The following is a 72,089-nucleotide window of genomic DNA, read 5'->3' as shown; positions in this document are numbered from 1 at the left end:
GTCTTGTTTTTGCTGACTGTATAGAGCTTCTCCATCTTTGGATGCAAAGAATAGAATCAATGATTTCAGTGTTGACCATCTGATGATGTCCATGTGTAGAGTCTTCTTTTGTGTTGTTGGAAGAGGGTGTTTGCTATGACCAGTGTGTTCTCTTGGCAGAACTCTTACTAGCCTTTGCCCTGCTCCATTCTGTATTCCAAGGCCAAATTTGCCTGTTACTCCAGGTGTTTCTTGACTTCCTACTTTTGCATTCCAGTCCCCTATACTGAAAAGGATATCTTTTTTGGGTGTTAATTCTGGAAGATCTTGTAGGTCTTCATAGAACCATTCAGCTTCAGCTTCTTCAGCATTATTAGTCACGGCATAGAATTGGATTACCACAATATTTAATGGTTTGCCTTGGAAATGAACAAGAGATCATTCTGTTGTTTTTGATACTCCATTCAAGTACTGCATTTTGGACTCTTTTGTTGACTATGATGGCTACTCCATTTCTTTTAAGGGATTCTTACTCACTTCTTTAATAAATAACTATTTTTAGTCTGCTCTTTGAAACTCAAAGAAGGCCTAGGAGACTAAAGTCTTTTTCAACAAATAAGAAACAGGGGATAGGAAGGGCTTTTATACCTAAGAGAGCCCGCAGGGTCCTGCTTGATTTCAGTCCCTCCTTTTCTCTGATACTCCCTAATTCTGAAGGGAACAGGGGCAGGACAAGAAAGGAAATAGAATTTTGGATAGAGAGGTTAATCATAAACTTGGCAAGGAACTCAGCATTAGGGGGACTCAGTTTCATAGTGACAAGTGATTTGTAATCAGTGATCTTTGGCCATAATGTAATTGTTTTGGTGTCATGAACTACACCTTTATAAGACATCACACTTAATTGATAAGTGTATGTATTTTGACTGCCCTACCAACTGGCTGTTCCCCCATCTCTTCTCCTGTCCTCAGGCCTCCCTATTCCCTAAGACACAACAATATTGAAATTAGGCCAGTTTAACCTTCCAGTGGTCTCTAGGTGTTCCAGTGAAAGGAAGACCCACATGTGTCTCACTTTAAATAAAAAACTAGAAATGATTAAGCTTAATGAGAAAGGCATGTCGAAAGTGAAGATAGGCTGCAAGCTAGGTCTCTTGTACCAGTTAGTCAAGTTGTCAGTGCAATGGAAAAGTTCTTGAAGAAAATTGAAAATGCTACTCTAGCAGTGAAAGGGTAGGGGAGAGATAAATTAGGAGTTTGGAATTAACATAATACACACTACTATATATAAGGTAGACAACAAGGACCTACTGTATAGCTTAATATATCAAGATATATTTACTATCTTACATTGTTTGGTTACTAAGTCATGTCTGACTCTTTTGAGACCCCATGGACTCTAGTCTGCCTGGCTCATCTGTCCATGGGATTTCCCAGGCAAGAATACTGGAATGGGTTGCCATTTCCTTCTCCAGGGAATCTTCCTGACCCAGGGATTGAACCCATGTCTCCAGAATTGGCAAGCAGATTCTTTACCACTGAGACATCAGGAAAAGAATCTGAAGATACCTATCTATCTATCTATCTATCCGAATCACTTCGTATACCTGAACAATGTTATAAATTAGCTACACTTATTAACTATATCAATTTTAAAAATGGTTTTTTCAAAAAAAGTGTTACTCCAGTGAACACATGAATGATCAGAAAGTAAAACAGCCTTGATTGCTGATATGGAGAAAGTTTAGTGATCTGGATAGAAGATCAAACCAACTGCAATGTCCCTTAAACTGAAGACTAATCGAGAGCAAAGTCCTAACTCTCCTAAAGGCCAAGAGAGGTGAGGAAGCTATTGAAGAAAAGTTTGAAGCTAGAAGAGATTGGTTCATGAGGTTTGAGGAAGAAGCCAACTGCATGACATAGAAGTGCTAAGTGAAGCAGCAAGTGCTGATATAGAAGCTGTAGTAAATTATCCAGAAGATCCAGCTAAGGTCATTAATGAAGGTCATTACACTAAACAACAGATTTTCAGTGTAGATAAAGCAGTCTTATTTTGGAAGAAGATCCCATATAGAATTTTCATTGCTGGAGTGGAGAAGTCAATGCCTAGCTTCAAAACTTCAAAATGGACAGGCTGATTATCTTGTTAGAGGCTGATGCAGCCAGTGACTTTAAGATGAAGCCAGTCATCATTTACCATTCTGAAAATCCTAGGGCCCTTAAGAATTATGGTAAATCTACTCTGCTTATGCTTTATAAATGAAACAACAAAGCCTAGATGACAGCATATCTGTTTATAACTTGGTTTACCATTAAAGCCCACTGTTGAAATCTACTGTTCAGAAAAAAATGATGCTTTTCAAAATACTACTGCTCATTGACAATGCACCTGGTCACCCAAGGGCGCTGATGGAGATGTGCAACAGATTCATGTTGTTCTCACTTATGGATACCAAGGGGAGAACAGGGGAGTTGGGGTGGGAGTGGGATGATTTGGGTTTGGGATTAACATAGTATCCACTACTATATACTACTATATATAAAATGGGCTTCCCTTGTGGCTCAGATAGTAAAGAATCTGCCTGTAATGCAGGAGACCTGGGTTCGATCCCTGGGTTGGGACAATCCCCTGGAGGAGGGCACGACAACCCACTCCAGTATTCTTGCCTGGAGAATCCCATGGACAGAGGAGCCTGGTGGGCTACAGTCCATGGGATCACAAGGAGTTGAGCATGACTGAGTGACTAATCACATATATAAAATATATATAAAATAGTTAACTAATGAGAACCTGCTGTATAGCACAGGGAACTCAACTCAGTGCTCTGTGATGACCTAAATGGGAAGGAAATCTAAAAAAGAGGGAATATGTGAATATATATATGTAACTGATCCACTCTGCTCTACAGCAGAAACCAACACAACATTGTAGAACAGTTATCCCTATAAATAAGCCTTTCTGCTTACATCATACTGATATGTGAAATACACAGCAGTTCCTAAGGGGGAATTCTGGGACATTTCCTTGAAACTGGGCTACAATTATCACCAAGTTTGTTTTTCTTTTTCTATATACATGATATGGAGTTAAGAAACTTCTCAACTTTATTGTGTGATAAAGAACTTTTTGGATCTAGGGCAGTGAAATAATCTGCAAATAAGAGAAATTTGATCTGATAAAATTATACAATTGAAGATCCAAGAAGCTAACACTAATAATTTTTTGAGTTTCTACCATGTGCTGAGCATTTTACAATATATTATGCCACTTAATACTTAAAGTAACCCTCTGAGGCTATTATTCATATTCTGTTATATCACATTCTACCAATAAGCAAACTGAAGATCAGTGAGGTTAGTTAACAGACTAACTCATTTTGATTTTTAATAGAATCTGATAATGGCTGAGCCAAGATTCAGACTTCCAAAGCTCAGACTCTTTTCCCAGTGAAACACTGCCTTCCCAGAGATGGCCCCTGGATGAGGGCAGTCTCACTCCACCGTGTGCATTTGGAGAATAGGTGTATGTCAAGGGATGGAACTAGAGTCCAGCAGACAAAGGCAAGAAAGTCATACAGGATCAGCTTCTCTTTGAGACAAAGTACTTTTTCCTTGAAAGGTGTGCTTTTTTGCCATTGCAAATAAATGAACTCTTCTGTATATGCTTTATTCAAAAACACCATTTCTTAAGGAATTACAGCATGTAGCAAAACTCTTTTTGGAGCTCCAGTGCATTCAGTTAGCACATGCCAGGCTTTGGATTCAGCCTTAAGAATATGAATGAAAGTGAAAATGAAGTGGCTCAGTCGTGTCCGACTCTTTGCAACCCCATGGACTCTAGCTTACCAGGATCCTCCATCCGTGAGATTTTTCCAGGCAAGAGTACTGGAGTGGGTTGCCATTTCCTTCTCCAGGGAATCTTCCCAACCCAGGGATCAAACCTGGATCTCCTGCATTGTAGGCAGGCGTTTTACCAGGAACATGAATGAGAACATATAATTAAGATTCCTTTAGAAACCGAATCTGTGGGTGAACAAAGATAAGAAAGAGATAAAGGAATAAGCAAAAACTAAAAAGCCAACTTGCTAAGAATGAGGCACAGAAAACAGAGAAAAACCACCTATGTGGGATTTCTTGTCATGCAATAAAATAATAGCCATCAATATTGGATTTGCTGTAAATAGCAACCGAAAGCATTTCTATATGACATAGAGTACTTCCAACCAGAAGCAGAAACAAAATTTTCTTCCAACCTCTTCTTTAAAATCTACCCATAATTAGCTTTCCTTAATATGGTACATGGAATTCATCTCTGATTAACCACCACCAAGACAGGCTGAGCTCTGCAGGTGGCCTTCCTAATGTCCATTTCTAGCTCTGTTTGCTCTGGGAAGTTACAAGGAGAACACGACCATTCTGCCTTGGCATATTCATGGTAATACAGCAGCCGTGGCAGCTCTCATATAGTATGAGAGCCTCGGAGCCACTGCAGATAGTAAATGGCTATGGTAGAGATGGCCCCGATCTTGGGGCCATGCACATGTCAGGTTGCAATTACCAGAAAGACTTCAGCTTTTGTTCCTGGCAGAGGGCCTTGTTTATCTTTGTCATTGGCACTGTTGCTTTCAGCACTGGGCCAGAGCCTTATTAGCCACTGGAAGCTGGCAGAGGCACACCGACCAGAGCAACCAACTATGACATGAAGAACCAATCTTCTTGAAGACTTAACGGGGTCTTCACTGCATCTTCCCATCAGCCAAATTTGTGATGACCCACCTCTAACTGGCTAGATTTACTCATCTGTGTCAAATTCATCTCCAGCCCAGAAGACAGAAAAAATTTAATACCAGACTTGGATGGATTGTGACAATTTTTTTTCATGCTCAAAGTAAGAAAAACGAAAAACATCCCCAAATAGCTTCTACCCCTAAATTGAAGCCACCTTGATTTTATGCATCCAGTGAAAGTTCTGAGAAATGACATAAATGTGAAGAAGACACACATATCCTTTTCTGTGAATGCCAGAGACCTGAGTATGTATGATCTTTAGGAAATTGTAAACTCATCAAGGGCAGAATTAAGGTCTTTATTTTAGTATCTCCCCATAATTCAATGCCATGTCCTATAACTTCAATTTGTGATGACTCTTTTCCTCACTCCCTCACTCTTTTCTCTTACTTCTCTCATTCCCACCTCTTTTCTTCCCTTAGAAGTCCATGTCCTTATATGTGGAGATTAATTTAGCTTATCTAGGTTTCTCCAGCTCTGCATCTCCACTGACTCCCCACAAGTACAACAGAGGCTGACTAGCTAAGTTTTGCAAACAGAGTTTTTCTGAATGATGAAGGAGGGGAGAATGAAGGATAAAAGAACACTTTTATCTGTATAACTCCAATAAACCATAATACTGATAAATGTATTCTCCCCTTTAAAAACCTTCTGCATCTCTCTTGGCCTACAAAATAGGTTCCATTCCTGTCACCTGACATATAACCAACACCAGCCTTCCTTAAGGGCTTCCCTGATGGTTCAAATGGTAAAGCATCAGTCTGCAATGCGGGAGACCTGGGTTCAAGCCCTGGAGGAGGGCATGGCAACCCACTCCAGTATTCTCGCCTGGAGAATCCCTATGCTCAGAGGAGCCTGGCGGGTTACAGTCCATGGGGTCGGGAATAGTCGGATATGACTGAGCAACTAAGCACTGCGCACACCCTTCCTTACAAGCAGGGTTTCCCAGTACTGGCCCTTAGTGACATTTTGGGCTGGTGATGTTTGCTGTGGGGAGCTGTCCTCTGCAATGTAGGATATGTACCAGCCTCCCTGGCTTCAACTTGCTAGATGCCAGTAGCACTTCTCCACTTAATTGTAACAACCAGAAATGTCCCTCAGTTCAGTCCGTCAATTGTGTTCAACACTTTGCAACCCCATGGACATGCAGACTTCCCTGTCTATCACCAACTCCCAGAATTTGCTCAGACTTATGTCCACTGAGTTGGTGATGCCATCAAACCATCTCATCTTTGTTGTCCCCTTCTCCTCCTACCTTCAGTCTTACCCAGCATCAGAGTCTTTTCCAGTGAGTCAGTTCTTCACATCAGGTGGCCAAAGAATTAGAGCTTCAGCATCAGTCCTTCCAATGAATATTCAGGAGTGACTTTCTTTAGGATTGACTGGTTTGATTGCCTTGCTGTTCAAGGAACTCTCAAGTGTCTTCTGCAACACCACAGTTCGAAAGCATCAATTCTTTGGTGCTCAGCTTTCTTTATGGTCCAACTCACACATACATACATGACTACTAGGAAAACCATAGCTTTGGCTAGACGGACCTTCGTTGGTAAAGTAATGTCTCTGCCTTTGAATATGCTGTGTAGGTTTTGTCATAGCTTTTCTAACAAGGAGCAAGCATCTTTTAATTTCATGGCTGCAGTCATCATCTGCAGTGATTTTGGAGACCAAGACAATAAAGTCTGTCACTGTTTCCATTGTTTCCTTGTCTATTTGCAATGAAGTGATGGGACCAGATGCCATCATCTTCATTTTTTGAATGTTGAGTTTTAAGCCAGCTTTTTCACTCTTCTCTTTCACTTTCATCAAAAGGCTCTTTAGTTCTTCTTCAATTTCTGCAATAAGGGTGGTGTCATCTGCATGTCTGAGGTTATTGATACTTCTCCTGGTAAGTTTGATTCCATCTTGTGCTTCATCCAGCCCAGCATTTTGCAAGATGTACTCTGCATATAAGTTAAATAAGCAAGGTGGCAATATATAGCCTTGATCTACTCCTTTCCCAATTTGGAACCAATCCGTTGTTACATGTCTGGTTCTAAATGTTGCTTCTTGACCTGCATAAGATTCTCAGGAGGCAGGTGAGGTGGTCTGGTATTCCTATCTCTTGAAGAATTTTCTACAGTTTGTTGTGATCCACACAGTCAAAAGCACTAGCATAGTCAATGAAGCAGAAGTAGATGTTTTTCTGGAGTTCTCTTGCTTTTTCTATGATCCAGTGGATGTTGGCTATTTGATCTCTGGTTCTTCTGCCTTATCAAAATCTAGCCTGAACATCTGGAAGTTCTCGGTTCACGTACTGCTGGAGCCTAGCTTGGAGAATTTAGAGTATTACTTTGCTAGTGTGTGAGATGAGTGCAATTATGTGGTAGTTTGAACATTAATTGGCATTGCTTTTCTTTGGTATTGGAATGAAAACTGACCTTTTCCAGTCTTGTGGCCACTGCTGAGTTTTCCAGATTTGCTGGCATATTGAATGCAGCACTTTCACAGCATAAGGATTTGAAATAGCTCAACTGGAATTCCATCACCTCCACTAGCTTTGTTCATAGTTCTGCTTCCTAAGGCCCACTTGACTCCACATTCCAGGATGTCTGGCTCTAGGTGAATGATCCCACATCGTGATTATCTAGGTCATGAAGATCTTTTTTGTACAGTTCTGTGTATTCTTGCCACCTCTTTTAAATATCTTCTGCTTCTGTTAGGTTGTACCATTTCTGTCCTTTATTGAGCCCATCTTTGCATGAAATGTTCCCTTGGTATCTCTAATTTTCTTGAAGAGATCTCTAGTCTTTTCCATTCTATTGTTTTCCTCTATTTCTTTGGATTGATCACTTAGGAAGGCTTTCTTATCTCTCCTTGCTATTCTTTGGAATGCTGCATTCCGATGGGTATATCTTTCTTTTTCTCCTTTGCCTTTAGTTTCTTTTATTTCTCAGCTATTTGTAAGGCTTGTTTAGACAACCATTTGGCCTTTTTGCATTTCTTCTTCTTGGGGATGGTTTTGATTACTGCCTCCTATACAATGTTATTAACCTCCATCCATAGTTCTTCAAGCACTCTATCTACCAGATCTAATCCCTTGAATCTATTTGTCACTTCCACTGTATAGTCATAAGGGATTTGATTAGGTCATACCTGAATATTCTAGGTTTTCCCTAGAAACCTAGTAGGTTTTCCCTACTTTCTTCAATTTATGTCTGAATTTGGCAATGAGGAGTTCATGATCTGAGCCACAGTTAACTCCTGGTCTTGTTTTTGCTGAGTGTATAGAACTTCTCCATCTTCAACTGCAAAGAATATAACCAATCTGATTTTGATATTGATGATCTGGTGATGTCCACATGTAGAGTCATCTCTTGTGTTGTTGGAAGAGGGTATTTTCTGTGACCAGTGTATTCTCTTGGTAAAACTCTGTTAGCCTTTGCCCTGCTTCATTTTGTACTCCAAGGCCATTGCCAAATGTCCCCTGAGTGACAAAATCTCTCTGTTTTGAGAATCACTGCTTAAAAGCTTTATCACTTGCTGCTTCCCTGTAGCTATATTTTGCCTGTACTCTATAAATCTAACTCATTTTGAATTATCTCACCTTCATACATTTGCTTACCCTTTCTTTCATCAACCCAGTTCTGTCAGCCTAAAATGCACTCATTCTTTAAGGCAAAATACATTGCTGCATGAATTATTACTTGATATCCTCATAATTGGAGAAGGAAATGGCAACCCATTCCAGTATTCTTGCCTGGAGAATTCCATGGACAGAGAAGCCTGGTGGGCTACGGTCTATGGGGTTGCAAAACAGTTGGACACTACTGAGCAACTAAGGACACGACTGAGCGACTAACACACATCCTCATACTGAAAACTTTAAGTGTTTGTCCTTTGAATTCTCAATAACATTTTATTGTTACCTCTCATAACTTAATTCTCCATTTCCATTTGATTCCTTGAATGTATTTAATAGTAACTGTTTTGTGGGTGCTCAGCAAATGAATATTTGCCAAATGGATACATGAATGCAATCTTTTGTGGTGCAAAATTGAGAACATGGGGATGGAAGAGAATGTTCTCTTTCGTCAGTGAAGAAGAGCCACAGAGGCTCATTCTCGTGCTTTTTGCATTCTTTTACTGAGTTACTGGCAATAGATTATAATTGGTCTGAGGATTCAATAGATCCTGCCCTACTCAAAGGAATTTAAAGAAGCATGCAAGCTGATCTTGATTATTCCCTGTCACAACTCACATGGTGAGTGCCCTTAACCACTCTCACTGTTACTAAGTGTCTAGAGAAGTTTAGGCCACTCTCCCCCTCTGGTAGATTTCTGGAAATGAATCCTTGATGGTCTCAGCCTCATTTGACCCACCTCTGTTCCCACCACCCTCAGCACTCATATTCTGGGGAAGTCTTTATGCTATAGTAAGTCACATGAGCAGATTTTTTCACATGAGTGAAAAATTGTTTTCTCCACCTAGCGTCAAACTTTTTTTCTCCAAGTCATTTCTCACCTTTAGAGACAGAGTCACTAGAATCTCCTGGATTCCAGTACAGCCTTCCAGTTGTCATGGTGACTGACCTAATGTGGTTTTCTTTTTTTTCTTTTTAATTGGAGGATAATTGCTTTTCAATATTGTGCTAGTTTCAGCATGAATTCATACATCAACATGAATCAGCCGTAGATACACATATGTCCCCTCCTACCTCTCGCCCCATTCCATTTCTCCAGGTTGTCACAAAGCACTATGTCAAACAGCAAATTCTTACTCTTTCCATTTGTCCCTCCCGCTCCTTCCCCCACTGTGCCCATAAGTCTGTTCTCTATGTTTGTGTCTGCATTGCTGCTCTGTAAATAGGTTCATCAGTACCATCTTTCTAGATTCCATACATATGTGTTCATATATGGTATTTGTTTTTCTCTTTCTGACTTACTTCATTCTGTATAATAGGCTCTAGGTTCTTCCACCTTATTAGAACTCATGCAATGTGTTCATTTTAATGGCTGAGTAATATTTCATTGTATGTATGTACCACAGCTTCTTTATGCATTCATCTGCCAATGGACATCTCGGTTGTTTCCATGTCCTGGCTATTGTAAATAGTGCTGCAGTGAACATTGGGGTACATGTGTCTTTTTCAGTTATGGTTTCTTCAAGGGGTATGCCCAGTAATGGGATTGTTGGGTCATATGGTACTTATATTCCTAGTTTTTTAAGGAATCTCCATACTGTTCTCCATAGTGGTTGTATCAATTTACATTCCCACCAACAGCGCAAGAGGGTTCTGTTTTCTGCACACCCTCTCCAGCATTTATTGTTTGTGGATATTCTGATGACCAGGCTTCAGTAGCTTGTGAACCATGAACTTCCAGATGTTCACACTGGATTTAGAAAAGGCAGAGGAACCAGAGATCAAATTGCCAGCATTGGATTATATAAAAAGCAAGAAAGTTCCTGAAAAACATCTACTTCTGCCGTATTGACTATGCTAAAGCCTTTGACTGTGTGGATCACAATAAACTGTTGAAAATTCTTCAAGAGATGGGAATACCAGACCACCTTACCTGCCTCCTGAGAAATCTGTATGCAGGTCAAGAAGCAACAGTTAAAACTGGACATGAAACAGCAGACTGGTTCCAAATAGGGAAAGGAGTACGTCAAGGCTATATATTGTCACCCTGCTTATTTAACTTATATACAGAGTATATCATGCAAAATGCTGGACTGAAAGAAGCACAAGCTGGAATCAAGATTGCTGGGAGAAATATCAGTAATGTCAGACATGCAGATGACACCACCCTTATGGCAGAAAGCAAAGAAAAACTAAAGAGCCTCTTGGTGAAAGTGAAAGAGGAGAGTGAAAAAGTTGGCTTAAAACCCAACATTCAGAAAACTGAGATCATGGCGTCTGGTCCCATCACTTCATGGCAAATAGATGGGGAAACAATGGAAACAGTGAGAGACTTTATTTTTGGGGGCTCCAAAATCACTGCAGATGGTGACTGCAGCCATGAAATTAAAAGATGCTTGCTCCTTGGAAGAAAAGCTGTCACCAACCTAGATAGCATATTAAAAAGCAGAGAAATTACTTTGCTGACAAAGGGCCATCTAGAAGAAGCTACGGTTTTTCCAGTAGTCATGTATGGATGTGAGGGTTGGGCTATAAAGAAAGCTGAGCGCAGAAGAATTGATGAATTTGAACTATGGTGTTGGAGAAGACTCTTGAGAGTCCCTTGGACTGCAAGGAGATTAAACCAGGTCATCCTAAAGGAAATCAGTCCTGAATAGTCATTGGAAGGACTGATGCTGAAGCTCCAATACTTTGGCCACCTGATGTGAAGAACTGACTCATTGGAAAAGACCCTGATGCTGGGAAAGATTGAAGGCAGGAGAAGAAGGGGACGATAGAGGATGAGATGGTTGGATGGCATCACTGACTCGATGGACATGAGTTTGAGTAAGCTCTCGGAACTGGTGATGAACAGGGAAACCTGGTGTGCTTCAGTCCATGGAGTCACAAAGAGTCAGACACAACTACATTACTGAACTGAACTGAACTGAACTGATTTTGATGATGGCCGTTCTGACCGGTGTGATGTGGTACCTCTTTGTAGTTTTGATTTGCATGTCTCTAATAATGAGCTACGTTGAACATCTTTTCAGGTGTTTATTAGCCATCTGTATGTTTTCTTTGGAGAAATGTCTGTTTAGGTCTTCTGCCCACTTTTTGATTGGGTTGTTTTTTTGGTATTGAGTGTACGAGCTGCTTGTATATTTTGAAGACTAATCCTTTGTCAGTTGATTCATTTGTTATTATTTTCCCCCATCCTGAGGGTTGTCTTTTCACCTTATTTATAGTTTCCTTTGCTATCTAAAAGACTTTAACTCGGTCCCACTTGTTTGTTTTTGCTTTTATTTCTGTTATTCTAGGAGGTGGGTCACAGAGGATCTTGCTGTGATTTATATCGAGGAGTGTGCTGCCTATGTTATCCTCTAGGAGCTGTATCGTTTCTGGCCTAACAGTTAAGTCTTAATCCCTTTTGAGTTTATTGTTGTGTGTGGTGTTAGGAAGTATTCTCGTTCCATTCTTCTACACGTAGCTACGCAGCTTTCCCAGCACCACTTACTGAAGAGGCTGTCTTTTCTCTGCTGTGTATTCTCGCCTCGTTTGTCAAACATGTGGTTTTAGAAACTTTTAGGACCAACCAAACTTATGGGAGTCCTTCATGGAATAGTTTCCTCCGCAGGTCAGTTCATCTTGAGTCTTTCTCCGCTGCCACCTGGAGCTCAGTGGGAGCCCTGCAGCCTCCTCCTCTGGTGGCCCCGCAGACAGAGAGCCGTATGACTGCACCTTCTCTGCGCCTTCAGAGACAAGCCCTGCTGCAGGTCATGAAACAGAAAACTGTTTGGTCCTTATCGCTGGACATTAGTCACTCAGGCTGTTCTGGCCACGAGGCAGGCTTGTCAATGGAACAGTTGATGTCTCATTGCTTGCTGTCATTTCCTGGACATACCAGGTTGCTTTCTTTAAAAGCTTAGACACAAAAGAAAGGCTCAGAATGAAATGGAATTAAGGAAATAGAAAACAGAAAATCCCTTTCAGAATCTCTAGTCCCCTGAAACTGGCCAGGACTCACTTTTAAAAGCAAAATAGGAACAGTGACAGGAATGTGTGTGTGTGTGAAAGATGGAGAAAATAGAATATTGGTTAATTTCCCTCTGACTTCTCAAAAAATTCCATATCACTTAAGTTAATACTTTCTCATTTTACATCAAAAGTGTTTTTTTTACCCAAATAACACCTTTAAACAGAAAGTATATTTTAAATTATTTCACTATATTTGTAACATTGGAATAAACAAACTTTTTTCTCTTGGGTTGGTACCAGGTAGCTAGTTTGAAAATCTAAAAAAGACTTTTTTTTCCTTTTCATACTCCTTCTTTTCTTTGGAAAGAGAGTGTTTTTCTTCAATAAATATCTGTTACATTAATGATTAAAATCAATTCAGTTCATCTTGAAAGTGGCATAAAAGGATACCCACTTGCTCATTTCAGTTAGGTAATGTATTGCCCTCTAGTGGTGTGAGATGCAAAATATTAATGTAAAGTGAAGATAATGAATTTGTAACGACAAATTATTGATACTTATTGAATATTTACTCTGTGCCTTGCATGGTTCTAGGCTCTGTGGTTAGAATTATGCTGTTGTCAGCATCAAAAAAGGTGAGTCAGGATTCTGACTTCGAGGAGCATACACTCTAATGGATGAAAGAAAATTAAAGTTTAAATAAGAAAAATCTTAGTGATACTTGCTCTGTAGAGAATTAAAGTAGGATGATGTGGTTGAGAGTGATATAGTGGATAATTTGGATTGGTGTATTGAGAATAGTCTCCCTAAGAGGATGATATATGGCTTTAGGTTTGAATGCCAAGACAGCCAGCCACTTGAAGCTCAGGAGAGAGAGAGAGAGAGAGAGAGAAAGCATTCCAGGCAAAGGAAGTAGCTAGTACAAGAATCCTAAGACAGAGGTAAACTTGAGGGTGTTCAGGGAACAGAAAGATGGTCAGAGTGACTGAAGCAAGGCAGATGGAGAGAATGGCAGTAGATGAAAATGGAAAGACAAGTAATACTAGAACATGGAGGGCCTTGAAAGGCCAAAGAAAAGAAAGTGAAGGACATCAAGACGGGGAATAACACAATTTGGTTCACAGTCTTGAAAAGCTCTCTCTGGTTATGATGTGGAGAATAAATTGTAAGTAAGCAAAGGAAGAATCTGTAAAATGGGTTGGGAGGCTGCTATAGCAATGCTGTGTCAGAACAATTGTGACTTGCTGCAGAATAGCAAGGGTAGAAATGGAGACAGCTGACATATTTGGATATGTTTTAATGGTACAATCAATAGAACTTCTTGTCCTGGCTTGCATGTAGGTGGTGAGGAAAAGCGAGGATGTGAGAGATCTTGATTTTTAATTTGACGAACTGAATGGAAGGAAATGTCAATATACCGAGATGAGAAACATGGCCTGAGAATTAGATCTGGGAAGGAAATCAGGTCATGGCCTTCATAGCTGTGATACAAAATACAGTACAAAGAGTTAAAGAATGCATTATGCCATGACACCAGACCAATACATGTAAGTACTAAGATTTCAAGAGGTACAGGAGAGCTACGGAGTTTACCAAAGGAAAGTAGGAAGAACAGGTCCCAGATTCCAGTGTGAGGCATCCCAAGCAGGCAGGGAAAGAGGCTTTAGTGCCATAGGGCTGAAAGCCAAGGGCTTTGAGACCTTCTATGACCAGCATTTGTGGCACCCCTGAAATATACCAGATATTATATGAAGAACTTCACATACCTTACCTCATCAATTCTCTGCACAATTCTGCAAAGTATATATATTCCCATTTTCCAGCTAAGAAAACTGAGGGTCTGAGAAGACAAAGGTCCTATAAATGGCTAATAGCAGAGATAGAACTAGAACTCTCAAGTTCCAGGGCTCTGGAATTCATGTGATGCTATTCTGAAAATTTTTGACAATTTGAGGAGGAAAATGAAACTATTTGGGTAATTACTCTTAGAGTTTAACATTCCATCCTTCTACCCATACATATAAGGACAAGCCAAATTGCCGAGTTCCTGTAAAGTGCATGCTAAGTCACTTCAGTTGTGTCCGACTCTTTGCAAACCCATGGATTGTAGCCCGCTAGCTTCCTCTGTCCATGGAATTCTCTAGTCAAGAATACTGGAGTGGATTGCCATACCCTCCTCCAGGGGATCTTCCTGACCAAGGGGTCAAACCTGTGTCTCTTGAGTCTCCTCCCTTTCTTAGTTGGCAGGTGGGTTCTTTGCCACTAGCACCATCTAAGAAGCCTCTGTAAAGTAGCCAGACAAATTCTCCTGGCAGAACTAGACTTGGGAATAATGATGTTGATGGTGATGTACCTGGCATTTGCCAAGTACTTTCCATGTTCCAGTGTTTCAAGCACATTCTCTTGTTTAACCCTCACAAGAAATTTGCAATTTCTTATTATCTCCACTTTATGGATGAAACTAAGATAGAGGTTAAGAAATTTGCTCAAGGTTGCGTTACTACTATACTAAGTGAGCAAGTTGGTATGTGGACACCAATCTGTCTTCCCTTAAGCCCTGGTTCCCCTTGTAACAATTTCTCCTGGGTCCCAGAGCAATAGCCCACATAGGTCTGTTCTCAGGGAATGGGACCACTGCTGGGACAATCTTTGGCCATCACTGAGCGTCACACAAAGTATAAAATCTTACCTAACATTGTATCATTACCCTATGGGACAAAGGAGAAGAGAGAAGAAAAGCAAGAATGAGCCAATGGAGGGTCTGTCTGTGAAACTGGAAGCTCTATGAGTTGAGGAAAGGCTCTTCTTTAGGTCAATAGTGGCTATTCCTGCAGGCTCAGAGAGAAGTCTGGGGATGTCCTGGAGCAGAGGTAAAGGCTGTGAAACTGAGAACAGAAAGCAGAGGAGGGTTTTCCAAAGAGAAAACTTCTCCAAAGTTTTCCAAAGAGAAGTGTCTGTAGATGGTAAGGTGAATCTATTTGGCTAATCCAAGGACATATCAATATGATTCAGAGATGTCTGAGTAACTGACTCTTAATGTAGTTTTGTAGTTTAAGAGTGAAAATAGACAGCATTACCTAGACAGACTGAGAGCTGAGTTCATGCCTGAGCATTCTGTACTGTGCTGAGCTCTGTAGTCATGCTGTTTACTGCCTAACTCTGAGATTGTGACACATCAGACCCAGATGAGTGATTGGTGGCATACATTCAGACTAGTTAATGTGCAGAATTTACTCCAATCTTGTAAAACTAAAGGAAGACATCTCACCCTTCTGTGATGATTAGTCAGGATATTTTTAAGCCCAAATAGATACTCCCCTTTGTGAGGGTTTGGGGATCTGAAAACATGCCTTTGTTTGCCCTAGATACCTCCATTGTTTATCCTGACTGCAACATTGTTTGCTTTATTGAAATGGTGTCTGGTCATTAATCCAAGTTTGCTCTTGACATTTATCCATAGTCACCTTGCAGGTTAGAGGCAGATGTGAGAGTAATGACATAAGTCCAGATCCAGTAGGGACAAGGGACCAAGGGGGTATCAGTGTTGGATTGATTAGATGAGCATCTCTGGTTTGAGATTACTAAGGGCTTGAAATGTGTAAGAGGAAGAAATGAGTGAAGCACAGTCTTTATCCTTCTGGATCTGTTCCATTAACTTAAAACAGAGCAAAGCTTTTTGTTTTTTTCAAAGGAGTGTAAACTTGACATGCCTCGAAAAGGAAAGCTGCTCAATTGTATCCAACTCTTCATGGAATTCTTCAGTCCTGAACACTGGAGTGGGTAGTTGTTTCCTTCTCCAGGGGATCTTCCCAACCCAGGGATCAAACCCAGGTCTCCCACATTGCAGGCAGATTCTTTACCAGCTGAGCCACCAGGGAAGCCCAAGAATTCTGGAGTGGGTAGCCTATCCTTTCTTCATGGGATCTTCCTGACCCAGGAATCGAACCAGGTTCTCCTGCTTTGCAAGAGGATTCTTTACTAGCTGAGCTACTAGGGACATGCCTTGGCTATTTATTGCTCTGGTGAAAATCATGGAGCCAATAGAGGGAGCTAAAGCAGCACAAATGGGACTTCTGGATACAAAGACTCATCACAAAGAAATTCCCAAATACGTGGAAAGGGGCTTAAAGTAACTTTATTTCAGGGAATTTGGGATGCAGTGGAAAAGAGGCAAAAGACCAATAAAACACTGCTAACAAGATTCTGTGGATAAATGGTGATTACTCCAGTACCTAAATATTTAATTAGAATGCATATCACCACAATTGAAAGAAAAACTACTTGGCTATCATGGAGTTGACAAGGGTAAAAAACAAAACAAAACAAAACAAAAAAAACCCTTTTCTTTATTTTAATTTGTCATGCTAAATGGGATTCTCTGGGTTTATCGTATCTCTGGGTTTACAAAATCTGAGAGATAAGATAAATTTTAAATAATTCAGGCTTTCTGTAAACAATAGGAAATAGAACTTTTTTTTTTTTAATCAATTTTATTGACATATATACAAAGAAAAAATATGGCAATCCAGGGTTATACATACAAATTAATGCATATTAAATACTTTAGGAAATAGAACTTTTAATTAAAGAAACAGTGACTGTAAGGGTATTAATGAATACTAATTTTTTACACTTTCACTCAATTTGGCTATGAAAATGTTAGGCAGGACTTTTCATTTACTCTGGGATAAGCCCCATAATTGTAGTAAAGAAAGCAGTCTGAAGAAGAATGGGATGCGATGACTGAACTTGATATATCTTAATAATACCATCTTCTTCACCCTAAGAGGTCAAGCGGAGACCGTTTGCTTTTACATGGAACAGAATGCGGTATAATTTTACTGTACTATCTTAGGGCTACATTAATTCTTCTACTTATGGTAATAAGTAAGAAGAAATCTGACCATGGTAACCACCATCTTTTTTTATTTGAAATAGTTAAACCAAATAGTTAAATCGATTTTTAAAAATTGATTCTCATAAATTTTAAGATAAGAACATTCTTATTTGTACAAGATAATATAAAATATAATATAATTTAGTTAGCTGGTGAATATACCTAAGTATGTGGTGGTTGTGGTTTAGTTGCGAAGTCGTATCTGACTCTTGTGACGCTGTGGTTTGTAGCCTGCCACCTTCTCTGTTCATAGGATTTTCCAGGCAAGAATCCTGGAGTGAGTAGTCATTTCCTTTTCCAAAGGATCTTCCAGACCCAGGGATTGAACCTGGGTCTCCTGTGCTGAAGGCAGTCTCCTGAATTTCAGGGGTATTCTTTACCGACTGGACCATCAGGGAAGCCCATACCCAAGTAAAAGGACTGATAAAAATCATAAGTATATTTTAAGCCTATCCTTGACTAGAAAAATAAGCTGAGAGCATTTCTTATTCCATCCTAAGATGGAAACAAATGTGCTAATAGAATTATTTGGTGCACAAGCCGTTCCATACCTGGGGGTATTTTGTGAATCTATTTGCCACATTTCACATGAAAAGACTGATTTTAAGTGAGGAGAAATATAGCAGACCCCACTGGGTTCTTATGAGCTTGCATGCATGCAAGAGAGCTAGAGAGGGAATAAATAAGTAAGGGAGGAAAAAGTGGAGTCATAGTAAGGCATTAGCCATGATGTTTGGGCTGTACATTACCAAAACTTCAACTGAAAGAAGCTTAGGCCACATAGAAAGTGTACTGGCTCCTGTAACTAGAAATGGACATGATACAGCTCAGATGAGGATGTGAACGTCATCTGTACTCTTGTCTCATTTTGTCCCTGCTTCTCTGAGTGACAGCTGCATTTTCCCCTACCACAAATCAGTTTTCTCCTCGGGGCCAGAACTATGGTGTCTGACAGTCCCTTAGCTCACATCTCCCATTTTGCCATTTTGCCATTCAAGAAGAAAAGGGTGAGTTTCAAGAATCCCAGAGAAGAGCAATGATTGGTCCAGCTTGGGTCATGTGCCCGCATCCTGATCCAAACTCCATGACCAAAGGAAATGAGAACAGTGATTGACAACCCCACTGGAACCACCTACAGCGCTGGGGGTAGGAGGATGGACTTCTGTGCAGGCACCACATGTGATGTACATTGCAAAGAACTGATAGAAAACGTAAGACAGGTAAAATTTTCCTAGGTTTCTCAACTTGGTTTGCTTCTCCCACCCTCAGCAGTCAGAGTCCTAATGTTTCCCTTGCAGCCCACCCCTATCCAAAGGCCAGAAATACTCCCTTTCACCCTGGTAGCACATTCTTTCTCCCCTCCCTTAATCCCCCTTCTAAAGATGCACCTTCTCCTAGAAACTTTCCTCATGGGATTTTCATGCTGTGAAATGACAGGAGCTACTCAGAGAAAGTAAGGCTCCACCTCTTTATTAGTGACCTTCTGAATACAGTGCCCACAAGGAGACATTTTAATGGGCAATACAGACAGAGCTTGCAGCATCCCATATGCAACCAGCCTCTCCTGCCTGCACATCTTCTACCACAGGCTCTGATGTTTACTGCAGGGGTGATGGGCTAGCAGTGAAACCTTTAAGGAGTTCCATTTTGAGGCAAACTTGCTAGACTTCCTGGAAGGCACAGAGGAATTATTGGTTGGCCCCTAAGTGAAAGTGATAGTTGCTTAGTCATGTCTGACTCTTTGCAACCCCATGGACTGTAGCCACAACCAGTTTCCTCTGGAGACAAGACTGTTGAGTAAGAGCTCAGGTACTCTTCCCAAGCTCTCCACACGGAAGAGTACGATACCCCCTACTTCTAACAAGAGCAGGAGAAGCTACAGGGTGCCCAGGGAGGTCAGAGCTGTCTCCTGGTATAGCAAGGGCCCCAAGCTGCGTGATTCATTGTATTCTGTGTGAGTGGTGCCTCTGGGGCACGGGAATGGAGCAACTGTAGCATAGCTCTGGCAGGAGAAGTCAGACAGTAGTGACAATGGACACCGATAACCAGAAAATTTCATCTGGTCCCCAAGCAAGCACATGAAGTCCTGGATCTCTGAAAAACAATGGAAGGACAGTCAGGATATGGTTCATTTGGAGACCAAGTGGTCTCACTGGCAGCAAGATGACTGAGGGCTCAATGCCTATGACAATTGGTAGCCACGTCCTTATTGGCTGACCCCTACGGGCTGTTGTGACCAGAGGAACTGAAGGTTACAACTCTTTCCTGAGTCCTTAGGACTAGAAAGCTTAAGATCAGTGAAGAAGACCAAGCTTAGAGCTAATAGAGGATCAAAAACAGCTAAAAATTTCAGCATGTGAGGTTGACATTATTTACAGCTACATCTAAGAACAGAGGAAGCATTTTATAACCACATGCAGTCTTCATGAGCAAAACAAATGGAAAAGCAGTAGACAGATCATAAACTTTCCAATGCAGCCAGTATTTTATCACTATTTTAATTAGCATCTTCTTTTATTTGGTTTTAGGGCTGTCATTAGATGCTGTACCAAGGTTAAACTGAATGCCAATGGGCAGACACCAGACTTGCATCAGCCAAGTATTTTGGTGATGAGTGTTCTTCTTGGCTCAGAGAAAACAAAATCCTCTCTCCAAATTCAGATTTTTTTTTGGCATAAAACTTTGGAAGCTAGGCCTAAAATTCTCCATGGTGACCATCTTGTCTATTCTCAGCCTAGTCATCAGATTCATAGTATAGGGTATATTTGTAAAACTAATGGGAAATGGTAAAATTCATCTACTCCAATCCTTATTCTCATCTTCTCTCCCTCCTTTGCTTCATTTCTTCCTTCTTTTTCTTTTCTTTCCGTGAATTCATTAATATTTAATTTCAGATTGAATTTTATCTGGATATCAAATATACATTAAGGGGCTTTCCTGGTGGCTCAGTGGTAAAGAATCCACCTACCAATGCGGGAGACTTGAGTTTGAGCCCTGATCCAGGAAGCTCCCACATGCTGTGGAGCAACTAAGCCCTTGCACCGCAACTATTGAGTCTGTGCCTTAGAGCCTAGGAGCTCCAACTACTGAGCCCACGTGCTACAACCGCTGAAGCCTGCGTGCTCTAGAGCCTGTGCTCCACAACAAAGAAGCCACTGCAGCGAGAAGCCACACACTGCAACTAGAGAGTAGCTCCTTCTCTCTGAAGCTAGAGGGAAAAAAAGCCCACGCAGCAACAAAGACCCAGCACAGCCAAAACTAAATAAATAAAAAAATTTTTAATTTAAAAAATACATTTAAATAAAGAATTTTTTAATAAAATAAAATATACATTAATATTCAAAAATCCCTGGAAACAGAAAATTCAAAGTGAAGGCCTCAAAATCTTCTACCCAGGGATAAACACTGTAAACTATTTTTTTTGGTATTCATTATAAGACTTTAACACATTCCCTTCTGCTTGTTCTCTAAATCTCAATTCTTTTCCTTGGGATAGTGACCCCTAAGCCTTTGATTAGACAGTGGCAGCTGTCCACTAGGGGCAGTTATGAAAAACCGTCCCAGAGGTCTTGGGAACTGGAAGACCTGTCAGAATACAGCACCCTCATTTTCAAATTTGCCAAAGCCAATGGCTCTGTTAGGACTCCTCCCATGTAGGTGATAATTCAAAATCCACTTGCTCCATTTCAAATGTGAAGTCCAGGAAATAGACAGAACATGTTATGTGATAGGATGCCAGAAAAGCTTCTGATTTTCTCTCTCTCTCTCTCTCTTTTTTTATTTTTTTTGTATTTCCTATGGTGTGGGCTAAGTTGCTTCAGTTGTGTCCAACTCTTTGCGACCCCATGGACTGTAGCCCACCAGGCTCCTCTGTCCATGGGATTTCCCAGGCAAGAATACTGGAGTGGGTTGTGATGCCCTCTTCCAGGGGATCTTCCCAACTTGGGGATCAAATCCTTGACTCTACGTCTCCTGCATTGGCAGGCAGGTTCTTTATCACTAACACGACCTGGGATGCCCCTAATTTTCTCTTTTGAAGATATGTCTCAAAGTGTAAAAACTAAGTGCCAAAAAGGAACATTTCTTAAGTTATATAAGAACATTTCTTAAGTTATATAAGTAACAATTTTACATCAAGAAAAATAAAGCAAATTCTGTCTTCGCCTGTAAAATGAATAAATGGTAGGTAAATACAGTCTAATATGTTTCTACTGATATTAGTAATGTCCAATTTAGCTGAAATATATAGAAAAGTCTTTTAGAAAAGGAAGCATTTTTATGATTCTCAGTGACCTCTGAGGAATAATATGTACTTTGGTTGTCCGATAGAGATTAACTCTCTATGTGGGAGTGTTGATGGTGGTGTTATTGATCAGTTGCTAAGTCATGTCTGACTTTGTGATCCCATGAACTGCAGTATATCAGGCTCACCTGTCTTTCACTATCTCCTACAGTTTGCTTAAATTCATGTCCGTTGAGTCGGTGATACTCTCTAACAATCATCCTCTGCTGCCCCCTTCTTCTTTTGCCTTCAATCTTTCCCAGCATCAGGGTCTTTTCCGGTGAGTAGGCTCTTTGCATCAGGTGGTCAAAATAACGGGGCTTCAGCTTCAGCATCAGTCCTTCCAAGGACTATTCAGGACTGATTTCCTTTAGGACTGACTTGTTTAAGCTCCTCCCAGTCCAAGAGACTCTTAAGAGTCTTCTCCAGCACCACAATTTAAAAGCATTAATTGTTCAGTCTTCTTTGTGGTCCACCTCTCACATCTGTACATGACTACTGGAAAAAAAAATAGCTTTGACTATATGGACCTTTGTCAGCAAAGTGATGTCTCTGCTTTTTAATGCACTGTCTAGGTTTATCACAACTTTCCTTCCAAGGAGCAAGTGTCTTTTATTTTCCTGACTGCAGTCACTGTCCGCAGTGATTTTGGAGCCCAAGAAAATAATATCTGTCCATTCTTCCACTTTTCCCCCTTCTATTTATCATGAAGTGATGGGACCACATGCCATAATCTTCATTTTTTAAATGTTGAGTTTTAAACCAGCTTTTTCACTTTCCTCTTTCACCCTCATCAAGAGGTTCTTTAGTTCCTCTTCACTTTCTTTCATTAGAGTGGTATCATCTGCATATCTGAGGTTGCTGACATTTCTCCCAGCAATCTTGATTCCAGCTTGTGATTTATCCACCCTGGCATTTCATATTATATACTCTGCATATTAAACAAAACAGTAATCAAAAACAGATAAACATGGGAATGGAGGTAAATGCTCTCAAAGTCCAAATAAATGCCATGTAAATATCCTATTATCTACTTTCAATTTTAGTTTGTGGGCCATTTATTGAAACTGTATATACGTTAGTATCAGAAAGTATTCTGAACCCATCATATACAATCTTTCCCTAATCCACTATCAGGGTGTGATATTGATATTTGTGCTACTGTTCTTTATCAATGCTGGTGATAACTTTGTGCTGACCTAAGTGACCCTTGCTTACTTCCACTTCTCACAGAAGTGCAAGGTGAGACACTGGATGGCTTACTGATGGAATGTGCTGCCTCAAAGAGCCGCACTTGGCATTTGCCTGCTTATCAGGATGAGTTAGCTTTTTGTTAGTCAAAGTGTTAACTGATGACCAACAGCACCATCAGCATCATCAGAAGAGCTTATAAGAAATGCAGAATTGCAAGTCTCACTCCAGATCTACTGAATCACAATCTGCATATACACATACACCCACTTCAGATTCAAAGTTAAAGAGCAGACACTTGTCAAAATCATAGAGTTGTAGGATTTAATTGCTGAATGCAATACTAAAAATCCTCTAGTCTGAACCCTTCAAATGACAGAGATTGCTAAGTGTCCTCTACTCTCCGTTCTTCCCTTCATTCTAGCGGTAGAACTCCCCAAGGTTGAGCTGAGCATATGACCACCCAATAATAGCATGTGTTTCCCACGCTCCTTTGCAGCTAGGGTTGGCCATGAGACCAAGTCTAAATCAACAAGATGTGAACAGAGAGATGCATGCAACTTACAGTCAGTTCCTTTGTAAAGCAGCTATTTGCTCTCAACTTTCTTTTATTCTGCTGGATGGGACACAGCAACAACTGCAGTAGATACCTTGGGCCCCGAGATGGAAGTCACCTATTGAGAATAACAGAGCTAGTTAGCCATCCTAGGTCAATGCATTGTTCTGTATAGTTGACCTGCTTAGGTATTTCAGAGTGCTTGTTGAGCTTTGGACGTGAAAGAGAAACCAAGCTTTGCCTTTTCTAACCCATTGAAGCTACCATGATTTTCAGTCTCTTTTTTATTAGCCTCTGTGACCTAATTAATAACTTCATATATTAGGAACTGAGGCCCAGAAAAATTATGATTTATAGTGAAAATACCACCTATAAATGTAAAAATAAATCTGTGAAAATCATTTTTTAAGATTTAAAAAAATGTATACTGAATTCTATAATGAAATATTTTTTTAAAGATTTTAGACCAGGAGTGGTAGAATACCTTGGCTTTCCTGACTAAGCTATTTGGCTTTGTGGTTTCATCTTATCTATCCTTGAAGGAGAAATCCATGCTTGTTTATCACACAGTGGCTCCTTGGATGAATGAATAAATGAATGACAGGATAAATCAAATTCTGTTTTTATTAAATGAACAGATATTTTGTATTTGTTTGGCCCTTGTCTATTTTAAAAAATATAATCTTAAGTTACATCTTAGGTTGATGTCTTGGTCTGTTTGTCACGAGGAAATGAAGTGGCAGCCAATAAAGACTTCAAATAGGCACATCTTTTACAGTTTTCAGAGTTTTTAATTACAGTTGATATGTAGAAGGTGGTTGTAGATCTGTGTGTGTGCAGTAGGTTGGGATTACAGCTCAGCATTATTACTTCCTGTTTGCTTCGTGGTTGCACCGTAATAGTCATTAAATCAAAGTCTTAAAGATAGTTGAAGACACCAGGGCATGATATTGTCTACACGAAGATGGTTTATTGGTGCCAGAGTTCAGTCATTTTTTAATTTAAGGTAGTTTTCGGCTAGCAAAGAAAAACAAATTTTTCTAGAATCATATTTCTACTAATATAAGTGAAATTGTCTCCTGCTATACAAAGATAAAGATTCTCACCAGTTATCTAGTCATATTTACTAAATTAATAAAATATTAATTAAACCACTAGGTTTTAAAAATACTAAGTTTGACTCAATAAGTCGTTATTAAAATAAGAAAATAACAAAGCACCAAACAGTTACCCAGATTGTCTTCAATCACAGGAAACCCTTAATAAGGTTGTCCCCTGAGGAAAGGTTGGAAAGGATTGCATGCATAGGGAAGTGAACAACATGAAGACTTGTTTTATCTTCTGTTTGTTAGTAACAGTCCATCACAGACACAATGGATAAGATATCATCTGCCTCAGGGTGTATTTATAATTTGACAGGAGCTCAATAAATTTAACATACAGCTGTCTAAAACTGTTAAAATTTAATGTAAACAAAATCATTTAAGATATTTCAAGTTCATGATAAAATTCTATAAACAATTCATATCTCTAGTTTGTTTCAGTTTTTGATGCATTTGTAAATCATATTCCCAAATCCATCAGAGTCTCTTTCTGCTTACATTGGGGTTCTCAATCTTGATTACATCTTAAAACCACTTGGGGAGCTTAAAAAAATCCTGAAGTCCAGGCCAATGGAAAGAAATGATATCAGGCTCTCTTGAGGTGGGACCTTAGTCTTTTCACCTTCATTTAGATGTAGGCAGAAGTTTGGCTGGGTCAGCAGGTGTAATCTGTTAACCAAGGAGACAGATGTTCATTCACGATAAAGGGACACCAGATGTTCACTGGGCATTCCATTCCAAGAGCCATTATTTACCATCTGAAACACGTTTGCCTTCATCAGTTATTTCATGTCTCTTTCACCAAAGTCAACCAAGAGGATTTAGTGCCTTCAAAATAGAGCAGCCTTCTATTTTGAGGGCTCTTCTGAAAAGTTAAACCCGAGAGAAATGAATAGTTCCTTGTCCTCTGCGTAGAGCTCCCATTTAGCCCATTGAAGTACACAAAGGTTTTTAAATAACCAGGTGATGTCTTGGGCAGGTGCCTGGTAGCCAGCATTAGTCTTCCCGAATGACCAGCCTGATCCAGTCGGTTCTCCCATTTCCCCTCTGGCTCAGAGGCTTTATTCCTATTCTGTCAGCACGGGAAATTGCTGGCAGGTATCTTCTTTCATGCAGGAGGCAGGGGAACAAAGAGGTCAGACTGCTCAGTGCTTGGACTCTGTTCAGCTGAGACTGGAAAATTTTCCCCAGAACAAAGCCATTCCATTTCTGATGAACCAGGCCACCCCACATAAAGGACCAATGACAGCCTCCAGTTCTCAGAATGCTTCTGGGCACAAATGAAAATGAGCAACGCTTATAATAAAATTAGTAAAAAAAAAAAAAAAAAAAGAAAGAAAAAAACATTTTACAGAGCCGTTAAACATAAAATTATTCAAATTTCTGTTCACAGACTTTATTTTTCTCAATCAGATGGCAGACTACATTTCAAACCCTAGTTTTTCTGGACATCTTTATTCTAAATTAATTGTTTGAAACTGGACACAAAGTTGAATGTTTATAGGACACAAATTTATGGTTACGAAAGGTGAAGGGAGTGGGGAGGGATGAATTAGGTGTTTGGGATAAGCAGATAAGAACTACTGTATGTAAAATAGATATAAACTACTGTATTTAAAATAGATAATTTGCTATCCACCTGAAACTATCACACCTTGTTAATAGGCTCTAGTCCAATATAAAATAGAAAGTTTAAAAAAATAGATAAACAGCAAGGTCCTACTGTATACCTCAGGGAACTATATTCAATATCCTATAATAAACCATAATGAAAAAAGAATATAAAATGAATCATTCTGCTGTACACCAGAAAATAACCCAATATTTGTAAATCAACTATACTTCAGTATAGTTTTTTTTTTAAATTGGATGTTTAGAATCATTCACTAAGCATTTACTAAAGTGTAGCGAAGAGTAATTTGGCTAATCAAGGACCCCTTGAATTCAATAGGTTTTTGTTGACAGCCTAATATGTACAAAGCAGGTGCTTGGAGTGAAGTGGGTTCTCCTGCGCTGCAGCACTTCCCAGTGCTCAGAGGGCTACTCTCCAGCTGATGATGAATGTCTTAGTCTCATGGTTTCATTTCTTAGATTATTCAGTAACTTCAATTATCTGAAACCAATGCTACTACAGACATTGTTCAGAGACTTCAAGGTATATGTTCTAATAAGTCTGTATATTGCTCAAATAGCATGCAATCCTTTCAAACTTTTCCTGAGGGGACAACCCAATTTTTTTCATCTCTCTGGCTTGCTTTATTTAAAGAGGTTAACTTTGCCATGATTCTTGGTTCTTGTTTTCTATTCTCCAGCTTCAAATATACAAAGACTCCCTGGCATTACAGCGATTTCAAAGAAGACAGATTTCAAATGTGTGAAATTTCCCAAGGAATGAAATTTTCAAATATTTACTTTAAATATATAGCTAGTTTTCTGTCATAGTTTTCTTACCCTAGTCTTCAGACAAAACATATCTGAGCAAATATTTCTTCATATGTTTCGTTTCAGAAAATAGGCTTTAGTACAGTCCATGGGAGTTTATTGTATATTGTGGGAGATTAAAATATAATTCCTTTGTAACTAGGCATTTATAATCTTATTAGAAATATATATGTAAATGTAAATTTACATAGTCTTTTATATATATAAACATATGTAATATATATTATATTATATATATAACATATATATATATGTTTAAAGGGTTGAGATGACAACAAAAAGTAGTTTTAATAGGCTTTCCAGGAGAGAGAGACAGAGAGAGGATTGAAAGGAAGAAAATATAGAAAACTTATGCTGAGTTTGGGATGGGTGGCCTCACACACAGAACTTGTCGCAGAAGTCTTATCTAACTCATCTGTTTTGCAAAGGAAGGCTCTTTATAATGATGATAATGTTAGTAACAACTATAATAGCTAGTATCTGGTTGAGTGTCTGTGCTCCACAAATTCTGATATAAAACAATTATTCATTCACTGTTCACATAAATCTTCACATTAAAAATTATTAAGCATTTACCATGGTGCTGGGATGTAGAAGGAAGAAGGATAGGAGAGAGCTATGCAAACAAGCGCATAAAAAAAGCTATAATAGAGGTAAACACTGGATGTGGCCATGGATTTCCTATTAACGGGCAACACATTCTTGCACTTTAAGGCAAAGATAGAACACAATGGTGGGCCTCTTCCTTGATACTAGAGAACTTGAAATACAATGAGATGGAGTCTTCATCACTGTGGTATTAACTTTGGTCACAAGATGGCAGCAAAGTTCAATTAGTTCTTCAGAAGCCATTTAAATGCTAGGAGAGAAGGAAATAGCTGCTTCACAGCCTTTAAAGGTTAATGGGTAAGTTGGAGTACGATTGTCTTGGTGGTTACACATAGACTTTATTTTTTGATCCTTTATCACAATATTTATTGACTATTTAAAATATCACAAATTTAATAATGTAAGCCAAGTTACGATATTAAAATTACATTTATTCATTCATTTGTTAATTTACAAATGTAAAGAGCCAATAGTTTCCGAAATATTTGAGTGTCTCCTGGGAACTAGCATTGTGCTGAGGGCTGATAACACTTGAGAGCAAAACAGACACCATCCCACCACTCTTAGAGGCCAGTGCAGGGCAGACATTAAAAAGGTTAAGCACAGAAATGTATTTATAATTTCCCATAGAATATAAGCCCATTTACAGTAGCCATTTTTGTCTGTTTAGTTCCCCAGTGGATCTCAAGGGCCTAGAACAGTGCCTGTCACAAAGTGAAATGCCCAGGAAAGGTTGGTTGACGGAGGAAGGAGTGTAATTACAGATCTGAGCTATGTGTCTCCAGGTTCACCCTTTATGCTCATGTTGAACAAAGGAATGTGATCTGGCGTTGAGGAAATGATGCTTGGGGCGAGCTCTGGAGGATGAGCAGGAGAGGATGAGGGGGTTGGGAAATCCCCTGGCACAGACAAGACCATGGGTGAAAATTGCCAACATCTGCTGGATCATTGAAAAAGCAAGAGAGTTCCAGAAAAACATCTATTTCTGCTTGATTGACTATGCCAAAGCCTTTGACTGTGTGGATCATAATAAACTGTGGAAAATTCTGAAAGAGATGGGAATACCAGACCACCTTCCCTGCCTCTTGAGAAACCTGTTTGCAGGTCAGGAAGCAACAGTTAGAACTGGACATGGAACAACAGACTGGTTCCAAAGAGGGAAAGGAGTACGTCAAGACTGTATATTGTCACCCTGCTTATTTAACTTATATGCAGAGTACCTCATGAGAAACGCTGGGCTGGAGGAGGCACAAGCTGGAATCAAGATTTCTGGGAGAAATATCAATAACCTCAGATATGCAGATGACACCATCCTTATGGCAGAAAGTGAAGAAGAACTTACCAAAGAGCCTCTTGATGAAAGTGAAAGAGCAGAGTGAAAAAGTTGGCTTAAAGCTCAACATTCCAAAAACAAAGATCATGGCATCCGGTCCCATCACTTCATGGCAAATAGATGGAGAAACAGTGGAAATAGTGGCAGACTTTATATTTTGGGGTTCCAAAATCACTGCAGATGGTGATTGCAGCCATGAAATTAAGACGCTTACTCCTTGGAAGGAAAGTTATGACCAACCTAGACAGCATATTAAAAAGCAGAGACATTACTTTGTCAACAAAGGTCCATCTAGTCAAGGCTATGGTTTTTCCAGCGGTCATGTATGAATGTGAGAGTTGGACTATAAAGAAAGCTGAGCACTGAAGAATTGATGCTTTTGAACTGTGGTGTTGAAGAAGACTCTTGAGAGTCCCTTGGACTGCAAGGAGATCCAACCAGTCCATCCTAAAGGAGATCAGTCCTGGGTGTTCATTGGAAGGACTGATGTTGAAGCTGAAACTCCAATACTTTGACCACTTGATGTGAAGAGCTGACTCATTTGAAAAGACCCTGATGCTGGGAAAGATTGAGGGCAGGAGGAAAAGGGGATGACGGAGGATGAGATGGTTGGATGGCATCACCAACACAATGGACATGGGTTTGGGTGGACTCTGGGAGTTGGTGATGGACAGGGAGGCCTGGTGTGCTGTGGTTCATGGGGTCACAAAGAGTTGGACACAACTGAGCAACTGAACTGAACTGAACTGAAGCCCTTGTGATGGGATGGTTGGGGAGGAAGGGGGCCAGTGGAGGGAAAGGGAGCATGGCTTGATGCACTGAACCAAAAGACAGTCAGCTTGGCAGCAGCGCAGAGAGAGAGGGGTGGTTCAGGGAAGCAAATACAGAAGCAGGTGATTGATAGTAGCAGAGCCTTTGGTGTAAGGAGGAGTAAGGGAGGACCAAGCGTGGATTTGAGAAGCAGCAGACTGTTTATTGCAGGTCCAGATGAAAGATGATGGTAGTTTAGGCCGGGATGAGTGGATGAGTTGTCACAGTCACCAGATACTCGGCAGGCGAAAGCAGCAGTCTTGGTCATCCATAGGCTCCAGGAGGAGAGGGAGAGAGGAGTTCCCAGGACTTTGCTATCGGATGAGTAGTGGATAGGAGATCAATCCTATTTGGGGGAAGAGGGAAGATCCTGAGTTCTGTCTGGAGCATGATGAGAATTTGAGACATCATAGTAGACATATTCAATCCATAGTTGGATTTAAGGGTTGAAACTCAGAGAGGTCTGGGGTAGAAATGGTTTGGGGGTTAATAGCCTGTAGGTGACATTTGAAGAAGGCAGTGTTGAACCCATTTTGGAGTGAGTGTAGGAAAGGAAAAAGGGGCCTAAGACTAACTTGGAGGAGCCCCCACGTTTAGCGACTGGGTGGAGAAGGAGGGGCCTGCAGACAAGGCGAAAGGAGTGGCCAGGGCACAGAGGAGGGAACCCAGAAAAGACTGTGTGAGCCCTGAGGAGAGAGCTGTCCAGGAGCAGGAAGACCCTACCCTGTGTCCTGAGAATAGCCAGCATCTCCATCCTCCACTCAGTCCTTCCTTTCAGTAGGTTCATTCATTCATTCATCCATGCAACAGGGGCCCCTACCACGCCCAACACAAATGTCCTTGGCTTCAGGTAGAACCGGGGCCTGGGAAGCTAAAATCTTTAGAGCCACTAGGACAGATATGCAGATGACAACATCCTTATGGCAGAAAGCGAAGAGGAACTAAAGAGCCTCTTGACGAAAGTGAAAGAGGAGAGTGAAAAGGCTGGCTTCAGACCTAACATTCATGCAAAGAACTGACTCATTGTAAAAGACCCTTATGGTGGGAAAAATTGAAGGCAGGAGGAGAAGGGGATGACAGAGGATGAAATGGTTGGATGACACCACCAATTTGATGGACATGAGTTTGAGCAAGCTACGGGAGTTGGTGATAGACAAGGAAGCCTGGTGTGCTGATGTCCAGGGGGTTGCAAAGAGTCAGACATGACTGACTGACTGAACTGAATTGAAGACATAAATAAAGGTAAACCCAAGTAAGGAATAATGGCATGGACACCAACTCCTGTTAATTAATGAGAGAATAATTTAGTTAATAATTTGGGATAATTTATTTATAGATTCATAAGGAAAGACCACGGGACTAAAGTTCAGGAGTCCTGAGATCCAGTCCTAGTTCCCTTATTGGCTGCCATGCCAGCTTGGGGATCTCTCACCAGGTTTGATTTCAGTGTTATCATCATTAAATTTCAGGACAGAATTGTGGGTGAGGGAGCATGGTAGGTGGGGAAATAGGGGAGATAAGGGGGATAATAATATTATTCACTCTGAACAGTTCATGGGGTTCTTATAGAAAACCTCATGAAAAAGTGTCTAAACATGCTTCTGAAAGCATATAGCATCAGATACATTTCTTTATGGCTAAAGAAATTTTTTAGTAGTCCTATAAAAATAGAAATGTATAATTTCAAAATCTGGGCTGTTTCCCGGTATTTATTCCTAAAAAGCTAGATGAATGCCTTTTACCCCTTTCCAGCCTGCTGCCAGCACCATGTTCTTCTCCAACTAAAAATTAAAAAAAAAAAAGAAGACAAACAGAAAACCTCTAAAATCTATCACTGATGCAAGGAAAAGATATAGAATGTTAACAAAATAGATTTAGGACCACCCAAGTTAATGGATTTCAAGGCAAGCAGTGAAAGCAAAAGGATTACCACGAAATGCTCAAATCTATTTTAAAAGCTGAGGAGAAGCGAGAGGCCCCACCCAACATTACCTGGAAAACCCTACCTGTCGGTGGGGGCTGTTTGGTGAGCTTTCTTCAGGCCACCTGGTGCCTGGCTTGTTAATCTGATCTCTTCTGAATGGTGGTAGTGGTGCCAGTCCTGGAGAGGCAAAGCCCTTTTCTTATTTGCAGCAAATTGTCTCTAGAGCAGCACCACATTGGCCAAAATAATCACTGCCCTAGACTAAGAACCTGGTTCTAGCACCTTCTATCTTGAGCACTTTGGTTTGAACTGCTCTAAAAAGACTCAAGTTTTCCTTTTCTAAATCGAATCTTGATGTGAGAGATTCAGCTATCTCGTTCATTTCCTTAATCTCTCCTTTAAAAGGATCTCAAATTCAGAGGCCGTTGTACCACATTGCAAATAAGTCTTCACCTTTAGGTCTTTTCGCTTGAGAAGCCCCTGTCAGGCCTGGACCTTGTTTTATTTGAGCAATTTGTTGTTGTCGCTTATTTTCTTAAAGAGCCAGTTCTCTCGAAACTGCTTTGTTCCTACTCTGAACTAACAAGAAGAACCCTAGACTTGGGTTTATCCAGACAGGAACCCAGTTAGGTCTGATGGCTTCAATCCATGTTTCATGGCCCATTTTGCTTCAGATCTTTAAGGTATATTTATACCTTGGGTTCTCAAGCTCTCTAGGATTCTGGGGATCATTCTTTCTTTTAACAAGAAAAATGAACTAAGCACCCCTTTTATACAAATACAGGGAATCCAGCATGCTTCTCCAGTTCCTAAGGTTTCTCAGGAGCCGGGCAGAGAGGGGAGGGGTGACATTTCAGGCCGTGCCTCCTCCTAGCCACCTCAGCTTTTGAGGCTTTTGTCCCCTCCTCTCATACTTCTCCTCTGTGAGCTTATCTGGCTCCTCTTTCATTCCTCAAAGCCTCTACTTAAGGTGACAGGTATCTACTGAAAGGCTGAGGGGACTGAGGGCAATCATAGAACAGAAAGAAAAAATTCAAAATCAAATACTGGACATGGTGTTTGTTCAAGACTCTTTTCTCTGTGGAAGGACCTGTCTCTGCAGCCATAGAGCCTGCTCTCTTCTGGACGCTTCTCCCTCTCTGCCTCACTTTGTCCACGTCCCTCAGGGACCACACACTTCCTCCCTCTAGAGGAGCTTCTGGAAGAATCTTTTACTTTATTACCCAGACCAATTTATCTCTCTTCATTTTAGTTATCTCCTCCCACTTCAGGTCCACAAAGAGCCATTCACTTATGAACCTCATTATGATCCTTTAAGAAGGAAGGTGTGTTGATCATTTCCCTCTCCCAGTTTAAATATAAAAACTTCCTTTCTGTCATATTTGAGGTTAAATTATTAATAGGAATCCAGTCTTTGAGATTATACAGCATAGCTGATGCCTTTTTGGATTTGTGTTTATAACTCTTAGGTTGCAAATTGACCCTTCCTATTCTGGATAACTTAGTAATTATGGACTGAGTGGTCTTTTCACTTCATTGCCCCCTCTCCAGCCCACTTGACCACTCTGATAGTGAATTTGGAATGTCTCAGTTCAACGCTGAGGCAGGTTGCTGGCAATTCAAAACCCATTTGACTTCCGGCATCATGAAAAACAAACAACATTGATGTTTCATGTGAACTCACTTTTTGTGATTGAGAACACTAGCTTCTCAGTGTTATCAGTGACCATCAGTTACTTGCCTTCTTAGGCCTTGAATGAGTACACTAGTGTCAAAGTATAATTTTCACAAGGTTACAAACATAACTTGTGCAAAATTAAAGTGAATATGCACTAAAGGTCTGTTTATCTCATTCATGAAAGATCAAAACTGGTTCCAAGGAATATAGGAAAAACAGATTATCTATAGTCACTTAAAAAACCATACTTTAATAAATGTCTAAATTATACAAATTTGCTATATCATACAGGGCAATACTTAGACCTTTAGGTTGTGATCTTTTTTACCAGGCAGAAACAATTTCTCTGTGAGCAAATTCATTTGTATTCCTGTTGGACAAGAATAATTTTCATTGCTTAAATTTTCTACAGGTTAACATATACAATCAATAGTGAATAATATCCAATAAAAGTACATATCATACCCTAGAGAATTAAGTATTCCTTAGTTGGCCCATTGGACATTCCTCCAGTGTGATATAGAAAGGATATGCAGTTACCTTTTTCTTTGTTTCCAAGTTTTGGCTATTTTTTTCCCCTTAATAAAAGAAAATAATTGTATTTTCTTCAACTTTTTAAAGCTTTATCAATCATTAAAAATTCTTGCTCAACAGTGGTCTCTATGATAGTTATTTTAGAAAACAATGTAGTTACTATAGGCTTCCCAGGCAGTGCTAGTGGTAAAGAATCCACCTGCCAATGCAGGAGATGCAAGAGACGAGGCTTCGATCCCTGGGTTGGGAAGATACCCTGGATAGGAAATGACAGTCCACTCCAGTATTCTTGCCTAGGGATTTCTGTGGACAGAGGAGCCTGGTGGGCTACAGGCCATGGGGTTGCAAAGAATTGAACACAGCTGATCAACTGAGCACACACACACACTTAGTTAATATACACTTCCAAGTTTTAAGATTTCCCCACCCCTCTCCTCCTCCAATGCTCTCTTATTTATTTAGAATGATCTATGAACAGGTTGATGCATTTACCTTATCCCCTAGAGCAAGATATTTATATACATGCAGAAAAATGAGTAGTATTGGCTATGGTTTCTGCAACATGACACCTAGCGTGACCGGACGCTGGGCTAAAAGTACCACGATTGTGCTTTCTCTGGATATAAAAAGACATAGTAACTTATTCCCTCTCCATTAAGTTTGACATATTAACATCATAGAACCTCAAGAAGAAATGAAGCAATAAATTCTTCTGGATGACAGGCATGATTTTAAATATATTAAGGGAAGGAAAGTGTAAAATGTATTGATCTGACTGCTTCTTTTCTGATGGTCATCATCATCACAGAGCAAAGGTACAGTTTTGAGGGAGCAGATGACTTCTCAAGCTGAGCGTGTGAGCTGTCCTCACTTCAGTGACTGCCCGACTGCTTCCCAGCAGGCTTCCGGAGGGTACTGCCGACTGATATGTGAGGGATGAGGGATGCTTCTAGCAGTTCCTGCCTATTAGCACGACAGGAAGGAGATGGCTCAGAGATGAGGAGACACAGACAAGCGTTAGCTGTGCTTTGGAAATATTACACTAACAAATAGCCTGAGTGTCCATCTGCAGCCTCCCAGCCTCCGTGCCAGAGCTCCAAATTCCACTCTAATCCCACAGAATTCCCACCGCTCCCCTTTGACTGAGCTATTGCGGAAATTCTTTCTGCAGCTGTTGGGGAGACTGGTCGCCCTCAGAGGAGAGTAGCAATGACGGCACGAGCTACTGCTTATCCAAAACATCATCTTCTCACCCACGAAGGAGGAGTAGGATGAGGAAAATTTGAAATCTACTGATAATCTCTGCACTTAAATATTGATTAGGCTGTGATAAACCCCATGTTGCAAGAGGACTATTTAGACCCCAAATCAGCCATGTTTATAAGGTTAAATTTCCTTTCCCTCTATTTCCCTTCTTGAAGAACAATATAGGGGAAAGGCCAAAGGATGACTGGAGAGTGTAGCTGTAAATATCTCTGAGTTTTACAAAATTGCATAATGTGCCTATTTATATAATTGGGGTTGCACCCAGTGTCACATAGGGAACATTGCTTTTTTTTTTGTATTTTTGTTATTGTGGTAAAATATACATTAAATTTACCATTTTAACTACTTTTAGGTGTATAATTTGATGACATTAGGCACATTCACAATGATGTGCAGCCATTACCACCATCCATTTCCAGACATTTTCAATATCCCGAACAGAAACGGTGACCCAATAAATAATAACTCCTCATTCCCTCCTCCCACATCCCTGGTAACCATGTATTTTTGCCTCTGTGAATTTGACTACTTTTGGTCCCTCATATAAGTGGAATCATATTTGTCTTTGTGTCAGGTTTATTTCATTTGGCATGTTTTCAGAGTTCAACGGCTACTTTCAATGCTTCATTGATGAATCTCTTATAGAGAGAGTAACTTAGCCTGTAGTATCTTGTGATGTGATTTATTATGTCTCAAAATCAAAATCCCGTTTTGCCTTAGAAAACAGCTGGCAGTTGGGCTCTGATTACTTTTTTTTTTCCTTCTAAATCAGGTATTGCCTCTGTAAAATCTAAACAGGGAAAAAAGAACAGTAAGACTCTTCAACAAGTGATTAATTTTGGCTGCAAGCATGACTTGCAATTCAGTAATAAAATGAAATCTTCCTCTTGTACCTAGATTGAACAAAATCAACAACAATATGTTCTGTTCACTGATCCTTCCTGTGAGCCAAGGAGAGATGGGACCATGACGGATGCCACTTGTTAGATGATAATGAAATGCAATTTGTGTCCAGCAGACCCAGCAGAAACACTCCCAGGCACAAGAGAAATCTGCCCAGATGTTATTCTCCATTTTTCAAACTAAAAAAGCCAATTCCTTCTCCATGTTGTGCCCAGGATGCTACCTGTTCTAGATTGAGGCTCAAGCATTGATTGTCATGCCCAATGAACCAGTGTACCTACTAACCAGCCAGTCAGAGCTTCTTTCATGCTTAAATACCAAATTGAGGAGTAGGAGGGTAGGAACTGAGAGAATAATAGAAAGGAAAAATAAGATCAAATATGATCATGTAGAAACCCCCAACCTAGTTCATCCCAGCTGTACTCCAATTACAATCAGTGGCTGCCAGGTGTAACTCAAAACAGCCATAACAAAAAAGTAAATTCTACTTTAAGATAAGCTTCTCATGAGCAGTTCCCAGTTGTATCCAAATTCATGCCATCAAATGAAAGCCTCAAATTATGTGAAGCTTAAAACACAAACACAGGCAAATACACATGCAAGACCAAAATGAGATACAGTGAAGGGAATAAATTAGCACCAGCTGCAGCCCAATTAAGCAAAGGCTTCCACAAGGGAAAGCTTACTTGTGATTTACCTAAACAAACCCTCTTCCTTTTTGTTGCAATTTGCTGCTTATTAATTTTTCTTATTAAAATGACTACAAAGAGGAACCGAGAGCATTGTTATCACATCAGGAGAAAAAAAAACCCAGTTCTTCCAATCAAAAGAATGCTTTGAAAAGATATTTTTAGTCAAATATTTGTAACATCTTAAAAATATTTAAAATTTAAAAAGCAACATTACATATGTACATATTTAAAAGAGTCAAAACTTATGATTAAAAAATCAGTAATTTCCAGCTCCATCTGTTCTTACCTCTTCAGAGGCCACAACTTTCAAATCTTGCAGCTCCTCCTTCTAGAATTTGTCTCCGTAAGTACGCTTTACTAGATAATATGCTTCCATTGTGATTTCTGTATTTATGAGTTTTTACCTTATCTGTTGATTTCCTGTATGAAGAAGATTTTACTGCCTTTCATATGAGTCCTACCACTACGAATCTCTCATTTCTCCTCCAGACTCCCATTACTGAGGGGAGGAAGGAGAAAAGGCTGAAGAAAGTCTGAGGTCTTGTGCTACTGCATATTGTGAAGTGCACATTTATGGGCAAAGAAGAAAATACAATCACAGCCAGCTCTTACAGTTCTAAACACCTTACAGATAATTAATTTATTTACCCCTCACATTGATCCTACAAAGTAGACACTAGGATTATCCTCATTTTACAGATGAGAAAACTAAGGCACAGAGAAGAGACATCCACAGTCTCTACACTATATCCAAGGTAATAGATGTGACTGCTCTTTCAGGGTAAGAAGCAATACACACTTGCTAAGGAGATAATGATCTTGTAGATGGTGACAGTGTTGGAGATGCCTGGCCAGTGCTGGACACACATATGCAGCTGGGTGTCAGCAAGAAGACCTACAGAAGCTGGTCCATATTTTGTGGGGGAATGATGTGTATGCAATTTAGGAGTCTCTCTTTAAGGAAAAAGAGCATGAAATTGCTACCAAATGAATGTTTATTTAGAGTGAAAAAGAAATAAAAGAAAATTAGAAATCTAAAATACCAATTTTAGATTTAGATTGTGAACAATATCACAGACATTACAACATTGATATAAACAACATCATATATTCATTAACAGTCTGACAAACCTCTCTAGTTTCCCATTTTGGTTGCCTGCTGTTTCAGTAAGCCTTTTATAGATCAACGATTTTTGAGACTTCTATGGTGGTCCAGTGGTTAAGACTTCAACTTCCAGTGCAGGGGATGCAGGTTCAGTCCCCAGTCAGGGAGTTAAGATTCCTCATGCCTCTCGGCCAAAAAGCAAAACATAAAACCGGTACAATATTGTAACAAATTCAATAAAGACTTTAAAAAATAGTCTGCGTCAAATTTTTTTTTTAAAAACAGTTTTTTTAAATGTTATTTTCTAATGAAAGCCTAGAAAGCAAATTCATTCTTTGCTCTACCATGATTGATAAAAATGTGTTTTTAGTATTAATCATTTAGCATTTTATTTAGGTTTAAAGCTTGTTATTGGAAATATATGAATTTTAGGATGTTGTCCAATTTGAGGACATCTCTAATATACAGACCTTTCATAATGAGCTGACAGTTTCAGGGCACTTCCTATTTTATTGTGTTGTGTCTGTCTTTCTTAGTCTTTGAATTGATGACATTAATAAACCAGAGACTGGAAAGGTACCCAAAGTGTGGAGCCCTTCAGTTCACTACTCAAGGCCTTAAGCTCCTGACCTCTAACAAATGCCCAGGCTGATACGACCCTCACCTCACAGCTCTGATGTTACAGCTCAGTTCCAGGAGACAGAGTCTGTTATTTCTTCAGGAAAGAAACTGGCATCCTATTCTCTAAGAGCCAATCAGGTCTCATCTCCCAGGCTGGAGACTGAAGGGCACCGGCAGTGATGGCTATGTGATTCAGGCCATGCTGGCGGTGCTGGCAGCAGCATCAAGGGGCAGGAGGCTCAGGCAGCCCCTGGAGCTCAAGCCATTCTTCATTCCATGAAGGAAGTCAGGGCTGAATGGGCAAAGACTGAGCCGAAAATGCTAATGAGAAGACTTGCCAGAGTGTGCATGAGCTGAAAGGCAACTATGCATTTCATCTTTCAAATCAAACCCCTGAGACATTTCACCAAAATAAAGAGATAAATCTCCATTTGAACAACTTTTATTATGAAGCCACAAAAAGAGCAAAGTAGGGTTTGCTCTGACTAGAATAGCTGTCAGGAGACCCGAGTCTTGCTTCTTGTTTAAGGCTGCAGTGAGTAAATTATTTCACCCCAGCCTACAGTTCCTCACTAAGTGGGACTGCTGGGATGAGTCACCAACTCAGTCCTTTTCAGGACCCTGGACCAGCCAGACAAGAGTGTAAATGAGAATCCTGACTGCTCATGTCTCAAATTAGCTGAGTGGGAAGGTAGTCTTTGCCACATTTCCTAGGTTCATCTCTGAGTAGCCAAGGTCATGCACCAGTTTGGGATTTCAAAAGGCAATCCAAGAGAAGACACCATTAACCACTTTTAAGAGCAGAAGAGTTTCCACTGTCCTACAGAAGTTTTGGAAATTGTACAAATTCACAAAAACCTTGGTGCCTGAAAAGTTAAGCAGAAAGGACAGTGTGAAAAAAATCTACAAGCACCTTCTCTTTTAGCTAAAGACTTCCTATACTTATTTCTAACAGTGAAGAGAAATATCATTTCCTGAATAGAACTTCCAAATGCTTTTCTCTTCATTTCTTCTTCCTCTTCTTCTTCTATCTCCTCCATCTCCTTCTCATTAACGTATAATATAGAAAGGCTTGCCACTTTCCACATTGCTTTCATGTAGGCATCGCAAAACAAGTTGTGAACTTTTCTAGTTAATATTGTAGGAAATAGCTTATTAAACTACTGCTTCTCCAATCAATGGGAAAGTATATTTTGATAATGGACAGTGGCATTCCACAACAAACTAGAATATAATTGGAAGCAGTAAAGAAAGTTCTTTTCTCCAAATTTAGTCACTGGTGTGCAAACTTGATCAGAGGAACGGACTAACTTTTAAGAGTAAAATCAAAAGTTTCGTGGTATTAGGTGCCTTTAAGAATGAGCATGCAGTATTTTTTTCTGATCAATATTTTTTCTTATTTTAAAAATTATTATTGTCATCTCTGATAATAAAAGTAACACATGACTGTAATAAAAATTACAAAGTGTATGCCATAAAATAGTAGAAGTCCCTATAAACCCCAGAGATAAACACTGCTTGGTTTATGCTTGCCCAAATATTATTTTAGTGCGTACTATTACAGATCTTTAGAGTATATATAAATTGAAATGAGAACATACATAATACCTTTTCACTTTTACTTTTTTCAAAAAACTTGGCTCTCAATCATGGACATCATTTCATATCAATACATGTAGAGCTGCTTCTCTTTACGCCACCATCATGTTCCATTGTACAGAAGTATCATGATTGTTTAATGCTATTGGGATGCATTTGGGTTGTTTCCAATCTTCCTAAATAGGAACAACATTGAATAAATTCTTGTACAATAATCTTTGTGCACATCTGCAAGTGTTTCTGCAAAAGGAATCCTAGACAAGGAATTGCTGTGTCAGGGACTATGCACATCTTTCTTTGAACAGATACTGTCAAACCGTCTTCTAAAAGAATTGAGGCAATTTATACCCACCACTGCTACTACATAAATGAGCCTGCCTTTTTCTCTTTCACTTTTGCTAACACTTGTACTCCCAAACTTTTTTTACAATCTAGTATCCGTAACTGCAAGGAGATCAAACCAGTCAATCCTAAAGGAAATCAATCCTGAATATTCATTGGAAAGACTGATGCTGAAGCTGAAACTCTAATACTTTGGCTACCTGATGTGAAGAGCTGATTCATTAGAAAAGACCCTGATGTTGGGAAAGATTGAAGGCAGGGGGAGAAGGGGATGACAGAGGATGAGATGGTTGGATGGTATCACTGACTCAACGGACATGAGTTTGAGCAGGCTCCGGGAGATGATGAAGGACAGGGAGGCCTGGCGTGCTGCAGTCCATGGGGTCGCAAAGAGTCAGCTGGACACAACTGAGCAACTGAAAAACAACGACAACAACATCTACAACTGCATATTAAGTTTCTGCTGAAGCAGTTTTTTTTCTCTTTAGAATCACCCTCATTTCTATCAAAGACAAATTAAGACTAATTTACTTGCAAAATAAGTTTAGTTTCATTAAATTTGGCTTGATTATTTACATAAGCCCAGCAAGAATAGCAATTGACCAAATAAGCTCTTTTGAATCTGCTTTACTGGAATTTTCCATATGGAATTTCCAGATTGAACTTTTTAAATGCCTCTCAAGGCCAGGAAACCAGGCCAAGAACTTGCCATCAGGCTTGCCTGCAAGATACCACACTCTTTTTCCATGGGGCTTTATGGCTCCATAAAGTCAATCCAGTTCCATAAGGCCATTTGGTCATATCTGATTATGTACATATTCTCAAATATGACATTCCTGTCAAAGCCATGGTAATGTTTATAATCAGTGTTTCCAATTGTGTCCTGTTACACCGAGAACAGATTCTTAGTAAACGTATGCAAATAACTATATTGGCATGAAAATAAGAGTACTTAACTAAGAGTTTCTAAATTCTGGAGGGATTATGTAGGGAAAAAATGTTTCAGTTCTGCTTACAAAAGTATAGTTAAACAAATTGTTGTAAATCATAGTATAAGAGGAAAAGTTTCCTTTTATCTAGAAAACAAAGCTTTTTAAAAGACAGCAATATTTCAGACAAAATGTTATAAAATTTATAATCATATTCATCAGTTAAGTTCTATGTAACTAATTCTTGTTGAACCTGATCTACTCTTAGCAGTTTTATGAAGCCATCAGGTTTCCCATCAGAGTTCTGTCATTTCTTATCTAGTTCAGTGATACAATCTGAACATTATCAGAAATCTATATTTGGCAAAAAGTCCTTTCTACAAATCTTGAAGATGAAGCGTTTTTGTAAAAGAATTAGATTAAAACAATAACTGCCTTCAAATGACAAAAAATTAAAATGGTGTGGTTGAATATCCAATTGCAATGCAGTTTTTTCCTAATTCAAAAGATACATCACCTGGCCATTGATGAGTGAGCTTAATAGTGACTCAAACCAAGAACACACGAGAGGCATTCCTACAAGAGAGTGCAAAGGATGCAGCCCTCACCAGAGAAAGTCCACTCCCAAAATAGCCTGCTAAAGACCTTTTTGGCATCATTAACAAAGCAATAAATGTTGATATGACAAAGACCCCATAGGGACTGGGACTTCTTATGACAAACTCTTCTGAAAGCTGATAAATAGGTGCTTAGAATCCCAATCTATCCAACTGGCTGCCAAATGCACGCCACTTTGGGTACCTTCAGGATGACAGAGATTAGAGAGAGTTTTCTCATCAGTCAACAAGCCAAGCTCTTACAACATTGAACAAGATAAAAGGAAAACCTAATCGGACCAATGGTTTTCCTCTTTATGACAAGTGACACAAAAGACAGAGACAAAGAGAAACAGAGACCATCTCTGGGAGGAAACAGATCCATAAATTAAGAGTACTCTGACAAACTTGAAACTGAGTCACCAAGTCTTAAGAAACTAGCCCTAAAAATATCAATATTTTTTTCTGCTAAATCTATTTTTTTAGAGAAGAGAAAAACTCTTTTCAACAGGCTCTGCAGACAGCCTGACATATACAGTATGAATTCTCACCTCCTGCTGGCTTTTTTCAGGTGTCCCAAAGTCTCTTAACGGCAGCAGCTTTGGGGCGAGGAGTGTCCAGCCAGTAAGGTTGCATCATGTCCTGTTGCCAACTTTCAGGGAGGAAGAAGTTTGTTCTACCCGTCTAGGTTCTTCTGGCTAGCCTAAGATTAAAATAACATACACAGATTAGCAGGAGAAAATCAACCAAAAATTTAATTACATGTATAAACAGGAAAGACCTAGGAAAACTGAGTTAACTCCTCCTCAACTTTAAAGCTTTACCAATCAGATAAACATGTCTTCTTTAAATTTCTCACATTTGGATTTATTGCTATATAAGATAAAAGGATATGTAAGGATTCACTAATAATAAATCATCAAATAATGAAGCTTCCCTGGGGGCTCAGATAGTAAAGAATCTGCCTGCATTGTGAGACACCCAGGTTCAATCTCTGGATAGGGAAGATCAGCTAGAGAAGGGGATGGCTACCTCCTCCAGTGTTCTTGCCTGGAGAATTCCAAGGACAAAGGAGCCTGGTGGATTACAGTACATAAATAATAAACAAATAAAGCAGTAAGAAAAAAAAAATAGCATAGTACTTTCTTAAGCTTTCTTTGAGTTTCTTAGGCTTTCTTTAAGCTTAGGCACATAAATTAATAAATTACTAAATGAAAGTACATATGACTCAAGTGGCAGTTATACATTGGAAACACCATGAGCCCACTTCAGTTTGGCACACTTAGGAGGTTCCAGAATTGAGGCTGTGCTCTGCTTCTTGCCACCTTCTGAGCAACCACTGATACCCTTGGGCCCACATATCTGGACACCCTCTACAGCAGCAGGACCACACACAGGGAAACAGGAGGAGCAAGGTGGCTAATAGCACATTTCAACAAGAGCATGAAGGGGAAATGTCTCCATGATTCTTCCTTCAAACTCTAATAGAACCCCAAGTTCAATGTCTGTTCTATCAGTGGACATTTGTTGTAGTTCAGTTACTCAGTCGTCCAACTCTTAGTGACCCCACGAACTGCAGCATGCCAGGCTTCCCTGTCCTTCACTACCTCTTGGAGTTTGCGCAAACTCATATCCACTGAGTCAATGATACCATCCAACCATCTCATCCTCTGTCTCCCTCTTCTCCTCCTGCCCTCAGTCTTTCCCAGCATCAGGATCTTTTCCAATGAGTGGACATGGCTGGTCTTTAAAATGTGATGAGCTAGGTGGACTCATAAAAGTTTCTCTCTTTTACAGAACCAGTGTTGTTCATTCCTGGCAGCAGTGTTGCCTTGGAAATGGGAGTTCCCTTGGAAAAGGGCCTATTTCTTTGATTTCTAATGTTTTCCCTAGTTGACAAAGAAGTGCATGAACAGAGTCAAACAAGATTCAAATAGTATGAGATGAACTGATGAAAAGTAAGCTTCTCAGTCCAGCTCTCCTGTCTTTCCACACCTGCTCATAATTTCTGGTATATGCTTCCAATAATTCCTTCTGCACACATGTACATGTCAATTTTGGACACAAATGAAAGCATATTATGCACACTGTTGTTTCCCTTGTTTTTTTCCCAGCTGACATATTGTGTGATCTTCACATAGGATGTATCTCAATCTTCTTAGTATCTGCACGGTGTCCTGTGAGGGCTCTGCCACAGTTTATTTCGCCAGTGCTCTGCTGAAGAGGCCTGAGGCTGAACTCATCATTGGGTAAGATGTACACATAGCTCTTTGTGCATATATGCTTGTACATGCACAGGATCTACTCCTAAAATGGACTTGCCGTGTCATAGGATTTTTGCATTTTTGACTTGGCTAGATAGTCCCCAAAGCTTTCCAAACTCTAGTTTTCCCATTTCACATTCCTGCCAACAGCATGCAGAAGGGCCTTTCTTCACTCCCTCAAAAGAGGCTGTTTATGGATTAGCAATCCCACACATACTATACAAAATAAAAACATCCTCAGGAAATGGATTTCTAAATGAAAGACCCGAATTACACAAATTGGAAACTGTCAGGACCCCTTGAACCTTGAAGGGGTCAAGTGGGGTCCATTGACATGAGCCTCTCTTTATTTATTTTTTTAATTTTATTGAGTTTGTTACAATATTGCTTCTGTTTTATGTTTTGTTTTTTTGGCCAAGAGGCATGTGGGATCTTAACTCCCTGACCAGAAATCAAACTTGCACCCCCTGCATTGGCAGGCCAAGTCTTAACCCCTGGACCACCAGGGAAGTCACTGCGTCTCTCTTTATGATAACATTATTCATCTCCATTTACTCTGGGATCTTTGGGAATCACACCAGTTCTGCAATTTTACCCATAAATCGCTATCTCTGAAGGAGGTGACTGTCCCAGCACCTCTTAAGTGCTCACCTTGAAACACTTGTCTAGCACATTCTTCCATTCTGAAGCCGGAACTTGTTCCCTACCCCCAAATTATTACCAGAATCATTCTCCATTGCCCCTGAATATCCTCTGCTCTGACTGCCCAAGGAGAAAACGACCACCCTCACTGCCATTGATAATAATGCTGCCTTCAGATTATGTAGACCTTCTCCACCAAAGTGTTCATAACATTTAAATATATGTTACCTCATTTATATATGGATGGTTATTTAGAATGGGATAAATAAAATAGACATTTATGTAATTAAAACGAGACTTGATATTACTACACTACCTAAAGTTGGCTTCCCTGGTAGCTCATACTGTAAAGAATCTGCCTGCCAATGCAGGAAGCCCAGGCTCAATCCTTGGGTCAGAAAGATCCCCTGGAGAAGGGAATGGCAACCCATTCCAGTGTTCTTGCCTGAAGAATTCCATGGCCAGAGGAACTTGGCAGGGTACAGTCCTTAGGGTCACAAAGAGTCAGACACGATTGAGTGACTAACACTTTCACTTCTTTTCACTTACCTCATTTATGGTCACATGCTCTTGCCAGGAGGGAAAGGTATTGTTGAAGTTTTGTAGAGATATAGGGAGAGATTATCTTGTTTTCCTCTGCAGCAGCCATGAAAATGAGATCCTGGGCCAAGGTCCCAGGATAAATTAAGGTGGATCCAAGCAAATTAGGTAAAAAAACTTGAAAGAAATCCATTAAATAATGGTTCTTTTTTTAGTTTGATTTCCTCTGAATCTGTGAGTGACCTTTAAAACTGCAGAGTCAGGGGAAAGGGGGGCCACTGAGATGCCAGACCTCCTTCCAGCGGGCATGAGTGTGTTGGCAGACAGTCTCATGCCTCAGTCTGGCCCACTGGAGGGGACAAGTGCCATGACTCTTTTAACCTCTGATAAAAGGATAAGGAAGTGCTGTGAGGATGGTAAGGGAAGAAGAACAAGTGGAAGTGGGAAGAACAAATTTGGCAGTTTCTATCCTGCTGCCAGTTCAACAGGTACCTGATTCTAGCATGATACAGTAGGTTCTTTTAGGCATCTTCCGTTCAGTCGCTCAGTTGTGTCCGACTCTTTGCAACCCCATGGAGTGCAGCATGCCAGGCTTCCCTGTCCATCACCAACTCCCAGAGCTTGCTCAAACTCACGTCCATCAAATTGGTGATGCCATCCAACCATCCCCTCCTCTGTCATCCTCTTCTCCTCCTGCCTTCAATCTTTCCCAGCATCAAAGTCTTTTGTAACGAGTCAGTTTTTCACATCAGGTGGCCAAAATATTGGAGTTTCAGCTTCAGCATCAGTCTTTGCAATGAATATTCAGGATTGATTACCTTTAGGATTGACTGGTTTGATCTCCTTGAAGTCCAAGGAATTTTCAAGAGTCTTCTCCAACACCACGGTTGAAAAGCATCAATTCTTTGGTGCTCAGCTTTCCTTATAGTCAAACTCTCACATCCATACATGACTACTGGAAAAACCACAGCTTTTACTAGACGGACCTTTGTTGGCAAAGTAATGTCTTGGTTTTTTAATATGCTGTCTGGGTTGGTCATAGTTTTTCTTCCAAGGAGCAAGTGTCTTCTAATTCCATGGCTGCAGTCACCATCTGCAGTGATTTTGGAGCCCCCCAAGAAACAAAGTCTGTCACTGTTTCCACTGTTTCTCCATCTATTTGCCACAAAGTGATGGAACCAGATGCCATGATCTTCATTTTCTGAATGTTGAGTTTTAAGCCAACTTTTTCACTGTCCTCTTTCACTTTCATCAAGAGGCTCTTTAGTTCTTCTTCACTTTCTGCCATAAGGGTGGTGTCATCTGCATATCTGAGGTTATTGATATTTCTCCTGGCAACCGTGATTCTAGGTTGTGCTTCTTCCAGCCCAGCGTTTCTCATGATGTACTCTGCATATAAGTTAAATAAGCAGGGTGACAATATACAGCCTTGACGTACTCCTTTCCTGATTTGGAACCAGTCTGTTGTTCCATGTCCAGTTCTAACTGTTGCTTCTTGACCTGCATACAGATTTCTCAGGAGGCAGGGAAGGTGGTCTGTTATCCCCATCTCTTTCAGAATTTTCCAGTTTGTTGTGATATACACAGTCAAAGGTTTGGCATAGTCAATAAAGCAGAAGTTGATGTTTTTCTGGTATTCTTTTGCTTGTTTGATGATTCAATGGATGTTGGCAGTTTGGTCTGTGGTTCCTCTGCCTTTTCTAAACCCAGCTTCAGCATCTGGAAGTTCATGGTTCATGTACTGTTGAGAGGTAAATTTACATTAGGATTCTTTAGAGTTCACAAAGAACAGTTCAAGTAAGAGTGGTTATTTGGGTGAGAAAATCCCCACAGGTCTGAGAGAGACTGTTTATCTCATCCAGGACCTAATTTATTTGAGAAAGTAATGTTTATGGTGGGATGCTTGGTTTTTAGAGAGAACCAGGAAGTGACCTGCTGGCTGCTCTGACCTCTCCAGTCCAGGAAACTAACTGCAGGCATCAGTTGTCTTTTGGAAGGTTCCACCAGCTTACCTGGATGTCCCAGGGCAGAGCCCAACTAGGGAATCCTTAGAGTCTCACTGTGTCCCAAAGGCTACCATCACCAACTAGAACCAACCCGTGGCACAGGAGACTCAGCCAGAAACAGCATGACATCCTCAACATCCTGAGATGTTCCATGGACTTCCCTCAGGCTTCCAGGAGAGGGCCAGGGGCAGGGAAAGGGAGGAAGAAGGGAGTTAGCAGTTGTTATACCTACCTTCTGTGCCTGGAACTATGCCAGAAGCACACTTCAGTATTCATCAGTTCGCTGGCGGTAGGCACTAGTACAGATATTCTAAATGGGGAAACGAGGATCAGAGAGGTTCAACAACTTGCCTGGAATCATAGAGCCCTTCAGTGTCTATGTGGACATATGCTAATTTGGCCGGCCCTGCATCCCTTCCTCCTTCTTAAGCAACAGCACTATCTCTCCTGGTTCAAATAGGACCAACCCCAGGGGTGTACGTGTGACTCAGAACCAGCCAATCAGCAACCTCACCCAGACCTGTTGAACTCCTTGGCAAAGACATTCTCTGTCTTCCACTCATCCTTGTGCTAAGGATCACACGATTCTAGAGTTGCTGAGGAAGATTCTCCTTAGAATGAGGCCAGTGGAAAGATAATCAGAGCAGAAAGAGAGAAGGAGACAGATTTCCAATGACATCTTTGAGTACTTGGATGTTACTGTATCCGAAAGCCGAACATCTCCCTAGACTTTTCAGTTATGTGACCAATGGAGCCCTTGCTTGTACTATTTTGATTAGTGCAGTAAAAAGCTGGAATTTGAATCAGTTTTGACTGACTCCAAAGCCAATGCTATTTCCATTACACTACTCAGCGCTATTTTTCCCAAAAAAAGACAGCACTCGCTGAGCCAGCATTTTCTTACGGCCGATACTCACACCCAGTAGCCCTTTTCAGAGTACACGTCCATTCTGGGCTCAAGGCCATGTCTATTCTGGCCCATTGCCAGACTCACCCCTCTTCAACAGACACATGCTCACAGGCACATACTTCTCTGGGGGTTGGTGGCTGGAAGAGTTTCCCTTGGTGTCTGGTCCCCAGTCATACTCTGAGACCTTGTGCTATGTTGCAACCTCCCCAAGCTGTGGGGGTGCAAGACCCCTAAAGATGCCAGCTGAGATCTCACTGGGACCCCAAGTGCTTTGGGGAAGTGGCACCAGCAATCATCACAGTGTTCCTGGGAAAACATTGCCAGGAGAGTGTCTCTGTCACTTGGTCTCTATTTGCTTGGGCTGCCATAACAAAATACCATCGATCACAAGGGCTAAGCAACAAAAATTTATTTTCTCACATTTTTGGAGGCTGGAAAGTCCAAGATCAAGGTTCCAGCAAAGTGAGTTTCATTCTGAGGCTTCTTCTCTTGGCTTGCAGGTGGCACCATCTCACCGGATGGATGCTTGTATGGTCTCTTCTTGCCTGTAGGGTGTGGGGATGTGTGTACATGGTGGGGAGGGCTGTGTAGGTGGGGTGGGAGGACTAGGGAGAGTGTTCTCTGATGGTATATTTTCTTACAAGGACATTAATCCTATTGGATCTTATGACCTCATTTAACTTTAATTACGTACATAAATTATTTCCAAATACAATCATGTTAGGGCTTCAACCTATGAATTTGGGGCAAGACAGAAACATTCAGTCCATAACAGAGATGTACTGGAAGTTTTCAGGCCAAGGAGATGTGGAGAAAATGCAGAACAGAATATACAAGAGAATTTGCAGGCAGTTGGTGCCACTTCGCAGGGTCCAGGCTTGGTACTTGGCAGTGCTCAGGATGGGTGGGTGGCTTCTGGACCTGAGCTTCTCTGCTGTCTCATTACAAGACAAAATGCTGGCTTTTCTTCTCTTGTTCTGGTAGCAATATGTTGGGACTAGCTGGTTTCAAGATAAATCCACATCTTAAGGTTGTGGTATCCCAACTGGGAAAAGTAAATTAGTTAACTGAAAATGAAAAATAGGAAAATTAAACCAGCAAATTCTCCAAACATATTGGGCCAATTTAAAACCCAGGTTAACATTGATTTACTGTTTTAATAAGATTCCTGTGTAAGGAAAAATGACTGGTCTGCAACATAAATAAGTACATGGGAATGTGTTCATTTGTCTGCAATATACAAGAGCAACAGGCAAATGACTCCTCAAGCTTTATGTATTCTTTTCTTTATTTTTAAAACCATTGGGCCTTAAAGCATTTTACCTAAGACTAATGTCCACAGAATAATGTAAAAGACAGCTAATATTCTACGTTCACTCTTCACCAAAAATGGTGAAGATCTGAGAAAGCACTGGCCCAGGGCTTTCCAGCCAGGACAGCCCCATGGCCAAAAGAGAAGATGCCACATGGAGGGACCGCTGGACCCCCCACCCTCAATGCCAGCCCAAACCAAGGCCATCCTACTGTCACAACGTTGTCACTGTAGTGTGAGGCTTCAGGAGGCAGTGACACCCCCTCCTCTTCAATGAGGCAAGTCCACCTCATTGTCTATCTCAAGTTCAGAGAGCTTAATCAGCTACCTTGGCCTTTCTGGCCACCCTTAATGCAGAGGTGTGGGCATGGGTTCTGGGCCCTCTCACTGTACACTCAGGAAGACGTGGTCATGGAAAGGTGTGGGCACCTCCATCTGACAATAAGGTCAGAGGAAAGGTGCCCAGAAGTCACAGCTAAGGTCTAGACATTCCATGGCTAACCCACAGCCTGGAAAATCACACCGTCATCTCTGACTTTTAACACAAAAGCCAGAAACACAAGAAAGCATTTCCAGACCTTGCAAAGGTGGGCAGAGCCAAGCATCCAGGTCCCTTGGGAAATAACCTCTTAGGAAGTAACAGACTCTATCAAAAAGCCATGGAGCATACAATGGATTTAACTGTGTTTCCAAGTTTTATCTCTTGAGCTGACCAGAGGATACATGGGTATTTCTTGTATTTTTCCTCATCCTCGTTTTCAAAATGTCTTAAATATTATAGAATACATTAAAAAGATAAAATTACATTAAGAAAATAAGGTATTGAAGCAAGAAGTAGGAATATTTTTTGAACCTCAGAATGCTTAAGGAATCTGAGGTGGACTAAAGAATTGGGTCTCATAAGAAGTTCAGATAAGATACATCCCATCTAAGGTCAGCAATGTTTTAAATTTTTGTCCAGGGAAGAAGAAATAGAGCACATCAGCTATTGAGTCAAACACTAAAATATTAGCCGTAGACCACTCTGCTACTTGTTTGGATCCAACAGAATGGAAAAGCCACAACTTCCATCTTTTTACCTTCATAGCATTCTTACAAAGCCCATTTTCATTATGTAGTTTCACACAGAGTCCCAGAAAGGCCTTTGCCTTTTCACTGTGAAGGATGAAGTTTGGACACATTGTGTGAGAAGGGTGAGCACAATCTCATAAGGAAGGAGCAGGAGTTTGTTCAGAAACAAAGGCACTTTGCTCCATAAACCCCTTGATCCTCACCAAAGGCATTTTGCTCTTCACCAAAGGCATTAAGTCTCAATTAGGCTCAAAGGCTTTCCTCTTGCCCCGCCATGTAGCAATCTCATGTGTATCAGATTTTAGATAGCATTAATTGGAAATAGACATTTATCATTATTGATTTGTATTTGATAGGTATTTATAATACTGCCTTATCAACAAACAGTAGAAGATAAAGAGGCTGAGGCATAACGGGGATTGGAAAGGATTCATGAAAAGATGGAATCTCTGTCAGGAGGCACTGGCTCATATTAACAAGTCCATGAAATCGATTTCCATGGAAAACACTATAGCTGAAAACCCAAGGTATTCTTTCAGAATCACTGCAACTTTTATCTTTTGGGGAATGTCTGTACCTATGTAACTATGTATGTGTTTTTTAACTGAACTGTTTCTTGCTTTCGATAATAAGGAGGTCTAAGCAAATAAGGCTTTGCTATATACAGTAAGCACATATCCCAAATAAGTTAAATGTGGCTTTGGCTCCATTAAAAGTGATAACTTCAATGTGGTTAGGTTGATTAATGAGTTACTAGTTGAGTCAATCAATGGAAATAAAATGAATATCGTCATATATGAAGAATTGGTTGGGGGTGGTTAAAAAGAATATAATGGACCTATTTGATAAACTAAACAGCCATCATGCCCACCTGGAGAACTGTATCCCAAAAAAGTTTACAAGAAAACCTTTAGAACGGTAGTATGATGTGGTGGGTAGGAAGTTCATCAGCTCAGGAGTCAAGCTGATTTGGGTGGAATTTGGATCGACTTTTCACTATATTTGTGACCTTGGGTGCCAAGCTCCTCAACTGTAAATGGAAATAATAAAAACCCCCGCCTGGGTGATGGTTGTGAGGGAAAGTAAAACCATGGATGAGAAGCTCCAAGCCCGGGGACTGGAACATAGCAGACACTCAACACAGAGTAATTTCCCCTTCCACCTCAGAAAGAAATGTTTTTATTTAGAAGAATGTGTCAAGGTTTGAATTCACTATAGGGACAGTGAGAGAAAATGAAGGAATGGGATTCTATCTGTGGCTTCTATTCTATCTATGGATTCTATTTATTCTCTCCATGGCTTCAAAACCCTTATGAGAGTTTTTAATTACTGACTTAAGCGACCAATATGCAGGGGTACAGCTTTTTCAGGTGCTAAATATGGAAATCCTTTCTTACCAGTTGCTAGGTTGCCTCTGAATCAAGTCTCTGTATTACCACCCTAACCACCTTGAAAGCCTAACCCTCCTTCAATCCAGCAACCAAAGGGTTAATGCCTACTCATTAGGGTGGGAGGTGATAGAGCCTCAGGTTAGTTGTCCATTCTGATACAGGGGAATTATCACCATGTCCTGAAACTGAAAGTGTTAGTCGCTCAGTCATATCTGACTCTGCAACCCCATAGACTATAGCCCAATAGGCTCCTCTGTTCATGGAATTCTCTAGGCAAGAATACTAGAATGGGTAGCCATTCCCTTCTCCAGGGGATCTTCCCAACCCCGGGATCAAACCTGGGTCTTCTGCATTGCAGGCAGATTCTTTACCTTCTGAGCCACCAGGGAAGCCCTCAACATATCCTGTTGTTGTTGTTTAGTTGCTAAGTCCTGTCTGACTATTTGTGACCCTATGGACTGCTGCATGCCAGGCTTCTCTGTCCTTCACCATCTCTCGGAGCTTGACCAAACTCATGTCCTTTAAGTTGGTGATGCCATCCAACCATCTCATCCTCTGTTGACCCCTTCTCCCCTCAATCTTTTCCAGCATTAGGGTCCTGCTGGTTTCTAAATATTTCATCATTCTAATTTCTAATCAGTTCTCTCTTCATTCGCCTGTTCTTTGGTTCCCAACTTGTTTGCAGGATAACACAGAGAACTTGCAATCACTGTCCCCAGGGGAGGTCCCTTTGTGGACTGGAGCTGGCTGTCCTGGCTGCTGTCTCTTCTACTTGGATAGTTTTCCCACTTAGCTCCAGCTGCTGTGGGGGTCACTTTTCCTGGTAAGATCTGTAATATAAACCAAAAGGGTGTAACTGGAGTCCCAGCCTACAGGGTAGCTTTATTTGTTTTGAAGGATTCTGAACCATGAAAGGGGGGAATCTCAACAATGTGGTTTCCTGTGGGTGGGCCTGCTCTGAACTGTGATCTTGCCAACCACCCCCTTCGCCCTGCTCCCCGAGGGCATCTCCATCCTTGCAGAGAGCTGATGGGTCTATTCGAAGACCTGGCCTATGCACACACAAACCAGGCAAGTCTGGGCCCATTTCCCTCCAGTGGGGCCCCTCCTAGGAGCCACCCTTTCTCTAGGGTGTCAAGTTCTTGTCAAGGGCCCATGAATCCATATTCACAACAAACACTGTCTTTATTCTTTCCATTAATCTTAAAGAGCACATGCTTTGTACCTGGTACTGCAGCAGATTCTGTTCTGGCTGGTTTTTAAATGTTATTAGAGACTGTTGTGATTAATAAAACACAAATTTATCCAAAATGTATTGCACTCAAATGCTTTTAGTGACATATTTTAAAAAGCAACCGTTACTTAAAGTACAACTACAGTACTATCCAGTGGGAAGGCTATAAAAGTTGACATTAACAAGAGGTTTGCATCCTAAAAAGGTGAACAGTGCTCTTGTAGCTCATTATGGAGATGAGAGGAAGGTAGAGAAGTTAATGATCAGCATATTAGCAAAGAGACATAAGAACACCAAATCACCACTCTTCTGTGTGGGAGGTCACTATTCTAGCCAGTGGGGTCTTCTTCGTTCTCTAAATTGCAGAATCAAGAGGAAGATTAGGGTAATTCCAGAAACTCAAATCTCAGGAAAGTGTGCCCACATCTAAATAGGACCTTTACAAGCAAGATCAGTCAGGGCTGCTGAATACAAGTATGTCATCACCTCTGGGAGCATGGAGATCTAAGGCGGCTACAGGCCAATGCAATTAGATTTGCATCTTCTCTTCCCTCCCTCCTCAGCCCCCTGCCCCCCTGTTCCTCCCTCCTCTGGCTGGTCTTCAGAAAAGTGTTGGCAGGTAGCACCAGGCTGGGACAGCTGCCAGGTTTCTAGATGGAGGAGCTGAGTTGCAGCTGTGTTGGCAAAGAAAGGCATGGAGGAGCCAGGGTAAATGAGTTAAGTCCTGATTCTCCTTGGGAGCCACAGGACGTTTCAAACACATGGGGGCACCTGCTGGCCACATCGCAACAGCTGGTACCAACACAGTGCTGCAGATGGAGGAAAACACTGCAACAAAGATCGAAAGGAAGAATCACCATGCTAGAGCAATGCAGGGAGGGTTAAACCCCAACACAAGTGATTTTTTTTTTAATTTCATTTTTCTTATTATTTACTGCTGATGTTGCAATATATCTTCAGTTAAACCACACTATTTCAAGCAACCATCTCATAATCTTTCTTTTCTAAGCCCAAATTGGCAGTATTTTAGGGAGTGGCCAGTTTCCAAGGGCAATATGCCAGGTCTCTACAGAATTAAATAAAATGGAGAATTGGCAAAGTGAAGGCGACAAATGTATGTAGTCATCTCTGTGTCTCACATCCAAAAACACATTACTCTTTCCTCAAGAAATTAGACAAGTCGTGACTAAGCAATGATGTGGTGGAGGGTTGTCTAGAATAATCTTAGCCAATCTTGAGAACTTCCTGGGGAGTTAATTTCTAATACAAAGTGGATGAAATTATTTAACAAAGAAGACATGAAATGGTTTATGCTTCAATAGCCTTGTGGCACCAGAATAATGCCCATGTTGTTGCTCAGTTACTCAATCATTTCCGACTCTCTGTGACCCCATGAACTGCAGCATGCCAGGCTTCCCTGCCTTTCACTGTCTCCCAGAGTTTATTCAAACTCATGTCCAATGAGTCAGTGATACCATCCAACCATCTCATACTCTGTCGTCCCCATTTCTTCTTTCCCTCAATCTTTCTCAGCAACAGGATCTTTTCCAATCAGTTGGCTTTTCACATTAGGTGGCCAAAGCACAATGGCCTACCAAATGTCCATGTCCCAGAACCTGTGCACGTGTTTGCAAAGGGACTTGGTGATTAGGAATCTCAAAATGGGAACATAATCCTGGATTATCTGCGTGGGCCTGATGTAATCACAAGGTGCTCATACGTGAAAAAGAGAGGACAGTCAATGTCAGTGATAGAATGTGGGAAAGACTGGACTGGTCATTACCAGCTTTGAAAATGGAAAGGGCCCATGAGCCAAGGAATGCAGGCAAGTTCTAGAATCTGGAAAATGCAAGAAAGCAGATTCTCTTTTAGAGTCTCCAAAATGGAACATAGCCTTACTTTAGCCCAGTGGGAGTGAAAGATAATAAATGTGTTATAAATAATAATAATGAATAGTAATAAAGGTGTATTTTTTTAAACAACTAAGCTTGTGGTCATGTGTTAGAGCAGTAATAAGAATCTAATACAATCACAATCAAATAATGTTAGAGGAGAGTTAAAAATATCTGTATTTCATTTAGAATGAAAGACAGTCTATTGAATAGATCCTCTGACAATATTTAGTTACTAAACAAATGTATATGAAATATCTCAACTTTCATAAGATGCTATTTTCTTAGTTCCTCTTCTCAACAGGAGATAAGCATCAAACTTTAATTACTTTCTATAGTTGGGTAATATGGAACAAGGGGTTTTCCCAAAACCTAAGGCACACAAAAAGTAGACCACAGAGAACAAGATGGCAGAGGAGTAGGTGGACGTGGAGTATGTCTCTCTCCATGGATACATCAGGGACACATCTTCAGACACAGAAGTGCATGCAGAACACCAGCTGAGAGTGGACAGGAGTACCTGATCAGCGGAAAAGAATATGTAGACCCATGCAAAACTTGGTACAATGAAGGAACTAGGGGGAAAAACAGGAGTGTTAATAGGACTGAACCTGCCCTCGACAGGTGGGGGAACTGAAGCAGGGATCCATTCCCCACATTGGGGCAATTGTCTGAGTCAGAGGAGAAACATTTAAAGCTGAGAAAGAAACAGCTGATCTGTGGCAGCCTAAATGGAATGAGAATCAGACAGTCCTTGGCGCAGCCATACATACCCTGGACAGGGATGTAGATCCCCTGGAAGGTGCAACGGCTGGGAGCTGGAGATTAGGGGTTGTGGAGCAATCTCAGGGTGAGGGCTGCTGTTGACTGTGGAGAGACGGATCGAGGGGATGTGAGGGAGGAGACTGTGGTGGGAAATGCCTGTGGAGGAAAGCTAGGCAGCCATGGAAGCAAGCCGATACTGCTGAGTCACGTGTAGAGGGTGGAGCCATCACTATAGCCTCTCTCCCCTCACAGGCCATCATTGGCAGCTGAACAATAGAGAGGCTGGCCCATCAAATGCCTGACATACTGAACTACAGAGTAGGACCCCGCCCAGGGTGCTCTTTTGAGTGACTGATGCACCGAACTACAGAGTAGGACCCGTCAGAGGGGCCCTCTATGTGCCTGACGTGCAGAACAACAGAGAAGGACCCCTCTAAGTGCCTGAACAAGTGGAGCTATGGACAAAGACTGGCCAAAGAGGCCCTCTGAGCGCCAGCTACAAGAGGCTCGATAAAAGACTCTGATAGTCCCTACTTAACTCTGGCCCAGGGCGGCCAGGAAAAGACAGAAGGCAGGGAGTATGAGCCAGTCACCCCCCAACGCCATACAGCTCCAGTCTGCGGGTTCCCAGAGAACCCTGGCTCCCCTGCCATGGCCACCTGATGTCCAAAATCCCCCCTCTCATTCTTGGGCCTCTCTGTGCGGGCCTCCTCCCTGGGGCCTCAGCTGTCTTCTGGCTCTGCAGCTCCTGGCTTCCAGCCTCTTTGCATGTGGTGTGTCTACCTCCCTGCAAACTTGGATGGGCAGCAGGCTGCCTCTTGTCCAGGCTCCATCCTTACAGTTTCTTATCCCCGCCCTGGTGCTGACCAGTCAGAAGTTACCTCTGGCTCTCCGGACACCTGGAAACTCCTCACTTGTGCTGCGCCTCTGTGGGGGGCCTGGCTGCCATGGCTTGGAGCTCTGGGACACTTCTATCCGAGAGGTGTCTGGGGCCGTGGTGATCTCTGGGCTGCTGCAGGACACTCTGGGGCTGTTGGGGGGTCCTGACCACTTGTTCCCCCGCTGTGGGCCCCTAGTGCTGGCCCCCAGCCCGGTTGTGGCAGGGCTCTCTGTCTACAGGGAAGTAACTCTGCTCTGCTTCACTCACTGGGGCCTGGCATCGCTGCTGATTGTGCTCATGGTGGTCTGTTCTCAGCACCTGGGCTTCTGCCTGCTACCTCCACGTGCCTGGAGGCCAGCTTCAACCTCTTCAACCCATACTCACCTCCTGGCCTTCAGGTTCCTCTCGGTGCTGATCCCAGTGGCCTGTGTGTGGACTGTTTCTGCCCTTCTGGGTCTCAGCATCATCCCTGGGGAGTTGTCTGCCCCCACCAAGGCACCGTGGTTTTGGCTGCCTCACCCAGCTGAGTGGGACTGGCTGTTGCTGACACCCAGGGCTCTGGCTGCAGGCATCTCCATGGTCTTGGCAGCCTCCACCAGCTCCCTGGGCTGCTACGCCCTCTGTGGCCAGCTGCTGCATTTGCCTTCTCCACCTCCGCACGCCTGTAGCCGAGGGCTGAGCCTGGAGGGACTGGGCAGTGTGCTGGCTGGGCTGCTGGGAAGCCTCATGGGCACTGCATCCAGCTTCCCCAATGTGGGCACAGTGGGTCTTCTCCAGGCTGGACCTCGGCGAGTGGCCCACTTGGTGGGGCTGTTCTGCGTGGCGCTGGGGCTCTCCCCAAGGCTAGCCCAGCTCCTCACCACCATCCCGCTGCCTGTGCTTGGTGGAGTGCTGGGGGTGACCCAGGCCGTGGTTCTGTCTACTGGATTCTCCAGCTTCCACTTGGCTGACATTGACTCTGGGAGGAATGTCTTCATTGTTGGCTTCTCCATCTTCACGGCCCTGTTGCTGCCGAGGTGGTTTCGGGAAGCTCCAGTCCTACTGAGCACAGGCTGGAGCCCCTTGGATGTGTTACTGCGCTCACTGCTCACAGAGCCCATCTTCCTGGCGGGACTCTTGGGCTTCCTCCTAGAGAACACCATTCCTGGCACATGGCTTGAGCGAGGTCTAGGGCAAGGGCTGCCACCTCCTTTCACTGCCCGAAAGGCTCCAATGCCTCAGAAGTCTAAGGAGAGGGTAGATCAAGAGTATGAGCTTCCTTTCTCCATCCAAAACCTGTGTCCCTGCATTCCCCAACCCCTCCGTTGCCTCTGCCCGCTGCCCCAAGACTTTGGGAATGAGGAAAGAGGGCCCTCTGAGCCCGGAGAGATAGCTGACTTGCTGCCTGACTTTGGGGACCAGTGCCCTCAGCCTAGCAGAGGAGAGTCCCAGTAATTACTAGGACTCCTACTCTGGTTAGTTTAATCCTACCTCCCAGCTTGCTGAAGAACCAGATAGCAGGCGCCACTTTCTCCCAGGGAGAGGATGTACTTGTGTATCTCACATGGGCTCCCCAAAAGTCTCACTTTCCAATAGGTGTGTTTGCCTTTTCCTTTCTTAGTTAGGTCTGTTCCAGAGCAGGGGCTGTGAATGAATGAGTGATATTTTGCCTGTGAACGATCTATATTCAAACCCTAGCATTCACTTAACTGATATTTATTGAGTATAAGGTCCTGGAAATACAGATATGGATAAGACATGGTCCCTCCCCTCTCAAACACTTATGATTTAAAAAGACATATAATTACTGGACTTCCCTGGTGGTCCAGTGGTTAAGACTCCAAGTTTCCAATGCAAGGGATGTGGATTCGATCCCTGGTGGGGGAACTACTAAGATCCCATAAGCTTAATGGTGCATCAAAACAATAACAATAAAAGACATGTAATTACTAATTTAAAAAAAAAAAAAAAAGACCCTGATAGGGCCGTAACTCCTGCAGCAGAGGCAGTCTGTGTCCCTGCACACTTGGCACCACCAGAGTCCCTGCAAGCCAAGCAGCTGCGCCACCTTCACACTCAACTCTCCCTGGGGCAGAGCTGCCACAGGCAAAAACAGTCTTGCGTCTATGTGCGCAGGCTTGCTTCAGTAGTGTCCGACTCTCTGCAACCCTGTAGACTGTGGCCTGCCAGGCTTTCTGTCAGGGAGGGGTTTCTCCAGGCAAGAATACTGGAGCATATTGACCAATACCAGCCACCATACCCTTCTAGAGTGCTGTATTTCCTGCTACCCTAGCCGCCAACTCCCCTGAGTTCCTGGTGCTGCTGGAACCCCTGCTACTGAAGTAGCCGCACCACCTCCACACCTGGCCCTCACAGCGGCAAACCCAAGTCCTCCAGGGCAGCCTCGGGAGCAAACCCCAGGTGGTAATCCACATGCAGAGGTGGAAATAAAACCACAATTGACACCCAGGGTCAGTATGACTAAGGCAGAAGACCTAAAACCTTCCTACCAGTTGTACAAGCTGTAGAGTAAATCCACATGATCAACTAGGCAGACTCTGTGTCTATGGAGTATATAAAAGCTCTCACTGAGAGCTCCCACAAGAGAAAATGCACTAGTTCTGATATCTGTGGACATTGGAGGCAAGAACACACACAGGAGTAGGACCAGATTAGAATCTGAGCTGCCCCCACAACAGGTTCAGAGATCAACACAGTGTTGGAGGGCATCCTAGGGAGGTGAGGCTGTAACTCCCAGCGAGGGAAAGGGCTCTGACAGCAGTGACTCAAGAAAAGCATTTATTATTATTATGTTTTGATTTGTTCTGTAGATTATTTTGGATTTTTTTCTTTTTTTCCCTTTTTATCCCCCTCTGTTGTAGTTGTCAATTTTTTTGGCACTATGAAATCTAATTAAGCTTTTGAGCTTTAAAAGAATTTTTTAAACCTATTATTATTTTTTTCTACATTTATTCCTTTGTTTGCTTTTCCTACTGTTCTTTTCCCCTTGCAGTTAATCTTTAATGTATATAAATCTTCATCTACCTCTATTTAACTTTGCATATCTATTCTTTCTTTCCTTTCCTCTCAAGATATTTGTTAGTTTTCATTGCTTTATTCCCCAATTGGCACTTTGCTTTAATTTTGTTTTCTGCTTTGTGCTTTAGTTATTTTTGCTCTGGTAGATATAATTTTGAGTTTCCTTTGTTCACTGGGTCAATCTATTGTACTTTATCTTTGTTGGACTGTTTTGATTTTGCTTGTGGGTATATATGTATATGTGTATATTCAGTCACACTTTTTATTTTTGTTATAAACCTCTGCATCTATGTTGGGCTTTTGCAGTTCTGTGGAGTTTTCCTTTTCCCTTTTTTCTTTCTTCTTCCATTTTTTTTTCACTTTTTTATAATGTTAACTTTCAATTTTTTTAAACCTATCATGTTTTTCTACATTTATTCCTTTATTTGCCTTTCCTACAGTTCTTTTCCCCTTGCAGCTAATCTTTAATGTATATAAATCTTCTTCATTGACCTCTATTTAACTTTGCATATCTATTCTTTCTTTCTTTTCTTTCTTTCCTTTCCTCTCAACATATTTGTTAGTTTTCATTGCTTTATTCCCCACTTGGCACCTTGCTTTTAGTTTTCCAGTTTGTGCTTCAGTTAGTTTTGTGCTTTTTTTTTTTTTTTTTTAGTTAGTTTTGTTCTTTTTGTTGTTGTTGTTAGTTTTGTTCTTAACTGGTAAATATAATTTTTGATTTCTTTTGTTCGCCAGGTCAATCTATTGTACTTTATTTTTGTTGGACTCTTTTGACTTTGCCCATGGGTGTATATGTATATATTCCATTATTTTAACTATTATTTGCCTTATTTTGTAACTGCCATTTGTCTGGGGTCCTTCTTTGGTTTCTCAATTTTGCATATTTGTTTTAATCTCACTTAATGCCATAACAAACCACTTGTGGAACCTTTGTTCCTGACCAGAGATCAAGCCCTGAGCCTTTGGAGTGGGAGCACTGACTCCAAGACCCTAGACTACCAGAAAACTCACCCTAGGGAGTATCAAATAGTGAGAACACACAAAGGAAACCACTTGAATACAAGACCCAGCATCACCCAAACACCAGTAGCACCCTGTGCAGAATGCCTCATCTAAACAACAAACAAAACAAAAATACAAACCTAATCATGCAGACAGGATTACCACCTAACTCAGTCTTGCCCATCAGAGGAAAAACAAACAAACAAGCAAAAACTCAGCACAAATCCCACCCTATATAAAAGCTTACACAAAGCATTGGACCAAACTTAGGAGGGCAGAAACAAAAAGGAAGAAAGTATTCAACTTTGAAGCCTGGGAAAGGAGACCTCAAACACAATAAGTTAAAAAAATAATAATAATGAAAAGGCAGAGAAATACTACACAAGTGAAGGAACAAACTAGAAACACAGACATCCAAATAAACAAAGAGGAAATAGGCAAACTACCTGAAAAAGAGTTCAGAATAGTGATAGTAAAGATGATCAACAACCTTGAAAACAAAATGGAGAAAATCTGAGAATCAATTAACAAAGACCTAGGAGAATTAAAGAATAAACATACAGAGACAAACTATACAATTACTGAAATTTAAAATATGCTAGAAGGACTCAATAGCAGAATATCTGAAGCAGAAGAACAAATCAGTGAGCTGGAAGATAAAATGGTGGAAATAACTTCTAAAGAGCAGAATAAACTAAAAAGAACAAAAAGAACTGAGGATAGTCTCAGAGACCTCTGGGACAATATCAAATCCACCAACATTCGAATTATAGGGGTCCCAGGAGAAGAAGAGAAAACAAAATGATATGAGAAAATTTTTGAAGAGATTATAGATGAAAATTTCCCCAACATGGAAAAGGAAATAGTCAATCAAGTGCAAGAGGCACAAAGAGCCCCATACAGGATATTGTCCCAAGGAGAAACATGCCAAGACACATACTAATCAAACTAACAAAGACTAAACACAAAGAAAGAACATTAAAAGCAGCAAGGGAGAAGCAACAAGTAACATACAAGGGTAACCCCATATGCTTAACAGCTGATCTTTCAGCAGAAACTCTGCAGGCAAGAAGGAAATGGCAGGATGTATTTAAAGTACTGAAAGGGAAAAAAAATCTGCAACCAAGATTACTGTATCCAGCAAGGATCTCATTCAAAATTGATGGAGAAATAAAACGCTTTTCAGACAAGCAAAAGTTAAAAAGAATTCAGTACCACCAAACAAGCTTTACAACAAATGTTAAAGGGACTTATATAGTCAAGAAATACAAGAGAAGAAAGAAGATCTACAAAATCAACCCCAAACAATTAAGAAAATGTCAAAAGGAACATATATATCAATAATTATGTTAAATGTAAGTGGAATAAATGCTCCAACCAAAAGATACAGACTGACTGAATGGATACAAAAACAAGACCCATATATATCTTGTCTACAAGAAACCCACTTCAGACCCGAAGACACATATAGACTGAAAGTGAGAGGGTGGAAAAATATATTTCATGCAAATGGGAAGCAAAAGAAAGCTGGAGTAGCAATCCTCATATCAGACAAAATAGACCTTGAAATAAAGAAGATTACAAGAGATAAGGAAGGACACTACATAATGATCAAGGGATCAATCCAAGAGGAAGACATAACAATTGTAAATATCTATGCACCCAACATAGGAGCACCTCAATACATAAGACAAACACTAACAGACATAAAAGGAGAAATTAACAATAATACAATAATAGTAGGAGACTTTAACAGCACACTCACACCAATGGACAGATCACCAAAACAGAAAATTATAAGGAAACACAAGTCTTAAATGATACATTAGATGAGATGGATCTCATTGGTATCTTCAGGACATTCCATCCAAATGCAGAATAATACACCTTCTCAAGTGCACATGGAACATTCTCTAGGATAGACCACATCTTGGATCACAAATCAAACCTCAGTAAATTAAAAAAAATTGAAATCATATCAAGCATCTTTTCTGACCACAACACTATGAGACTAGATATTAATTACAAGAAAAAAACTGTAAGAAACACAAACACAGGGAGATTAAAGAGCAAATTTCTAAATAACCAACAGATTACTGAAGAAATCAAAAGGGAAACAAAAAATTTCTAGAACAAGTAGGTAATGAAAATATGACAACTCAAAACCTATGGGATGTGGCAAAAGCAGTTCTAAAAGGGAAATTTATAGCAATACAATTCTATCTCAAGAAACAAGAAAAACATTGAATAGACAACCTAACTTTTCAACTAAAACAACTGGAAAAAGAACAAAACCCCCCAAATTTAGTAGAAGGAAAGAAATCATAAAGATCTGAGCAAAAATAAATGAAAAAGAAATGAAAGAAACAATAGTAAAGATTAATAAAACTAAAAGCTTGTTCTTTGAAAAGATAAACAACATTGACAAACCTTTAGCCAGACTCATCAAGAACAAAAGAGAGAAGAATCAAACCAACAAAATTAGAAATGAAAAAGAGGTTACAACAGACAATGCAGAAACACAAAGGATTATAAGAGACTATTGTGAACAACTATATGGCAGTAAAATGGATAACCTGGAAGAAATGGACAGATCTTAGATAAGTTCAATCTTCTAAGACTGAACCAGGAAGAAATAGAAATTGTGAACAACCCAATTACAAGCACTGAAATTAAAGTTGTGATAAAAAAAATTCTCCCAAAAAACAAAAGCCCAGGACCAGATGGCTTCACAGGAGAATTCTATGAAACATTTAGAGAAGAGCTAATGCCTATCCTTCTAAAACTCTTTCAAAAAATTGCAGAGGAAGGAACACTTCCAAACTCATTCTACAAGGTCACCATCACCCTGATACCAAAAACAGACAAAGACAACACACAAAAAAGAAAACTACAGGTCAGTATCACTGATGAATGTAGATGCAAAAATCCTCAGCAAAATTTTAGCAAACAGAATTCAGCAGCACATCAAAAAGATCAAGTTGGGTTTATTCCAGGTATGCAAGGATTCTTCAGTATACACAAATCAATCAATGTGATACACCATATTAACACACTGAAAGATAAAAACCATATGATAATCTCAATAGATGCAGAAAAAGCCTTTGACAAAATTCAACACCCATTTATGACTAAAACTCTTCAAAAAATGGGCATAGAAGGAACCTACCTCAACATAGTAAAAGCCATATATGGTAAGCCTACAGCAAACAGTTTTTCTCAGTGGCGAAAAACTGAAAGTATTCCCCCTAAGATCAGGAATAAGACAAGGGTGTCCACTTTCACCACTATTATTCAACATAGTTCTGGAAATCCTAGCTACAGCAATCAGAGAAGAAAAAGAAATAAAAGGAATCCAGATTGAAAAAGAAGTAAAGCTCTCACTGTTTGCAGATGACATGATACTGTATGTAGAAAACCCTAAAGATAGTATCAGAAAATTACTAGAGTTAGTCAATGAATTTAGCAAAGTTGCAGGATACAAAATCAATACACAGAAATCACTTGTATTTCTATATACTAACAATGAAAAATCAGAAAGAGAAATGCAGGAATCACCGCATTTGCCATTGTAACAAAAAGAATTAAATATCTAGGAATAAACCTACCTGAGGAGACAAAAGAACTATACACAGAAAATTATAAGACACTGAGGAAAGAAATCAAAGATGACATAAACAAATGGAGAGGTATTCCATGTTCCTGGGTAGGAATAGTCAATATTGTGAAAATGACTATACTACCAAATGCAATCTACAGATTCAGTGCAACCCCTATCAAATTACCAATGGCATTTTTCACAGAACTTTCACAGAAGAAAACAAAAAATTTCACAATTCATATGGAAACACAAAAGACCCCAAATAGCCAAAGTAGTCTTGAGAAAGAAGAATGGAGCTGGAGAAATCAACCTTTCTGACTTCAGATTATACTACAAAGCTACAGTTCATATGCGACTGGCACAAAAACAGAAATATAGACCTATAGAACAAGATAGAAGGCCCAGAAATAAACCCATGCACCTATGGGTTTTTTTGACAAATGTTTATTTTTGACCTATGTTTGTTTTGACAAAGGAGGCAAGAATATACCATGGGGCAAAGACAGCCTCTTCAATAAATGGTGCTAGGAAAACTGGACAGCTATGTGTAAAAGAATGAAATTAGAATACCTCCTAATACCATACACAAAGATAAACTCAAAATGGATTAAAGTCCTAAATATAAGACCAGAAACTATAAAACTTTTAGAGGAAAACATAGGCAGAACACGTGATGACATAAATCAAAGCAAGATCCTCTATGACCCACCTCCTAGAGTAATGAAAATAAAAGCAAAAGTAAACAAGTGGGACTTGATTAAACTTAAAAGCTTTTGCACAGCAAAGGAAACTCTAAGCAAGGTGAAAAGACAACCCTCAGAATGGGAGAAAATAATAGCAAAGGTAACAACTGACAAAGAATTAATTTCCAAAATATATAAGCAGCAGCAGCAGCAGCATACAACTCAATGCCAGAAAAACAAACAACCCAGTCAGAAAGTGGGAAAAAGACCTAAACAGACATTTCTCCAAAGAACACATACAGATGGCTAACAAACACATGAAAAGATGCTCAACATCGTTCATTATTAGAGAAATGCAAATCAAAACCACAATGAGATATCACCTTACACCAGTCAGGGCGACCATCATCAAAAAGTCTACAAACAATAAATGCTGGAGAGGGTGTGGAGAAAAGGGAACACTCTTGCACTGTTGGTGGGAATGTAAATTGATATAGCCACTATGGAAGACAGTATGGAGATTCCTTAAAAAACTAGGAATAAAACCACCATATGACCCACTCCAGTGTTCTTACCTGGAGAATCCCAGGGACAAGGGAGCCTGGTGGGCTACTGCCTATGGGGCCGCACAGGGTCGGACACGACTGAAGCGACTTAGCAGCAGCATGACCCAGAAATCCCACTCCTAGGCAATCCCACTCCTGAGGAAACCAAAATTGAAAAAGACACATGTTCATTGCAGCCACGTGTCCATTGTTCATTGCAGCACTATTTACAATAGCTAGAACATGGAAGCAACCTAGATGTCCATCAACAGATGAATGGAAAATGAAGTTGTGGTACATATACACAGTGGAATATTACTTAGCCATAAAAAGGAATACATTTGAGTCAGTTCTGATGAGGTGAATGAACCTAGAATCTATATATAGAGTGAAGTCAGTCAGAAAAAGAAAGATAAATATCGTATTCTAATGACCATATACAGAATCTAGAAAAATGGTACTGAAAAATTTATTTTCAGGGCAGCAGTGGAGAAACAGACATAGAGAATAGGCTTATGGACATGGGGAGAGGGAAGCAGAGGGTGAGATGTATGGAAAGAGTAACATGGAAACTTACCTTACCATATGTAAAATAGATAGCCAATGGGACTTTGCTGTATGGCTCAGGAAACTCAAACAGGGGCTCTGTATCAACCTCAAGGGTGGGATGGGGAGGGAGATGGGAGGGAGGCTGAAAAGGGAGGGGATATATGTATAACTGTGGCTGATTCATGTTGAGGTTTGACTGAAACAACCAAATTCTGTAAAGCAATTATCCTTCAAAAAAAAATAATTAAAAAGAAAAAAAAAAAGAAACTAGACCATGGACAGAAATGGACCCTTAGGTTTCACATGAGTCACTGCCATGAGAACTCCTGTGCCTTACTAGTTTGGAAAGAAACAAATGTATTGATAAAACTCTCTTATTTTCCCTCCCCCTAGATTCTGAAATACATTAGAGATTCAGCCTTCAGAAGTGGTTAGCACATCAGTTAAGAGCCAGAATTTTATTGGCAGAAGATGAAGGTGTGAAACTTCTCCAAAATTACAGCCTTCACAAGAGGAAAAGGAAAAAAAGATATCTCTTACTTGAATTGTTCAGCCTAAGTTATTATGCCCCAAGGTGCATTTCAGTGGCTTTTATGGGGTCAGGTGTGTATTTCCTGGGAAATGATCTCTGATTTCAAAAGGTTTGGGGTGGGAAAACAATGTATCTATCACTGACTTCTTGACATAAGGTAACAGCCTGATCTGATGTGTAACTGAATGGGGAGAAGATACAAGCCTGAGTTGGACTGCACAGGAGCATGTTTTCAAAGTTCTACCCCTATTCTAATTTCTCTGCAAGTCTATGTGGGTCAACTGCAAGTAATCCCAGGCCCCCAGCGGTGCCCTGCAATGGTTGGAGTAGTAAAAATAAGTTGGAATTGATAGGGGTCAGGATCAGAGGAATGATCCAGCTATAGCCCGGGCTTCTCAGGAAGAGGACCAGTCCCCTAAACATAATGAGTTAGGAACACGGGAGTTTGATACCTCACCCCCCTGCCCTCTGCAGGGTGGTATTACTATTCAAATATTCTAACTGATGGACAGTGCCTCTGAATGGAGAGAATATCCTGTAGCACATGGATAATAGCAGCGCCTTCTAAGAAGTGATGGAGTCCCTGTGGTTGGAAGCAGAACAGCTTCAAGCTGGGGTGGAATGGAGGTGGGTGGGTGTGAAAACAGTATATGCAGCTATGCAGGGAGGAAGCATTCAGCAGATGGCCATGGAGTGAACTAAGGGCCTGGGTTTATGGCAGCTCTGGGCTATGGAGGAAAGAGGAGTTCATGGAGCAGGATGAAGGCTCCCTGCTACATGGAATACATGCAAAGGGAGTTTAAGAAAACTGCAACTCCTTGAGCAGCAAATACCAAGTTTTTAAGAATTTAATTCTAAATCTCATGCATGATGGGTGTGGACTCCGAATAAATTTCTTAGCTTGTTCAGATTGGCTAAGGAAATTGTTCTAGCTGAACCTTCCTGTTGAAAATCCTCGCAGCTGGGCCAAGCTGGGGGTGGGGTGGGAGGGACCTTTCTGATAATGTTGGCTTCATCCGAGTGGATCATTACATTTTTTCAGTAAGGAGCTACAGGAATTTGAATGTCATATCCCTTCTCCAGTCTTAAAGCCCCTGAGCTCCCGTTACAGGGACCTTTTACAATTCAATTAAGTGAGCCAGAAATTAAAAATGGAAAAAGTTAAAACAAGTGACTGCCTCATTTAATCCCCAGGTGTGGTCCTGCATTTGCTTAGCTCAAAAGCAGAGTCAGGCAGCTCCAGACGGATGGGAGCTCACAGGATGGGAGCAAGGAAGGGAGGGAGTGAAATGAACTCTTTGAACTGAATCAGAGTGAATGAGTCAATCAAAGCACAGGAGTTTAAAAAAGGTACGACGGGGAGGAGTGGTGCTGTTCAGGGCTCTCTGAAGACGCCCAAAGGAAACCCAGCACCCAAAGAGGGCCAGTAGCAACCCAAAACAAAGTTGTTCACTACCCCAACTCTTCTGAGACATCAGGCAGCCAAGCTCTCTGGGAAACAGCATGTGCTTGTGCGGACAAAGAGGCAGAAGCAGGGGTCGAGTGTGAAGTGCTCAATGCTGGGTGTTACGAGAGTGGAGAGAAAAGGTTTGGTTCACAAGTGAGGCCTTGTAGGTTTCAGACTTGACATCTTCCCAACACGTGGGTGGCTAATCGTACACTTCAGTGGAGTGGAAGTCTTCACCAGGATTTCCCCAGAAGTTCCATACTGTGTGGGCTCATGGAAGGAGAGCAGAAGAACATTTGCACAGAGCTTGGATGGATTTCATAGCTGATACGGCTGATTAGCAGTCTTATTGTTAACCTTGGATTGCTGCCTGTTTATTCAATTCTCTTTCTCTTTCTTCTCATCACCCTTTAATACAAATCTGACATGCGAGGGGTAGGGGGTGGGGCAGGAGAAAGGGGAAGGTGGGTGCAGAGAAAGCTTGATGAGCCTCTTGTCGGACTACAGGCAACCCTTGGGGCACCCTTGAGTAAATGCTGATCGTGAACTTCAAGTCTAGACAGGTCCCGTGCCTCACACAAGACTTGGCCTCTGAATCATTAGGTGACAGGCTGAATAATAGTTCCTTTCTTTTCCTCGGGTTCCCTACTGGCTTAGCTTACATTAGCCTGCCTGTCAGACTAAAAGTGGTATGGAGCTTTGTAAATGAAAATGCCAGTTATGAAAATGCATCTGGCAATTGTCTCAGGTGGGGTCTCCAGGAAACAGGATTTGAGATGGAGACTGAATGCAGGTCATTTACTGGGAGGTGCTTTCCATGGAGGAGTAAAGGGGGCAGGATTGGGCAGTGGAAGGAGTTTGGCAGTGCAGTCATCCAAAAAGCCTCAGCTAATCCCACTGTGACTTTGGGGCTGGATGGTCCTGCAGAATTGTCCTGAAATGAGGTGAGCAGGCCAGACTCTGGTACTTTCACATTGCCATTTTAATGGTTGCAGACTTGAGGTATACCCAGCTTCCTGGAGAATGGCCCCCCCATCCTCACTGAGTACCCTCTCCCCCAACTGACCCCTTTTCCTCAGATGCCCTTGTCCTCAGTCTTCTTTATTTTTCTCCCTTCGAGCCCCTGACCAGTCAAGCATTCACCACTGTCTGAGTCTTCATGTATTCTAACCTCAACTCACTTTTCTTTCTTCCCAAAGTGGATAAGCAGATGAATCTTAGCTTTGAAGCAAAGCTCTTCCCCTTGTAAGGATTTCCATTTTAAGCCTACATATTGAGCTGATCAGTCCATGAAGCAAGCTTGACTTTTGCCCTCCATGGTCAGGTGGCCATGGAACTTGGGGAGCAGCTCCCGTATATGAGTGGATGATACAGGGACTTGGGCTACTACTGCTTTATGCAGCTGACTCGGGTCCTCTCTTCCTGTTTGTACCCATTTCCAAATGTACTGTTGCTGTGATTGTTGTTTAGTCACTGAGTCAGCTGTGTCTGACTCTTTTGCAACCCCATGGACTATAGCCTGCCAGGCGCCTCTGTCCATGGGATTTCCCAGACAAGAATTCTGGAGTGGGTTGCATTTTCTTTGGGGATCTTTCCGACCCAGGGATCAAATCCCCATCTCCTGCATTGGCAGGCAGATTCTTTACCACTGAACCACCAGGCAAGTCCTCCAAATACACTACTCCCACCTTATTTATAGCAGAGAATGGAAGAGTTCACATGGCTCTGAGGAAAGACCCAGCATTTTCTGGTCAGTCCAAAGTGACTGAACTATTTCTGATCTTCCTTTCTGATCAGAATTTTAAAAACACGTGTTCATAATAATAGCTACAGACCATTTACAAGGCCATGTTAATTTGTTGTAGTAGGATGCTATGTGTGGCACAATACCTGAAATTGGGGCTACTATTTTGTTAGTTTGCAGCAATTCACTCTCATTTCTTCAAGATCTGTCTGGCTTTTGAAGGGGACAGACTGGTTGATTAATGGGAATATGATGGGGACACCCTCTGTCCCTGTACCCTTTAGGTCTTTAAGCATGGCACTAATCTTTATCATTCCTCCTTGGTTGTGAAGCTGTTTTGTATTTACTATCTTGGCCAGGGGGTAAAGGGGATGGCTTCTGTTTGGTCTTCTTCCCAATGATTGCTCTTACCCCACAGCTAAGAAGCTGACCTTTAGTGTTCTGCCAACTACTGATTATTTCTCTTCCAATTACACGTTCCAGATCTGGGGAAGAGACCACCTACTGGGTCTATGCACCCAGTGGACTCACTGAGAATTAGACCTAACCAGAACCTCATTTATCACCCAGACCCCACGATTGCTCTTGAACAGGGGGCCTAGAAGACACCTCCATTCCCTGCGACATCCAGATCAGCTCAGACCCTGTATCCAAACAGTGTCTAAAATGATGGAGTCTTCCCTTTTGCCCAGTGTGAATACCCAAGCTCTATAGGCAGCATATTCCAAGAACTTTCTGGCCTTACCTAGTATATCCACTCCACATGTCTGCCTCTCTGAGTCTTACGGTCTTGCCCTCTGCCATCTTCCATGGCAGTTTTGGGATTTTTTCTATAGAGTGTGAGCCATCAATTTCTCCAAGTTCCAAGAGCCATCCTAGGAGTATGTTAGATGATTTTCCTGGAGTCCTTGTCAAGGTATTACATTCTCTACCCACTGTCAGTGTTCCCATAACCTCTCAGTTATCCAAGTTCATTTTCTGCCCCCATTGATCCAGCATCTCAGGGGCAGTCCTACCAGGAGTATCCTAACTCTATTCCAGTCCACATTAGCTAGGTCTTTCAGCTTTCCCAGAGTGTAGCCCTTTACTTTATTAGCAGATCCAGCACTTCCCCAACCCAATTATGGTGTGACTCATCCCTCATCATTGGTCTGTTGGTTAAGAGGAGAGCTGTAAGTTGTGTTTGGGGAGAAGGAGTGTGTTGTCTTGCACAACAGAAGAGCTCTGCACCCTCTTCAGGTAGGGGAGGTGCAACTAGCCTTTAACAGGGAAGAATGGGCCACATCTGTGAACCCAGAGGGTTCAGAAGAATCTGGGCATCCACATATTCTAGATATACCTATTACATATCTCAATGCATTAGCACAGCCAACCTGTTAGGGCCAAGAACCCAACCTTCTCTGGAACTCTGTTCCTTTTATACCTAAGCCCTGAGTATGTTCTTTAGCTTTTCTGCTGTCCAACTGTGAAAGGGTCTCTTTATAAGCTGTCCCAGAGGCCCTCTGGCTTTCACACTTAAGTTCATGATTTTTCACTCTAAGTACCAATTGTTACAGGTCTGGTTCCCAGGGAAGCCAAGTCCAAGACAGAGATTTGTCCATGGGAATAAAGACGTGGAAGAGCTCTCAGGATCAACCTTTGTTGTGGGGAAGAGAGGAAACAGAATTGCACAGAGGGAGAAGATGCACAGAGATGGAGTCATAACAAATACCTCAGCTGACCCCATAGGGAGCTGCAGGCCTGGGGTGGCTCTGCAGGGTGGTCCCAAGATGGGATGAGGGCCCAGGCCTTTAGGCCCTGCATCAAACAATCACCCAGTAGGGGCTGGCCCTGGGAAGGAAGCAAGGTGACCTTGAGCAAAGTCTTCAGCCCGGAGCAAGTCTCAGCAAAGGACTTAGCTGAGAGCAGTCAGTCTCTGGTATGGAGGGTAGAGGGGGGAATAAGTGTTTGAGTCCTCCAAGGAGATCTGAGTGAGAATCATGACATCCACCAGCCTACCTACTAACAAATACAAAGTTTTAGAAACCATAACTACACAATAAGTAGTGACTTTCAGATCCTCAGGTGAAACTTAGTGGTAATATATGCCTTTGTCAATTAACTACACAGGACTTAGGTTTTCCAGGAGTCTAAAGTTTCAAAACAAACCAAGATCTTTCTTTCTTTTTAACATAGACAACAAAAGGAGTCCATTTGGCATTTGGAATAGACAGCCCCATTGATGGTTCTGCCACTGGTTTTATTAATAGAATTTCAATCCTGTTTTCTACTTTCTTTCCTTTGCTGCTTGGAGCTGAAAGCCACAC

The 72,089-nt window shown here is 41.2% G+C and overlaps 1 protein-coding gene across 2 annotated transcripts; it reads left to right on the top strand.

Moving 5' to 3' along the window:
* Positions 1 to 56,322: 56,322 nt before the first annotated feature.
* On the top strand, positions 56,323 to 58,134 carry LOC136171954 (solute carrier family 23 member 3-like). 2 transcript variants are annotated; one of them, XM_065941053.1, is made up of 2 exons: positions 56,323 to 57,678; positions 57,714 to 57,951. In XM_065941053.1, the coding sequence occupies exons 1-2, from the start codon at positions 56,363 to 56,365 to the stop codon at positions 57,820 to 57,822; spliced, it is 1,425 nt and encodes a 474-aa protein (XP_065797125.1). In that variant the 5' UTR covers positions 56,323 to 56,362; the 3' UTR covers positions 57,823 to 57,951. The 2 variants fall into 2 exon arrangements, with proteins under 2 accessions (XP_065797125.1, XP_065797124.1); XM_065941052.1 differs by having other exon boundaries at positions 56,323 to 58,134.
* Positions 58,135 to 72,089: the final 13,955 nt, after the last annotated feature.

Source organism: Muntiacus reevesi, chromosome 7 (genome assembly GCF_963930625.1).
Source record: "Muntiacus reevesi chromosome 7, mMunRee1.1, whole genome shotgun sequence".
NCBI classification, from domain to species: Eukaryota; Metazoa; Chordata; class Mammalia; order Artiodactyla; family Cervidae; genus Muntiacus; species Muntiacus reevesi.
The sequence above is the reverse complement of the archived record's forward strand: the minus strand, read 5'-3'. Positions and strand labels throughout refer to the sequence as shown.

Bases quoted from the DNA above. Each gene is read 5' to 3' on its own strand.
- LOC136171954 (XM_065941052.1), top strand. From the start codon at position 56,363: ATGAGCCAGTCACCCCCCAACGCCATACAGCTCCAGTCTGCGGGTTCC.